A 72089-nucleotide genomic window follows, 5' to 3' on the forward strand; every position below is an offset into this window, starting at 1 on the left:
TGGGTTGATCTTTGTACCATTTTCTTTTCCTTCTATTGTTTTTTTGGTTGCCGAAAAGGTTGAAGTCAGATATTACGTCAAAAGAAAATTTATCAATTTTCAAGAAAGTACTAATATCCTAACTTGGTTCTTTGGACAGCTCTGAGAGGACTGGATTTGCAGACTGGCTTTTTTCACCTTGAGGCAAATTATCTAGTTTTATGGTTATGTTTTTGCCTACTTTGAGTTAGTTCTCAAACAACAATGTAAATATCGAAAACTCCCTTGTTTTTGTAATCCAAGAATTTTGCTAGAAATGAAAAGAACATCTTGCTATGAATTAAAAGTTTTAATATTTTCGATTCGGTTGTGGATTTGTTCATTTTATTGTAAATATTTGAAATATATTTATTGTAGAAATTATTTGTTCAGATTGCAGATTAATTAGTAATTATTTTTTTTAAATGCTGTCACTTTTACACACTGAAATCAGTGTGAGTTAGATTATATAAATTTCATACAAAAATCTGTGTCAATAATGTTATAGGTTTTGACACAGAAATCAGTGTGAAATAGAGTTTTTATATTTGACACAGAAATCTGTGTGAAATACAGTTTACACATTTTGCACAAAAATCGGTGTGAAATATAACCTCACACAGAAATCCGTGTAAAATACAGTTTACACATTTCGCACAGAAATCCGTGTGAAATAGAGTTGTTCACACGGATTGCGTTCCATTCCGGTAATTTAGATTTATGGAATTATAGTGGGGCCCACGTTAGTATTTCACACGGACAACATAATCCGTGTGAGATGAGCATTACCCCCCCTCCAAACCGCACGGTAACACCAATCTGTGCGTGTACTGTGTGTAAAGGCTATCACACACTAATATCCGTGTGTAAAAGTCTTATTACCCACAGATTAAAATCCGTGGGTAATTGTTGTTTTGCTATTAGTGTTTTTTGTTCCTATATGTATTCCACATATATCTACCATATATATATATATATATATATGTGGGAGAAAAAAGAAGTACTAATCATTTCTCATCTATGGTAGATATATGTGGAATATATATATATATATATATATATGTATATATATATATGTGGGAGAAAAAAGAAGTACTAATCATTTCTCATCTCTTATATTACTCGGGTATTGGTTTGATTGTCACTACTAGCAAAATAATAACACACAAGGATTTACTATAGTTAAAAGCCACAGAAATCCGTGTGAAATAGAAATATTAACAGAAATCTGTGTGAAATGAGCATTATTGGGTCCACAATAATTTATACAATAACAATATCAAAGGAAATCCGTGTGCATAAACAACAGTAACAGATATCTGTGTAAAAACTAAAACATTTTCACACGGATATCTGTGTGAAAATCAATTCACACTGATTTCTGTACGTATTATAAATTAGTTTATTTCGAAATTGTTAATTTTTTATGTTATGTGATTTATGGAGGGACGGATTTTCGTTACAATAAGTTTTTGGTACAGATTTCAGTGTGAAATGAATATCAGTAACAGATGTCTGTGTAAAAACTAAAACCTTTTCACACGGATATCCGTGTGAAAAAAACAATTATCTACAAAATTCCGTGTGAAAAAATATAGGTGTATATAAGGTTGATCACTTGTTTGATATCGAAATAACGGCGGATTGAGTTAATTTTTTTACACAATACCTATTAATACACTCTAAATAGATGGGTAATGTCAAATTTATTAATTTTCAATTTTGATTTTTCGGTTCGCACAAAATTCTTATTGTCTACTAATGTGGTATAACTAGTTTATTAGTTGTAAAGAAAAGTATACCTTCCATGAGCAACAATGTGGAGGAAATAGACTTGATCAAAATCGACCGTTGGATGTTGTCATGATTAGAATAAATAGTTATGGTCAAAATTTCAGCTATTTTTGTTATCGTTTAGGTCTCGATCTACTAGATCAACCCTGAACCCTAAATACCACATAAAACTAATATGCTCAAAACCACTCATTCGCAACTTATTTTTTCGATCTATCAGCTCTCATACTCTCATGAATATGAAGTATACCAAATAATGTAAATTTTTTGAAAAGTTTATCTCCTCGTGGTTTTACTCCCCTTAGGGAAGTATAAGTGTATATAAGGTTAACCACTTTATTTGACATTTTCACACAGTTATCTGTGAAAATATCAATTGACACTAATTTATGTACGTATCATAAATTAGTTTATTTAAAAATATTTAATTTTTTATGCTATGTGAATTATTGAGAGACGGATTTCCGTTACAATAGGTTTTTGGTACAGATTTCCGTGTGAAATGTTAACACGGATATCTGTGTGAAAAGAACAATTAGCTACATAATTCCGTGTGAAAAACTCTATTAGAGACAGAATTCTGTGTTAACCATCGAATGATAATTAATTAATTATTAGCAAAATAACAACAGACACGGATTTACTGTAGTTAAAAGCCACATAAATCCGTGTGAAATAGAAATACTAATTACAGAAATCTGTGTGAAATGAGCACAATTGGGCCCACAATAATTTATACAATAACAATATCAACGGAAATCCGTGTGCATAAACAATAGTAACAGATATCTGTGTAAAAACTAGAACATTTTCACACGGATATCCGTGTGAAAAGAACAATTAGCTATAGAATTCCGTGTGAAAAAGTGTAGGTGTATATAAGATTGATCACTTATTTGATATTGAAATAACGGCGGATTGAGTTAATTTTTTTACACCGTACCTATTAATACGCTATAAATAGATGGGTAATGTCAAATTTATCAATTTTCAATTTTTATTTTTTGGATTGCACAAAATTCTTATATGTCTACTAATGTGATATAACTAGTTTATTAGTTGTAATGAAAAGTGTACCTTCCATAAGCAACAATGTGTAGGAAATAGACTTTATTAAAATCGACCGTAGGATGTTATCATGATAAGAATAAATGGTTATGTTCAAAATTTCAGCTATTTTTGTCGTCGTTTGAGTTTCGATCTAGTAGGTCAACCTTAAACCTTAAATACTACATAAAACTAATATGCTCATAACTGCTCATTCGTAACTTATTTTTTTGATTTGTAAACTCTCATGCTCTCATGGGTAGAAGCTGTATCAACTAATGTAAAAATTTCTGAAATTTTATCTCCTCAAGGGTCGGCTCCCCTTAGGGAAGTAGAAGCGTTTAAAGGGTTGACCGGTTTTTGGCACAGACATCTGTATGAAATGAGTAACACACACAGATATCTGTGTGAAATGTTAACATGGAAATCCATGTGAAAAGAACCATTAGCTACAGAAATCCGTGTGAAAAACTCTATTAGAGACAGAATTCTGTGCAAACAATCGAATGACAATTAACATGATAGTTATTAGATACCAAGGTAAATACACACATATATCAGTTGCAATTGTATATGTATTTCACACGGATTTCCGTGAGAATTCTACTTATAATTTAGAATCCCGCTCACCCTTTTTAGCTAAATTCTAATTTCCCACCTTACTTAACATTCTTTTCGAAAAAATGAAACCAAACCGCAAACCCAGATCTCTCCCTTCATCTCTCATCTTGTTTCCTCTTCTTCTCTTCATCCCCACTCATTGATGAAAAGGCCGATGCCAATAATCCGGTCATCAGGTGAGCCCATCATCGGGTGAGTACTTCTCTCTCATCTCTCCTAAACTCAATTGGGGCTTGTTTCTGATATGACAGTTTTTTTTTTGAATTCCTTCAGAGCCAATAATCCGACAAGTCGTTGGTCACTCTGGTCTTTGTGGCTTCTAGCGAAGGAAGGCGAGAAGAGTTCCACACCGAAACGATGACGGATGAGGTGTCGGGGAATCTGGAGTACGATTTCTATTGGAACCCAACAAAGTGAAGGTAAGCTCTGTAAATGAAGTTTTTTTTGGGATTTTTGGGTACTATGTGCTGAAGTGGGTATCAATGGTGTTTGGTATCATCTGCATCTTATATGGGTATGAGAAATTTTGGTTATGTAATTGTAATTCTAGTCTCGTATTTGAGTTCTTTGTTTGCAACCAATTTTGAAATATAGGAAGAGTTGTCATTGACTTTTTAATGTGTTTAAGCTTGAATGATGAAATCAATGTCCAGTTCATGGTGTTAATTGAACCACGAGAGTTCTATATGTTTGAACTTCAAGAGGATCATATGTGGTTGTTTTTCCTTTAATACTCTTTTTCTGGGATTTGAGTAGAATCTGGTGACGTTTTCATTTATTTATTTATTTAGGTGTCTCTTTTTTATTGTGAGTAGATTGGTTAGAGTACAATATTAAACTCTGCTAGCAAAAGTACTCTGAAGAAATTAGCAGAAATGTTTTGGTCTTAATTTGTGTAGTGCTTAAAATACTTGTGTTGCAGGACCCCGTAATCAGGCCACTACATGAACTGGAGAAAAGTAACTTGGAAGATATTCTAACTGAAATTCCATTGTGGATAAAATGCCCTGATTACGATTGAGTTAGTATCGCCATCCTTTCATTTTACATTGAACTTCTGCTCTTTCCTTCTCTAACTGCTGCTAAGAATATCTCAGTACTCATTATATGCTTTCTTGTGCCCTCAGGCAGAGACCATTGTGAGGTATAGGCCAACTTTTACTGGGGTCTTATCAAGCCTTTGGTTTACATCTATGTGCATATTTAATATTATTAAAAATTTTCTGCTTAGACACTTTGCTGTAATACTTATAAATTATGAACATATGTCCTTGAAAATTTTAAATTTTTCAATTTGAGGTTTAATCTTATGACTTCAAGTTCTAATTGTTTCTTCATCCCAGTAATTTCTGTTGATAACTGACCACTTATCCTACTTGGTTACGGCATTCCTCTCTTATTGCGTAGGAGATGATCAATACTTGGTTTTTTCATTGAGCAAAAGCCCTTGCTTGGTTTGCTCTATGGTCCCTTTATGTGTTTTGGTTATACATAAAAGCAAGAGAAATTTTGTGATTCCATTGAACAGCATAGTATATATTCCTCCTATGTGCATTTTATTTGGATTCACATATTTATCTAACCATTCTGTTATGTTGACAGTTTATTTGAAGAGGGAGGTGATTGGGAAAGGAAGAATCACTTGAAGGTATATGAAGGCTTGTACTGCATGTCCACTCGAAATTTTAAGAAGGCAGCTGATTTGTTTCTGGATTCCATTTCTACCTTCACCACTTACACAATATTTCCCTATGACATCTTCATATTTTATATCGTCCTGACAAGCATTATATCTTTGGACAGAGTTTCTTTAAAATAGAAGGTATACTGTTTGTTACCAAGTGTTTGTGATTTTACATTCTTGGTGTATATGTTCCTATTAATTCATTAGGTAATAGGCATGCATATGTGAATTTTACACTTTGGTGTGAGTTTTTTTGTGATATGGCTTTAATTTCTGGTTTGAAGTATCGAAATATAGGGATATATGGATTCTTGAAATTACGGATTTCTTGATTGTTTGTGGCTGATCAGCTTGGCATTGAATGTGGTTTGGGGTTTTGCTCAAATCGATTTTAGTTGCTCTGCTCTTAACCATTGAAATTATTTCTTGACTCTTGTAATTTAGGGATTTCTTGACTCTTGAAATGCGTAAAATGTAGCTTGATTCTTTGGAGCGTATATATGCTTTCCATTTGCTGTAGCTTGTCAACAAAAGGAGGTTGAATCCATGGGACCAATTGCAGAGCGTTGGAGAATCAGAAGTAAAAGTGTGTTACATATATTGAGATATGGAGGCCCGTGGTTGAAGAGAAGAGCTGGGTTAGGCATGGGTATGGTTGCAGCCTATAATCCAAGTCTCCATTCTCTCATTGAATCTCATGGTTTTATTGAAGAGGATGCAAAATCTTGTACAATTTCTTTGCTTCTTTAATGTAAAGCACTTCATTGTAAATGTTTGAAGTATGTTTATTGTAGAGAAATAAAAGTATTATTATGTTCAGGTTGCAAATTAATTAGTAAAAATAATATTTTTTTAAATGCTGTCACTATTGCACACTGAAATCAGTGTGAGATAAGAGTATAGGGATTTCACACGGAAATCCGTGTCAATAAGGTTATAAGTTTTGATACAGAACAATATGAATTGTATTTCACACAGAAATCCGTGTGAAATAGAGTTTATACATTTGCTACAGAAATCCGTGTGAAATAGAGTTGTTCACACGGACTGTGTTTCATTACGGTAATTTATATTTATGGAAAGACAGTGGGGCCCACGTAAGTATTTCACACGGACAACATAATCCGTGTGAGATGAGCATTACTCCCCCTCCAAACCACACGGTAACTCAATCTGTGCGTGTACCGTGGGTAAAAGCTATCACACACTGAAATCTGTGTGAGAAAGTCTTATTACCCACATATTAAAATCTGTGGGTAATTGTTGTTTTGCTAGTAGTGTGTAGATGCTTCATGTTAGATTGAATATTACTAATTTACCTTTAGTTTAGATTCAATCAAGTCTCTTGTTGCATACCTCGACTATACAACTACTTATAAAGTAGATTACCTTCATTTAGACTCAAGTAGGAATTTTAATCACATACTTACATAGCTACTATAAATGTAAGATTTTGGGTGAGTTTTTCAGACAAGATGCATGCATGCTTGTATTTCTTAATTGGTAATTATCTACCTTCTCTATAGGTTAATTCTTTTGTACATTAATATGCCTAAGACAAAGGTAAGATATTTATAAGGTTTTCTGAAGGGAGTGCATCACGTGTATCTTAATTATAGGTACACAAAATGCAAATATCAATGAGTTAAGTTTACTTTTAGAGGTACAAATTAGAAACAAGATTAATGGTAAAGTTCAATATAGAGTGATTTTGGATTGCTAAAAATATTGTGGGTTATTTGCTTACTGGTAGGTTCATTGGTAGTGATATGATGTGATCAAGTTGTTTCCTTTCATGTAGGTAAGTTGTATTGTTATGATATGATTTCTATTGCGTGAAAAATTTTACATGTTGTTTTGATACTTTAAGTAAATTGAATTCTGTAGGGGCATTTTTGATCTGGGTTGTACGGCAGTGAAATCACCTTGGCCGAGCCCAAAATCTTGTCTCCTTTGTTTGAGTTAGCAAAGACTAGGCCGAGCAAACTTTGAAGGACCTAAGAATCATAGGAAGCTTGCTGTTGTGTTACCCCTGGCAGCTCCTTCCTCATTCATGGCAGTGAACTAGTTGTGCGTTATTTTCAATGAAGGGCTTAGCAAGATGCGTATGGCGTAGGAGCTAGAAAAGCATGAGTTTCAGAAGAAGAGATCCCAGCAGTGTTATATACTGGTTGAGGTATATGAGATAAGGGGTTTAGACAAAAGGTGAGTTTGGAAGGATGGAAAACTATGGATGGATTTGGGAGAAGAAGAGTGCTAGAGAGCTTGCTAGCACACTCCATTCTGATCCCCCTTTTGGTTAATAGTAGTACTATTTATATTCAATTCTAGAAACTAAAGAAATTTTGGTTGAAGGTTTGTATTGCTGGGTAGAAAGATGACTTGGGTTAAAAGCATGTAATGGATATTGTATTGCCTCTTGATCTGTCAGGTTTTGTCTAAGGGAGATTGTGAAACAGGTTCGGCAGATTTTCTGCCATGATTTAGGTAGGATTTGCTGCTGTCATTCAGTCCTCGTTGTTACACATGTACGAGTAAAATTACCGTTGTATAAAAAGGATGCTTCATTGTTTGGTTAGAGGTTATAAGAGAATTATTGGTAAAGATATTTACTATTTATGATTGATAAATGAGGCTTGAAAATATGGCTCATCTCTTCTTCACTTGCCCATATCAAGAGTCAGGTCGTTAGACTTGAATTTTGGTTTCAAGTCCAAAATTACCAACATGTCTGAAACTAATAACGGGTCTCATGAAATTCTGTTACGTTCCACACTACACCCATTCTTGTAAGCCCCAAGTGCGTGAATGTGGCTTGGATCCACGTGCATGGCATGATGACTCATGTGTATTTCGCCTTTCTTTTTTATTAGGTTGTAATATGAATTGGGCATGCTAGCTGAATTTTTGGCCATCAACAGATTCAAGTTCAAAAGTTCAAATTTGGAGTAACATATGCAATTTTAATTCATTTCCTTTATTTACCTGAAATGGTAAAATAGACAAATGAAAATAGTCAAAAGACCGCAATTAAAAACAAAAAAGTGGATGGATGGACTGCATGACTGCATCCAATTGTCAATTAACAAATTGGACTTGGAATCAAAAACCTCTTCTTCTTTTCTTGAGCTTATTGATGTATATAATGGCTGCAATAGATAAGAGTCATCAATACCATACTTCAAACCAGTCGGCCAACATTATGTTAGATGCGAAAAGTATGTTCCTACAAGAAGATAACAACACAAGTTGTTTGATGGTGAGGAGGACAAGAACTAACCAGGGAGTAAATGGGCATCTCCTTCACTGATTTGGTTCTAACCAGATCCAGTGATGAGTTTCTCGATGGGTTATGTAGATAGGGCCTGTTCTAAAGAGGACCTCTTTACTTTTAAATTTTGAGGATTTTTACTATTTTACACTAGTGTATGACCTAATTCAATGATATCAACCTTTGATCCTTTAAATTTCTATGCAAGAATTGTGTCTGCATGCCTTTTATACTATAAACAACCACCTATTAATTTGATTATAATCATTGCTTAATATTTTTGCTTAAAAGCTCTCGTTGAGACTAATATTCAACATAATAAAATGTATGTCTCAAAAGTGCAACAAGGTAGTGGATGAATATGAAGTTTACATTCTTAGATTGAAGCATCTTAAAAGCTATATATGTTTGCATTTTTATAGTTCAGGCTATGGTATGTTAATATTTCTCATACATCAGCTATTTTTACTACTTTTTTTTTTTTTTTTGTCAATGAAAGATATGTATTAGATGGTCTAAATGGTACATCCAAATACAAGCGGTACAAAAGACCCAGCAAAAAGGGGTAGACCCCAGCAACAAGAGGCACATAGGCCTAACAATAGAGACACTTAGGCCCAGCATAAACAAAATAAAACCCATAGTGAGTGGGGCCAAATTACAAGTCAGAAGCCCACAGATAAAAGAAAGAAACCCTAAAAGTTCTAGCAGCCACCACATCTTCATTAACTGCAAAGTCTTCCTGCCGCAATATTCCAGTTGTTGCTTGACGTGAATTCACCGCCGCAGCATCAGATCATACAACCTTCTCTATAGGTTGTGACACATGCCGGGCTCAAGAACGCTCAATATAAACTGAGTAACCGAAGAGGGAGTGATTACTGAGGTAATCTAGACACCCTCTGTTGATATAACAAAAATTCGCCAATGGGTGAAAGTTTGTTTAGAGGTGGTGGAGCATGGAGCATATCTGAAAGCTAAATTGGTCAAACCTGTCAAACAAGAACAATAGCAAAGGAAGAGGAAAATCTGTGCTATAAAATTGATGAAAAGTTGATGTGAGATAGGATTTGGGTTGTGGTGAGGAGTGAAGAGGTGGAGAGGTGATAGGGTTGGTGAGAGTGAGAGCTCGCCCAGTCATGGTAACGCTCATGATAGCAGCAGCAAGTGATGGGTAGATGGAGAACTTGAAAGGAATAGAGGGAAGAGAAAGAGGAGGAAAATGAAGGAAAAGGGCAGATCTGGTCAAGAAAAGGGCTGGGTGGATGGAGTGGAGATGGAGGTAAAGGTAGTGGTGGTGGTGGTGATGGTGGAAACGGAGGTAATAGTGAGACTCTCAAAATGATGGCTGATTTGAGGAAATTTCTAGAGAGAAGAAGGACCCTATCTCTCTAGAAACTTTCCTGTTCGATATGTGGCTGGGTGTTTGGGTATATGCTATTTTTACTACTTTAAGAACTGATTTTACCACTTTGAGGACTAATATTACTATTTTGAGGACTCATGTGGTAACTAAGAAAATTTACCACTTTAGGGACTCATGTTACCACTTTGAGGATTAATATTACCATTTTGAGGACTCATTTTACCACTTTAAAGCAATTGTATGCATGTCATACATTAACACATTGTAAAATTTCCCCATGAATATATAGATTCAAGAAATGTAATGCTGTTACAAAAGGATAGAAAGTGTAAAAAAAAACCCAACAAATGGAGAGCAATATGCTTTTTCCAAACCCTAGCCGTGGTGCCGGCCCTGTAAATTTGGAGACTCAAGGCAAAGGAAATTTCGAGGCCCAAGAAAAATAACTTAAAATTAAGATTTCATGGTATAGCACCAAATATTTGGAGCTTACTGAGGCTACTAGTATCAAATGATGGAGATAGAGGCTTATATATCTGAAAATTAAGGTGCCTTATCAATGCTTATCTTCCATTTGGTTTGTAATTTCTATGTCCTTTACATTTCATTTTGCTATAACTTATCTGCTTATACTTTCTTTAGATAAATTTGATGTCCTTGCAAACCATTGGTTAGGCGTATAAAGCTATATAGACGCAAAACGAGAATCTGTTGCAACCTTATCACTCTTTCTATCTTTTTCGTCCTTGACTGTAACATGTGCCACTTTATCTTTCTTTTTGGTCTTGGTCTCTTTCTTTCTTTCTTTCTTTCTGTTGGGTTAAAAAAATTACACAAAGTGTAAAATGTCACCCAACGTAATTTCACTTGTATTCATTAACATAATAGAGTTTTAATTATTTAGGGTTCGACCCATTCAAGACAGAATGTGTCTCTTAATTACAATCCCTTGTTACAAGGGAAACACCTTTTGATTCCATTTATAAAGAAACCAGTGTGTGGTTGTTTGTTTTTATGGCTACACCCGAATTTTGGAATGGGTTGCCTACGTACTCTGGAGGGGATCAAGCCAATCGCAGTTCGAGAGTTCCAATGAGTGAATGATCCATTGGAAGGCTTAGATTTTTGGGGATAGAAATAGTGTTTGGGATGCAGTTGCATCTAGGTTATTTGATTCCAGATTGCCTACATACCCTTGCGGGATCAAACCACATGTAGTTCCAGCATTTGGGATTTAAATGGGTAGATGGCCCATTTATTTTTGGATTTTTGTTTGAGATATTTGTGAGGGTTTAGAGTCTTTGAATTTGCTTTTGGGTAATTTGGGAATGATTTGATTTTTCTGGTGTCTAGGTGAATTTGACTTCTGGAATTTGGGATTTGCTAAATTTGATTGGTGGAGTCAGAGATTCGGATTGGCTGAATTTGACTGGTGGAGTCAGGGATTCGATTTGTATTTGTGGTTGCATCTAGTGGGTCGCTAGATTGCCTACATACTCTTTGGGGATCAAACCATTGTAGTTCATGATTTTGTTACTTGAGCTTTCTTGGTTTTGTACCAAAAGCAATTTCATTTTGGGATTCGAAGCATTTCTTTTAGGGAAAAATACACAGTCAGTGTCTAGAGACTCTGAGGACTGTCAAAATGATACATGAACTTTTAAATGTATCAATGTGATACTGGACTTCTATTTTGTTGTCAATGTTGTACCCACGTCAAGTTTCCGTCACTGCTCCGTCAATTTTGACCACATGTGACGCACATGAGGGCAAAAAAGACTTTTCTACTCCATCAAAATCCTAAATGAATAAATTCAAAATTGAAAATAAAAACAGAATAATTTATTATATTCAAAATAAAAAATGATTAATTTTTTTTGCTTTTTCTACTAACCAAGATCAATCCAATATATTCTCAAAAAAAAAAAAAAAAAAAAAAAACTCAATCCGATAAATAGGAACCTAACATTTCTTCATGTTCATCTTCTCAAACCTAGAAAAAAAAACAACAAAAAAACAAAAGAAATCCCAATTGTTCATGTTCTTGAACCCATTCATGTTCATTCATTCATTCTCTCGCAGAAACGTTTTTGCCTCTTCCGAAAAGGAGAGCTATTTCTCTCTCTAAAGTCCAAAGCCTTCAACTTTTCGCTTTTGGGTATTCAAGCCACGAAGAACACAAGCAGAATTGTTAGGTAGAATGAAGAATCATCATCCTTTACCTTTCTATAAGTTCCACTGATTGTTCACGTATATTGGGTTTTCTTTTATTTTTTGAATATGGGTTTATATCTTCACGATGATAATCAGTTATGGTGTTCACAGCTAGCTGGGCTTTCATATTCATCATGATCATGATTCTATTTTGTGTTCATAGCTAGCTGGGCTCTCCGTTCTCCTTCCTCTATCTCAAGTCCCGGTTTGAGTACCATCAAAGTTTTACAGAGAACCCAATCCAAATCTAAATCTCAATCCCAACCCCAATTTCAATTTCGTTCTCCAAAATGAAGATCTGAAATCGGCGATGGAGTGTGTCGCTGATCCTTTTGTCGAGGTCAACTGCGTCGGCGTAGTGTGCCTGAAATCAAGGAGCTACGACCGCTCTTCCCAGCCGCAAACCACCAGGCCTCGCTCCAAACATCTACAAGACCCAACCTTTACACAAGAACAGCAACTATGTAAACCCAAATGAGTCCAACGATCAAAATGTGAGTGACGCATCACGAAAAGATGTGGACTTTATGGGTTTGTGCAAGGAGGGTAAGGTCGAACAGGCCTTGGAGTATATGGGTCATGGCGTTTCTGCTGATTATGGTGTTTTCTGGATGTTACTGGAGTTCTGTGACGACTTGAAGGTTGGGAGAAAGATTGACCAGTACATGAAGCTGGCCCCTTTTGGGGGAGATATAAAGTTGAATGTGAAATTGATCGAAATGTATGGGAGGTGTGGGAGTATGAGAGATGCATGCAAGGTGTTTGATACAATGCCTGAGGGAAATTTGAGTTTGTGGCATTCGATGTTCAATGGGTATGCTTTGAATGGGAAAATCGGCGTGTGAAGTCAGTCTTTTTAGAGAGTGGTTGATCGAGGGGAGAGGAAGAAGATGAAAGGTGGAGGGGTGAAAAAAAATTAATTAAAAAAAATTAAAGGTAAATAGATCCTTTTTATTAAAAATATTTAAAATGTTTTTACCAAAAAAAATATATTTAAAATGTCAGTTATATGGGCAAATCAGTCTTTTTACCTTCATTGTGTACCTCACGTGCCTCACAAGTGGTAAATTTAACAGAGCCGTGACGGAAACTTGACGTGGATACAACATTGATAACAAAATAGAAGTCCAGGTATCACATTGATACGTTTAAAAGTCCAGGTATCATTTCGACAGTCCTCAGAGTCTCCAGACACTGAGTGTGCATTTTTTCCTTTCTTTCACCAAACCAAAGTTCGGCTATTTTTTAATTTAGACACCCGTAGCGTCAAGCTTCCCCGAATTCTTCAAATGGGCCCAAATTTGGACGTGGGCTTTGCTTGAGAGTTATGTTGCTTGGTCTACACCAATCAAGACTTTTGGACCCCAAATTTAATATGGGCACCCGTAATGTCTAGTCTGCTAAGGAGTTGTAACTCGTTGTTTTCTTTTCCATTTTTCACACACTCGCTCTCTCTCTCTCTCTCTCTCTATCTTCTCTTTGCTGAATCCAGATGAACTTCGAAGCATGGGCAGAATGCTCCAAGAACAAGGCGTACCCCTGGCAATCGATGAAGGACTTTTAATTTGGAGATCGGAATGCGCTTGGGTCTTTGACAAAACAGAATTTCTCAGCCTTTGAAGCTTGCAATTTGTCTTGATTGCTTTTCTTTGTGGAAAATTGGGCAAGTACCCTCTCTGTTTTGATTCTTGCTTCTAGCTCTTTAATTGAAGAATCCAAGTGCCGACAATATATTTTTTTTGGGCTTTACAGTCATTTTGAAGAAGTACCCACTTCTTAGGAGCTTGTTTCCTCGCCTTTGGCTATTCGATTTGGCTGTTGCATTTTATCGAACTGTCATATGCATTATCTTTCAACAATTGTAAGTGGTGTGCATCATACAATTTGTCTTGTAGCTTGGTGCTAATTAGCTGGCTTTAATTTGAAACTCGACTCGCAGATCAAAGGGTAAATTTCTTTGTCTTCATTGAGTTAACTGTTCATCCTTGTTAGCCATACCATCGCTTGATGACAAAGTTCCATTTACCATAATAAGAGTCCAAAAGATTTTGACAAGAAGCCATTATATTTGGCTTATGCATGATAGCTTATGCATGATTCCATTTCTTGTCTGCTAATTCCAGCACCACAAGTAACTAAAGGCTTTTATCTTTAATTATCTTTTGGCAAAATAAAAGCTCCTACTTTGTTAATAGCTTTTAATACCACCCATGGCAGCAACACTAGCAATACTGTACACAATAGGAAGACATGTTTAAATAAGCCTCCTTCTTCTCTCTAGCAAACCCAGCTTCCACCTTTCTCCCTCCTCCCCCCTTTTCTTGCCAGATCTAGATCTCTCCGATCTGGATCTTTGGCTTGAAAGTCGGAGGAGATATTTTCCCTCTTCGCGAGGATTATCCCTACCCTTCTCGTGGTAGCTCCCTGCTGCCCCGGCGGTGGCAAGTATGCTTTCCCTTTTGTCTTTGCTTTCCTTTCCTTCCCAGATCCCCTCTTCCAACCATTCCTAATCTCTAATTTTCAGCATACCCATCTCTACCATCCCACCATTCTTCTATGTTCCTCACCCTCCCCCACCATCCCTCTGCCTTCTCATGTCCTTTCCATCTTTTCTCTCTTTACGTTTTCTTCCATGCTTTTTGTCTCACATCTCTGATTCATCAGGGTTAAGATGCACATCATCCTCACCCATTAGTCTCTACTTCACCAATTGCTCCTTGGTCCATCGGGGCTCCGTCGTTGGCATTGTTTGGATTGTCTGTTTTAACGGGTTTTTCCCTTCCCCGCGTGTAAATCTGATGAATACGGTAGTGCAACAAGGGTCTGCAGGGTCTTCAACCGTCTGTCCCTTTGATCCCCTTATGGATCAGTCTCCTTCTCCTTTTCTCTTTTTCTTTTTTTCTTCTGCTTTGGTTACTGTTTATGAGGATGTTTTGTATGGTTTACAGATTTGGGTTATGGAGATATTTCGATGGGTTCTATGCTGCTGTACTTGCACAGTATTGTTTTGGTTGGACTCCAAGTTTTCGTCGGCCGATCTGGTAAAGTTTCTGTGTCACCTTTGGGCTTGGCTGGTGGCGGCGACGTCACTACGTCATCTCTCTTCAGATAGATCTTCACTATGGCTGAAGCTTGTAGGGCTATTTGGTTTTGTTTGTTGTTGTTTGTTGGGTTTTTTTATTGGGGGCTGTTTTGGGTCTTTTGTTTGTAATGCAGTTCTTGTTTGAATAAAAATCTTTCCATCGCCAAAAAAAAATAATAATAAGCCTCCCTCTTGTCTTGGACTATCATATATTCGCTAACTCGGCTTTCCCCAAGAGGTGATTTTTGTCGTCATCTTTCAATAAGCAGGTCAAACTGCATGGTTGTAGCTCTTTTGGTTGTCTGTTCTGAGAGGAAACCCGCTGAGCTTGCTTTCAGTTTAAGAGCAACAGAGCCAAAGTTTCAACTTTCAAGGATAACAGCAAGTCACTTAGTTTTTTTTCCTCGCTGTCATTGAGGATGAAAGAGACAGAACTAGTGGCTTTAGGCTTAGCTTTGCATCTGCTGGGCTTTGAAGCATGTACCTATCATATGGCTTCTGAGATAGAGCTCCGGCGAGGCTTGAGGAGATGGAGCTTGGGCATGTTCATCGGGATGCTACCCGGCATGGTTCATCGGAGGCGTTGCTCGGGCATGGTTCATCGGAGATGCTGCTCTGGCATGGTTTATTGGGACGCTGCCCGGCATAGTTCATCGAGAAGCTGTCCGACATGGTTCATCGGGAAGCTGCCCAGCATGGTTCATCGGGACGCTGCCCGGCCGTTGTTCTACATGTCGGATTGACACACGAAGGTGTCATTGAGGAAGGCCTGCGACAGAAAAGAAAGGTGGTGGAGATTGAGGGAAGGAGGTCTGAACCTTTTTTTTTTTTTCCTTCGCTGCCTTCTCCTTCTGCTTTTCCACGCTCTGCTTCTCACGCTGCTGTCCTCCTTTTTCTTTTCATGTAGCTCTTATATAGTGAGCACTAACAACATCCGAGCTCTGGAGTTCAACTTAAATTTTAGGGCTAGGCACGGTCCCAGATCGGCACTGCATTTACAAGGACCGGGACCGGGACTGGCAGAGGAATTTCAAGCCAGGCTTCGACTTGCTGGAAACAGGGATCGTCCTAAACCCAGACCGAGACTAAACGGTCCAGTTTGTCCGGGTTTTCAGTTCTATATCGTTGATTTCTTCATCCCCAAAGACGACACCGATTCGAAAATTTCTTTTCACAATACTAACCTAGAATCTTTGTTTTACAACAATTCAAAACTTAATACATATAGATCAACCCAAAAACTATAGAACATGATAGATCTATCAATCTTGAAAAAGTCAAAAACAGAAGTAGAAGAGGTATGGTTGACAAGACCCGCCTCGGATTCCACCCTGGAATCCGAAGTGGCCCTACGGGACCCACTTTTAAAGAAGGTTTACCAAAATTTCGGCATAACCTCCCTTAAAAATGGACAACCCAAAAACCTGTGGAAAACAAATTTCACTTCTAATAATCTAACCACAACTCCTGGAGCCACCCTGCTCCCATCATTCAACCAACTCAATCCCAAAAATAATAATAGTGTATCAAGTACTTCTAGTCTAAGAAACTCCAAGATTTAAGATACTACAATTCACAAAGTTAGGTCGTAGACCTCAAATATAATCCCATACAAGTCTGGGTCACAAATCCCATAGTAATCAGAGCAATATGGGAAAGTAAATTAACATAGAGTACAGTAGGCTAAACAAGTAACCTACAAAATATGATGACGGAAGCGGATGCGGTCACTATGGCTCACTCCTGAACGCCGAGCAACAACACTGTAAACTGGGCATTTGAAACCGAAGGGCCCAGGGGAAAGTACATGAAAACGTTAGCGTAAGTGGACAAAAATAAACAATTTTAAACCAAAAAGGATTTTATACTTTCCCACATTTATTTCTTTAAAAATTCCTGATGCATGCAATGATTAACAAAAATAAAACAAGAGGTGTTCCGCTTATGAAAACCGACTAGCCCCGCTAGTCACAAACGATTAAAAGAAAAGGTTGAAACTCTGATACTCAAGGAAATAAAACCAGCCCCGCTGGCTAAAATAAATCGGACTAGCCCCGCTAGTCGAAAATAGTATAATGAGTAGGGGAAGACGATAGCCATACGAGTGAGCCTCCCAGGCTCGGGTGATAGACTCCTAGGCTAAAGTACTCCCATTACTCCCGTAATATACCCTTACGCCACTATGTGTAGCGATAGGATACTGGGCTTCAGAATTACTGTCACAGAGACAGTAACCAGCGCCACAAAGGCGGAGAGCTTTGGTGATCCCATCACCTCTCCACAAAGGCGGAAGATCAAAACTAGCAATGATAAGTCACCCAAAGTATGGCAAAAGAAAATCCGAAAACCTCATAAATCCATAAAACTTCCCCAACTCTCGTAAATGAATTTCCAACGACATGTCCCACACGCCAAGACAATCTCAAGTTCAAAATAAATAGGAGATAAATAAATATAAAGATTAACTCCATCGAAATCTCATTTCGAAAATCTCATAAAATCTCAAATCGCCGAATATAAATATAATGTAAATAGTATAAATCCGGAAATCACATCGGAAATAAATAAATAAGAGAAGATAAGCATAATCCAATGACGTGACCCCGCACGCCATAAAATCTTCAAATAATCAAATATCCAAAACCATTTCTGAAAATAACCATATGCTCGGGAAAGTAATACGATAAACAAATTATAACCTCGGAACCAATTAAATAAATGCATGCATCATTCTTTGAAAAATAAAAGTCCACTCACAGCAAATAGTCAATCCTGAAGTCGCTCGGTATTTTCCTCGTACGAAGACTCCTCTCGTCCTGTACGAATAGTACTCGTAAAAATATATTTACAGGACGGAAATTAACTTTACGACAATTAGAAATTGAAATTCATAACGCCCCCTCTTCAAAAACCAACTCCTTAATTCACATCAAATCCATCCATAATACTCCAACAATATTCATTCATCGATATATAAATTCTAAAGTGAATTCGAAAGAATTTCGGCGATCGAATTCACGTAAATCGATAATTATCCATTTAAACTCAATTCGTAATTCCTCCAATTTCCACCAAACTTCATGTATAAAATCCTACAATCGTCAAGGGATTTATGGAGCCAAAACAGTAAATAAAATGCAGCTCCACGCGCCACCGACAAACCACCACCAATGGCCACCAAATTTTGGCAGCACCACCTACTCAACAGACCCAACGTATTTCACAACTACAACAAGTTCCAATTTTACCTTGAAGGGCTCCAATTTGACCGTTGAACACAAACCCAGAAAACCCAAGAACCCTAGAATCGGGTTCTCCTTGATTCTCCTTCTACACTGCAAATCGAGGCTCAAGACTAGGGGCAAAACAATTCTTGGCAAAAACCACGCCTTCGACTATGGTTTAGTGGCCGGAAAAGGCCGGAATCGCCGGAAATCGACGAAACCTCAGTTCGGCTACAATAAACTTCACTGTAATTTCCGAGCTCCTCCGGTCGAGCTACTGCAAGACACCACCCCAGGCATGACCAGGGAGAGAAGGCGAGCCTGTAGGTGTCTGGGTTCAGTTGTGGGTCGGCCGGAAACGGACGAATTTGAGGGTGAACAAAACCGGACCGAAGAGGAAGGAGTCGGGGGAGAAGAGAGGGAGAGTTACCGTGGGTTTCCGGAAATGGAAACCTACAGTGGTAACTTTCCATATATATATTTTTATTACCATGAACAGTAACTTCCACATTTTAAGCTATAACTTTCACATACGAACTCTGATTTAAGTGTACCACATGTCCACGGACTCGATTTAACGTCCCCTACAACTTACGTGAAGGAAATTTTCTCAAATTATTAACCCATAAAAAGTCAACTTCTAGCCACCCCCCTAAAAGATAAAATTATAACCGCGAATGGTAAAACATACAGTAACTCGTGTAACTCAGTAAAAGGGGTAAATCGGATGTGGGGTGTAACAATGGTGGTCGGGGACCACATCTCAGAACACAGATCGATCCCAACCTTGTTTGTCATCGAAGAAGATCAAAATCTGGATCACACTTACTACCTAGACATTAATGCGAAAGGCTATCAGATACATGCATGTCCCGATTTCTTCGAATCCTAGCTTCGGATGCCGAAAATTCTGGTGCTTGCCAATTTGATTGTGATCATAGCATCAATAGAAGACAGAACTTTGATGTGCCTCTTTCAATAGAGAAGTGAATGGACAATTCATATGTCCATCTCCTTTAGGAGAGAAGAAGAAAGAACAAAGAAAAAAGAAGACGCAGAGAGAAGAAAAAAGAAGAGAGAAGAAAGAACAAGAAATAAGAAAGAAAAAAGAAGACATAGAGAGAAGAGAGAAGAGAATGAAGAAAGAAAGACGCAGAGAGGAGAGAGAATAGAGAAGAGAGACTGATAGGAGAAGACAGGACTCAGAAGACAAGTACAAAAGATAAGTAAAAATAAAAAGAGGATTAAGAAGATAAGTACAAAAGATAAATAAAAATATGTTAAAATATTACTAATTAATAACATTCGGGCCCATCGGGATTTCTGTTCTTTTAAAATTCAAAATCAGACCCGAACCCGGCCTGGCTCAGTTTAGGACCGGACTGGACATTTTCCTCAAATTTCCACAAAACCCAGACCGAACCGACTGGTTCAGATTGGTCCAGGCCGGTTTTTCAGTTTGCATCGGTTTTTTTGTCCCCCTTATTAATTTTTAACTAGTTGGACTCTTATCTTCCAACAAGCTGTGAAGGCTACAACTCTTTACACTTTTGTAGTTGCTTTGTTATCTAGACTTTTAACAAAGCTAGAAGTCATATACTCGACAGCTTTCTTTCTGTTGCTTAGAATTTCACTAACTATCAAGCTCGTTCATGTTTTTCTTGATATAAAGGCTTTTAATTTTATTTAAATTAAAGCACTCATATTTCTTTCAATGAACATAATTCATTGCAATTGGGTATGTATTTTTTTAATTTCAACACTTTCTTTCTTGTCATAGCTATTTGTTCATTCCATTTTTATTTAAAAAAACAAAAGAACAAATAAGATATGAAGTATGACGAGGCTCGCTTTTGTTTATGTTTCTAGTTATCTAGTATTATGAACTACTTAGACTTAAATTTTTGTTCTATTTCGACATTTTATGAATAAAAATACTTGGGATATTGTTGTTTACTTTTAGCATCAATATTAATGAAAAATTGTTTAATTATTTACAATATATATTCTCATTCTGATGGTTATTACGCTTTTTTTTACGAAGAAACTGTTGGTATGCATATACCTCCCAGGCACAAGTACCGAAAGCACAAGGCTCATCTAGCCACCACAAAGTAAAGAAAGAGCCCCCAGCAGGGGATCTCGATACCCCTTTGGGGCGGTATCGGGAACCCAAATGTCCCAAACTGAAGGAAATGAAACCAAGCTCTCACGAAACCACTACATGAAGGTCATCTCCAACGACCAAAAGAGATAACTGTTTACTATCGCTTTCCATTATCATTATCTTATAACGATATTGACTTAGGCATTGGAGCGTTGAAGGCCGGCACACTCGGTTTTCTCTCTGACCTTTGTTTATTTTACAGATAAGCGAGACCGATAGCAATAGTGGCAGGTCGAGATACCCCGTGGTTTAGTTGGATTGAACCCCTCTCGAGACAGCTGAAACATTTGGTGCTAAAAGGAGTCCCCTCGCTCCTTGATAGCAGAATGATAGAATGACACACTCTACCAATGGCTACCAGCACCTCCGATACCCATGACGATGATCAGCCCCACAGAGGGACTATTCGTGAGGTCCAATGCACGCTCGAGTTTCTCAGCCCAAATGCTGAAGCGTGCTCAGTCATGATGACCAATGCCACCATAGCACTCGAGATCGTGATGCGTGACCTCATGGAGACACGTGCACAGGCCGAGGCTGAGCGTACGGCTGCCGTAGTAGCACGTCGAGAGGTTGAAAATATGGCAAACCAAAACCACATTCTCCGCGAGGCACTCCCGCGGAGAGTCATGAATAACGAGGCACTGGACAAGGCTGGCCAACAAGAGACCCCGATACTGACCATCAGTGGTGTCCCGACACCTGGGGTTTTCCTAACCATAGACCCGGGTACCGGCCTAGTTGGCACATTCGTCCCGCCCACAGTAGAAACTTCTGGAAGCCTCACGCACTACTAGAATTTTGCTCATATACATCGGCCAGAAACCGATGATAAAAAAATTTCTACCGATGTCTTAGTGGGTGATGTAAAAGATCACAAAAAAATAGACATCGGTTAATAACCGATGTCCCATACAACAATAAACATCAGATTAGCTTCCAGAATCGATGTTAAACCGCTATTATGATTACAAATTGGTGTTTTTAGATATTGTTAAACCTTCATATTTTTGCATTTAATGTTTAACAAAGTATAGGTCCAACAACACAAGTATACATTTTAACATCGTTACTCATTATAGAAACGATGTGTTGTATTTTCTTACACATTGGTGTAGTTGAAGTTTGCCTGCTGTTTACAAGCTTTACGTGTACTTGCCATATATCACACTATTTAAGATTGAATCTACATTCTATTGTATTACATGAATGATGTTCATTATTCTGTTAAACATCGTTTCCTTTTATGAAGTGATGTCCATTTCTTTATTAAACATCAGTTTTTGAGGTTGACACTGATGTTCATACTTATACTAGACATCATTTTTCATTTAATAAATCAATGTCCATTGGGTTGTTTTACATCATTTCTTACTTAATAAGTCGATGTGCACTAAATAAAGAGACATCGGTTTTTGTTTCCAATTTGATGTATCATCTCTTTAATGACATCGTTTTTGTAGTTTAATATTGATTTGAAAAACGCGTATATACATCACGTCCTTTATAAATTGAAAATTGGTAAGACACCAATATGAACTCATTTGAATTACAAACCAACAATCACAATTGTAACACCAACCATAGGTTTTGCAAAATTATAAGCATCAAAATACCTAAAACTACTAAGCTTCTTGTTGAAATTAAAGAGTTGTACACAAAGCTAGTGACCAAAACTTCTGAACCATATGTGTGGTAATAACTAACATCCTCCTTGCTTGTAACATTCCTCACCAAAAGACATGTTGAAAGACCTGCACATATAAAGACACATTCAAATTTATATTAGGATCCACGCCAGAACACTTCTAGCTAGAGCAGCCCCATTCTAATGCTCCTACATAATATGTATATCAATTAGATGGAATTTAATTTTTCTAGCTGGAGGTTTAGCCATTGTTTCATAGTACAATAAAATGATTACCGACTCACATAAATAATTGTTTGACACCAATTTTAACTTTCAAGTATGCAATGCCTGACAATGGTACTGCTTGAACTCTTAAATAAGTAAATTCTACATCTTAGAGGTTATGCAGCACAACTTCAATTTAGCAAGAAAATATATCAATATAAATTTGATCCAATTAGGTAGACAAGATCATAAAACTTATAACTATAGACTCACCTTGAATAAGAGACAGTTGGAAGTAATTCCTTTATAACTTGGTGAAACTTGTGTATTAATGACAACTAATTAGAAGGCCAGCTTAAAAGGCATATTCACAATAGTAGTAAGCACAAGCAAAGACTGGTAATATTGTTATTTATGTATCAAGTAACACAGCGACTAAATTGAGAACCCTTTTTGTAAAAAAATAATCTACACTGAACAAGAAAGAATGTTTGAAATTGTAAGGCACGTACTGAAGAGAGCATTGCTCTTCAATTAATCAAGTAATCTACAAACAAAACCAAACCAAAAACCTTACTATACATTTTCACAATTAAAGAACAATCCTTCCACTTACTTTTGGATCATCATTGCCCTGGAAGTTGCCGTGGAAAGTATTGAAGTTCTCTTTCAGACCCTCTTCCTATTACACCACCAAACCCAAAATTAGTTCCACATTTCCCAGAAAATGTATAACAAAAAATCAACATATCAGATCTGAATCTTCATAAACAGTAAAAAATCAAATACCTTTAGCTCCTGTAAAGCATTAGGGACTGCCCCAAACCCTTTCCAAGTATACTGGTTCCTAGCCTTTCGCAAAAGAACCTGTAAAATCAAATCACCCAAGTCAAAAACCCTCAATTTGGGGTAAAATTAAAGAAAATCAACTCCTTTACATCTCAAATCTGCATCCAGACCAACCTTGTTTAGCTATTGCATTCGTCTAGTTCATTAGACAAGAGAAAAAAGCACAGACGAGGGAGAGAGGGAGGAGTGATTATAATCGATGCTATAATTTGAGGACTAATTCCAAGCTAGAACAAGGACATTTTAAGCTCTGCTATAAAATCACTGAGCTCATCTGCAAATAAACAACATGGATGACCCTATAACAGACTTAACATCAAACCCAACTCACTTTTATGAAAGGGACAGAAGGAATAACTTAGCAATAAGAACTAGTAAACATGTATGAATATAAGATATCAAAAATCAAAGTCTGACTATACTATGAGCATCAATTACTCACCAACTGATCCCGCGACAAAGCTGAGATAATCCTGAGGTATCAACCTTCTATCAAACCCAGGCAGAGGAATGAAATAACCAACACGACTAATCACAATTGATCAGTACTTCCATCACAAACAACCTCATCCGAATCTCACTCTTGAAGAATGCAGTCTTCTTTAGGGAATGCAGGTATCCCCAAATCTCCACCCATCTATGTCGTAGTGACTCACCATTAACGCGATTAATTCAGATTAAAACCTGTTGTAGAGGATGCGTTGCCAGATTGAAATCTTCCGAGATCTTAGAGAGCTCGAGAGCTAGAGAGAGAGAGCTTGTGGGTACAGGTGATAGAGCTGGCGAGGTGGTGGAGGTGGTTAATGAGAGAGAGATAGTAGCGGGAGTGAGTGGAGAGGAAGGCGATGGTGGCCGTGGAGAGAGGGATGGAGAGGAAGGAGGGGAGGGCTAGGGTTTCGGGCAAGAGTGAGAGAGAGAACGATGAAAGTGAGTAAGGACTGTGAGGTAAAACTAAGGGGAATGAAAATTTTGCTCCCGCGTTCCCGAAAGTTTTTAACTTAGTCTTTCCTCGTTTTTGTAAATTTTTTAATCAAAATATAGACATCGGTCAACAGTAATAAATGATGTCAATTATATGCATATAAATCGAAATTTTGTTTTTGATCGGGTTAGTTGTTAGTAACTTACACACCCATGCAGTGGTATCCCAGTACCAGGACACCTGCACTGACATTGCTGCGAAAGCCAGACTAATCTACTGCACCGCAGACGCACAAACCCAAAGGGTCCCTCAAATTTGCTGGTCACGGGATGGAGTTGGGATTCAAACGCTAGACCTGGGGGTTCCAGACTAGGCCATTCGACCAACACACCACACCACGTGGTTATATAAATCGGAATTTGAGGAATCGATGTTAATGATATTTTTTTACTTCGCGTGAATTCCTCACTGATCTAATTGTCGTGATGTCTAAGAGCAAAATTCTAGTTGTGACGGGCCCCACACCAGGAAACACAAGCACAGGTCCATAAGTGATCTACTTTAACTCACCTCTCTTCCCCAACCAACTAGGCACAACCCCACCACCCCAACCCGTACTCGACATGGCGGGAACGTCAGGCACCAATGCAGTAGCGATCACCAACACAATCATTCCTCCACCCAACCCCAACACGCATCTGCTACTCTAAATGAGCGAGACCATCACTGCCCTATAGGCACAGATCGAGAATGCAGAGAGCAAATCCGGTTGAAAACATATCACAACGGGATTCCAAGGGAAGATGGGATCATTCACACCCCGAATACAAGCCGAGAAGCACCCACAGAAAGCAAAACCCTTCAAGATCGAAAAATATAATAGTACCCGAGACCCATACCACCACCTAGAAGTCTTCTAGTCCTTCTTCCATGGGACACGGTACACGGACGCAATGGCTGGCCATGCATTTGAAGAAACCCTGACAGAAGAGGCCTTACGCTGGTTCTTTAACTTCCCCACCAATTCCATTGACAGCTTCCAGGAGCTCGAGGACAAATTCCTCAGACGGTTCATCCTGTGTGATAGCAGATATAGCACAACGCCTGACCTATTTAGGCTTAAGTAGAGGCCAAATGAGCGACTGAGGGACTTTGTCCGAAGATGGCAAAAGCAAGCTACACAATGCCGCTCTCTCGACCCAACCCTAGTGGCATCAACATTCAAGCAAGCTCTCCAACCAGGGTACTTCCTATTACAAATCAACACCAGCCCCCCCGCAACATATGATGACCTACTTGACGCCGCCACTGCCTTTGCTTAAACCTAAGTGCGACACCTTTGGTCGCGACACCAGTACCAATACAAACTCAGTCAACGTACCCCAGATCAATAACCCTATCGGGACCACCGACAACAGTAACAAAGATAGCAATAGAAACAAGCTTGCCTAACACAATGACAGAACTCCAAAGGAGCGGCCTGGTTACAATGATAAACAGGACAAGCAGTACCGCAAAAGACTCGAAAAGCCAAAGTATAACTAATCGAGCAGCCGGTATCGCGATGTACCATACAGTGGTGCCCGATACAGGGAAACCACAAAATACAATGCACCTAGGTACGAGATCTACACCACACTCACCGCCTCATACGAGGACATTTGGAACAACCACAAAGACATCATCCCACGCCCGCCGAGACGTAAACCTGGTCAGGGAAAGCCATGAGACAATGGCAAATACTGCACATTCCACGAAGAAGCCGGCCACCCCACCAACATATGTTGGGCACTGAAAAATGCAATCGAACATCTCATCCAAAACAGCAAGCTCAGTATCACACTTCTGCAACGGGAGCCAACGCCATTGAAGTCTACGGACATACACTAACCATACACGGAGGTGCCCCAAGGGGATCCGAGACCCTTCACCTGCCAAAACGACAATGCCCTCGACGACAGGAAATATTGGGACTCAGTCATGGATGCCACACCCTGCAGGTGGAGTGGGACGCGATTGCTTTTAATCTCCAGGAGGACACGATAAAGAAACACCATAATGACCCTTTTGTGATCATTATGGTCATCGACCACTATCGATGCCATAAGGTCCTGGTCAATAATGGCTCGGCGGTTAGTGTCATGTTTAGCAGTTGCTATGAAAGTTTGAACCGAGACAAAAAGAAACTCACCCAGGATCACCAGCCCTTGTTCAGTTTTGCAGGAGAAATCACACAGCCCTTGGGATCCGATAACTTACGCATAACACCCAGTGGAGGCAACACTATCGCCACAATGACAACGCAATTTATCATTGTCAACTGCCCTCATCCTACAACGTCATCCTAGGGCGAGACGCCATCTGGGGACTTCAGTGCTTCGTCGCAAGACACATGCTAATGATGAAAATACCTACCCCGGGGAGCACCCTTACCATCCGAGGCGGTCAAGAGTTAGCGAGACAGTGTAATTCCTTGACTTTTATGAGAGGGAATGGTAGACGACAGGTACTCCTGACCACGAACCAGCCCTCCCCATCCGACAAGCCTGACGACCCAAGAGAAGACCCCGAGACCCAGGATGATTGCGATACAAGCAGTAAAAAGAAGGAAGATAAACAAAAGCTCAAACACCCAAGACCAAACGCCTTAGAAGACTTGATATCGGTTTCCATATCCGATACGAAACTAGAAAGAAAGGTCAAGATTGGCTCCAAGACGGACCAATGCTTTCAAACAGAATTAATTGATTTCCTCAAGTCCAAACAGGAGGCGTTTACATGGTCATACGTTGATATGCCAGGGATTTCACCTGAATTGCAGACCCACAAACTCACCATCTCACCAAACGTTTCCCCTATTAGGCAATAAAGAAGGGCCTTCACAGAAGAAAAATACAAGGCCATCCAGGCAGAAGTCAAGAAGCTCCAAGCTATCGGGTTCATCAAGGAATTATCTTACCCGACATGGCTATCAAATGTTGTGATGGTAAAGAAACCCAATAGCAAGTGGCAAATGTGTGTCGATTACACCAATCTAAACAAGGCTTGCCCAAAAGACAGTTTTCCCCTGCCGAGAATTGACCAGCTTGTCGATTCCACAGCATGCCACAAGCTCCTCAACTTTATGGATGCCTTCTCGGGATACAACCAGATCGCCATGGAACCCTCCGATCAAGAATACACATCCTTCACTACTAACAAAGGCCTATATTGCTACAAGGTAATGTCATTTGGCCTGAAAAAAGAAGAGGCAACATACCAGAGGTTAGTCAACATCATGTTTGTAGATCACATCGTGAAGATAATGGAAGTATATGTCGATGATATGCTCGTTAAGAGCACCACCATAAAAAAACACATCAAAAACCTGGGTATCGTCTTCGACATCTTATTCCAATACACTCCTAGACAAGTGCGTGTTCGGAGTCCTTGGCTAAAAATTCTTGGGCTTTGTGGTTAGCGAGAGAGGCATTGAAGCAAATCCGGAGAAGGTTCAAGCCATCCTCGATATGGCACCGTAAAGACGAGAAATGAGGTACAGTCCCTCACGGGTAAGGTAGTAGCTCTCGCCCGATTCATATCCTGCCTAATCGACAAATGTGTTCCCTTCTTCAAGCTCCTTAACACTCACCACACCGAGAAAATTGACTAAGGACCTGAGTACGTTAAGGCTTTCCAGGGAATCCGAGGCTACCTAGCGTCGGTACCCACTCTTTCCAAACCCATCATCAGGGAAATCCTATACATCTATCTAGCAGTATAAGTCACAGCGGTCAGCGCTGCCCTTATCAGACGCGAGAACAATGACGAGTTGCCAGTATATTATACCTGCAAAGAGTTCCATGATGTCGAGTCTAGATACTCCGATATCGAAAGTTTGCCCTCACACTACTCACCGCCGCTCGGTGGCTACGGCAATACTTCTAGGCACACACCATTCATGTCTTGACCAACCAACCTTTGAAGCAGGTCCTCCAGAAACCAGAATCCTAGGGATGGTTGGTAAAATGGTCCAATGAGGTAGGCGAGTTTGACATCCACTACATGCCACGCACAGCCATTAAAGGGCAGGCTGCCACATAATTCATACCTCTGGAGGACAATGAGCCCCCAAATGAGACAGTATCGGAAACCAGCACCACCCCAGCATGGACACTTCAAGTCGACGGGTCCTCCAATAGCAAACTCAGCGGGGCCGGAGTGGTCTTGCTTGACCCAGAGGGGCACACATATAACGCGCTACAGTTCAAGTTCAAAGCCTCGAACAACACAACCGAGTATGAAGCACTGATAGCTGGCGTCCAATTGGCAAAGGAACTGGGAGTAAAAAGCTTGAACATCTTTAGCGACTCACAACTTGTTGTAAACTAGGTCGGCGATGATTTCCAAGCCAAGGAACCACATTTATCCCACTATCAGTCCCTCATAAAAGCTCTACTCCAACAATGCCTTCCCAGCCACACCATCACCCTGATCCCACGAGCACATAACACTAAAGCAGATGTCGTCGCCAGCTTAGCGACATCGCCACCAGACACCGATATCGGAAACCTCAAAATGGAAGTCCTGGAAAAACCAAGTATCGACATACCATTCTTAGAGATATTCGCCATAGAGAGCCAACGGCCACCCTTATGGATGGATCCATTCATCGATTACCTCTCAAAGGGTATCGAGCCAACAGACAAGACTATCGCTACCAGACTCCGTAGAAGGGTGACACTATACACAGTCCTAGAGGGAAAGTTATACAGAAAAGGAAGGTCATTCCCTATCCTGAAATGCATCTCCCTTGAGGAAGGGTAGCGAGTTCTACTGTCATTACACAATGGAATCTGTGGCAACCATGCATAGGCCAGAAACTTGGCATTTAAGGCACTCCGTACTGGGTATTACTGGCCCACTTTTGAAGAAGATGTAAAACGTATTGCCGGCGCCTGCCTCAAGTGCCACTAATTTGCCAACTCCCCTCTCGCACCATCGGTGCCACTCTCCATCATTATCGACCCTTGGCTGTACTATTAATGGGGACTCGATTGCATCGGCAAATTTCCCATAGTGCCAAGACAGCTAAAGTTTGCCATCGTTGCCATAGATTACAACACAAAATGGGTAAAAGTCAAGGCCCTAGCCACCATCATGGTCGCCAAGGTCATCAACTTCTTATGAAAAAACATCTACTGCCGGTTCGGAATCCCTGAAATGATCATCACTGATAATGGAGTGCAATTCGATAGCAATACGCTGAGGGAATTTGTCAGCCAGTACGGCACAAAAATTCAATACACTTCGCCTGCCTACCCACAGAAAAAAGGCCAAGTCGAGGTAGTAAACAAGAACATCAAGCAAAATCTGAAGAAGCGGTTAGACGACGCCAAGGGCCTGTGGGCAGAAAAGCTACCTAAGGTCCTCTAGACGATCAGAACAATCCCAACAGAGGCCAATGGTGAGTCCCCCTTCTGCATTTCGTTCGGCACTGAGGCAATGATCCCTGTTGAACAAGAAGTCCAAAGCGATAGGGTGGCATGTTTTGATGCACTCATCAACTCAGAAGGACTGAACCTTACTCTAACCTCCTGGAAGAGTGTCGAGAGCGAGCACACCTTTGCAACATTAACAACAAACAACGTATCGCCCGATACTACAATGCAAGGGTAATGCCCCGCCTACTGTCTGTCGGAGACTGGGTAATGAAGAAAAAGATGTTAACTCCAACAGGGCTAAAGGCCATATGGGAAGGGCCATACGAGATCGAAGAGGCCGTTGGACCCGTTACCTTCTACCTGAGAGGAACATATGGTACAATCCTCCCATACCCGTGGAACGCCTAACACCTCTGATATTACCCCAAGTAAGGGCAGGCACTAGGGCCCCATGCGCGCCACCCTGTTATTGCCGAACCCCATGGCAATGCAAACCTCACCTTTTAAACTCCATTTTGTTGTTTTGTCCAATGTATCCTGCAACTGCCTTAGCGCAGCAATTAATGAAATGCTTTTATCACTATCACATTTCTTTTCAATCACATTTAACGAATGATAAACAACTATCACAATTTGATAGGAGCATTTTATGAAACGTTTATAATGTTAATCCCTATATTAATCTTTGTTAGTTTATTTTATTTTCTCTTTATTTATTTACTTTTATGTTTATTAAGTTTTTTGGAGCAAATATACAAAAAGAAGCTAATATTGAGGAAGGATGCGCAAATAAGGAAAAGCTTGAAGTCCTAGCCAAGTAGAAGACCTTGATGGATCGAGGAGCCCAATCCATGGAGATATCGCAGCAAATTATGGAGATATTCACAGAAATATTGATGATGACATGGCAAATTCTCATTGGACAAAGTAGGGAGAATCCTAAATCAAATAGAGAATCAAGAATTTGCCTTTCAATCTCTACAATTCAAGGAGTCTCAAACCAAAAAGGAATGAAAGAGGACTCAAGAAGAAATATAAAAGGGCTGTGCAAATTTGAAAAAGCTCTCTTCTCTGCTCTCCTCTCTTCTCTCTTCCTCTCTTTCCTCTCTTCTGTAACTTCTTATTTTTCTCTTTAGCTTGTTTCTATTTTTCTTTCTATGAAAAATTAACTCTTTAGTTAGGGGTTGTTGAAGCCCCAAAGCATGATTGTAAACTTGTTATGACTTTCAATTAGTTTTGTTTTTCTATTGGATGAGAACCTAATTTCTATCTTCACATTGATGATTCCTTTGCATGTTTTCTTTGGTGCGCAACTTAGATTGCATGTTTAGGATTCTATTGCTAAGAATGATCATTGCATGTGCCTTGCTTCGAGGGTTCCGTTGAGAGTTCTAGAGTAGTAAATTGTCTATAAGGCAAGTGATTAGGTTCCTAGGTTAATTGAGAAGCGTCGTACTCAAGATGCCTTGTGATGTCACGTTTTTCTATTGCGTAGTGATTTCTTTGTGTTAAATCTAGAGTTGCGTCAATGTAGGTTGCATTTTAGAAAATAGGTTAGGTGTAGAGCCTCTCTCACCTAGTATACTAGTAAAGAAAAACAATAGGTTAATTCAAGCGTTGGGTTAACTTGAGCATCTTCATCCATAGATTAATGAAAATAGGTTGAACATGATTAGTTTACTTGATTGATTGGTGGTGGAAGCAATTCCTCTAACTTGTTTTATCTTTGATTTTCAGAACCCTGAATCAAGTCTTTTTATTTTCGGAGTCATTTAGTGTTTGTTTTTTATTTAATTAGTTCGTCAACCAAAACACCTTCAAAAATTATCAAACTTTGTCAATAGTTAGTTTATCATGTCTAGAGTCTGTCGGTAAATATTTGTGATATTTAGAGTAGTTTAGAATCATTTGCCAGTCAGATCTTTCAAATTAAATAGTTTAGGATTTATTTTGTTTTGAGTCTTTAGATTAGTGATTAGACCACAATCTCTTGCTGGAATGATCCCTTACTATTTTTGACATTCTTGTAGGGTTAAGTTATAGGCATTTTTGTGCATCTAATTAGGTGGATAGAAATAGCCTATCAATTTTTGGCGCCAGTCGCCGGGGATTGTTGTTTTTAATTGCTAGTCTATTTTTTGTTTATTTTTGTTCTTGATCTGTATCTATTCTAACTTTCTTTTCTTTTTATTTTTGTTTTGCAATGTGGCATCCTTCGTACGAGATGTGTTCCATATGCTCCTTGGTTGGTCATTCAACGGAGACATGTCCAAACATGCAATATCGAGCTTACTTCGATCAAAATAACATGTGTTTCTGGTGGCTTTCTCCGGGTACCTCACACAGAATGCTATACCGCTCAGGGTACCGATCCAACTCCTATACCCTGTACTAGTAACACAAGGTTAGAGGAATAAACCGTACCAGACGGTTTATGCCTATCTGACGCAAGAGTAAGATACTAATATATAAATCAATAGAGTAATAGTATAAGTAAAGGAGTTATTACCCTAAAAAAGGTGGTTGTGTTGATCCTTAATACTCGAGCATGGGAAAGGCGTATCCCATCTTCTCGATGTGGTACACACGTTTTCCCTTTGTAGTTATTAGTTTTCTGGTGTGTACTTGGATGTACTGTGCTGGCCAGGTCCGAGCCCCTTTGTGTCCGGGGTGTCATCTATGACGAGCACCATCATGGCGGGTTGTGAACCTAGCCCATGGCATGGTACTTGGGTATTCCTACAGGCCCTAGCTGATAATGCCAAAACCTAGTTACATACCAACTAGTATTTACAACATGTTTGGAGGATATCAAGCAAACCAAGGGCATTAGAATGATCAATATGTGCCTGCGTACAATCCGGCATGGGATAATCATCCCTACTTTGCGTGGAATGGCTTTCTATACTCCCAACAAGGATCCTTCAATGCGTTTGAAGCTTCTTCGTCTTCATACCATGATCAACAGTCGCCAACACCTAAAGGTAACTCTCTTGAAGATTTGGTTGCTTCTGTGACTAATACTGCTTCTTCTTGCCTACAGAGCATGAAATCTTATACACAAAATATTGAAGAATCTGTTGAGAAGATTGGGCAATATGTGGAGATAATTTTGGCCTGCTTGAATCAAGAGTCAAGAGAGCCAGAACCAATTCAAGAGCTTTCCACGATTGAGGAGGATGATTGGCTGGCAATTAATGAGATTTGGAGAGCACATTACCTCAAGAGAACTCTCCTACACATGGACAACTCTATGGGAGCCCCCAACGACAACCACTTTGTTGCTTCAATCTCATGATATATACATCACGTGACTCATTCTTAGATGAGGATGAAGACTGCACTGTCCACTACATGACAGAGCTTGAAGCGTTGGAGGAGGAAGATTCCTTTGATGATAAGGATTTTTATAATGAAGAAAGTAAGGAGGACCTTTATGACAATGAGTTCAATGTGCCGGAAGCAATCACAGTACCTCATAAAGATCAAGAGTGTTTAAATGATGATATGGGTGATTTCTTCGAAGAGAATACCATTAAATCACATATCGTCGGGCCTCTATCTCTAGCACACGGTACACCACCTGATTCTCCCTTGCCATATTCAAGCTCTACACATGTTTCTTCCATCCAAGAAATCATTGATTTTGTCGATCATGTGGAGATGGTAATTTGCGAGCATCTGACATCTGATAAGGAGATCCTTCTATCCATGCTTGGTGGATCTCATAGGAGATGGAGACAATGGATGAAGAGAAAGAAAAAGAGGATCATCCAATCCCTAGGTTGCATTTCTATTGCGTAATGATTTATTTGTGTTAAATCTAGAGTTGCGTCAACCTAGGTTGCATTTTAGAAAATAAGTTAGGTGTAGAGGGTCTCTCACCTAGCATACTAGTAAGGAAAAACAATAGGTTAATTCAGGCGTTAGGTTAACTTGAGCATCTTCATCCCCAGATCAATGAAATTAGGTTGAACATGATTAGTTTAGTTGATTGATTGGTGGTTGATGCAATTCCTCTAACTTGTTTTATCTTTGATTTTCAAAACCTTGAAACAAGTCTTTTTATTTTCGGAGTCATTTAGTGTTTGGTTTTTATTTAATTAGTTCGTCAACCAAAATACCTTCATAAATTATCAAACTTTGTCAGTAGTTAGTTTATCATATCTAGAGTCAGTCTGTAAATTTTCGTGACATTCAGAATAGTTTAGAATCATCTGCCAGTCAGATCTTTCTAATTGAACAGTTTAGGATTTATTTTGTTTTGAGTCTTTAGATTAGTGATTAGACCACAATCTCTTGCGGGAACGATCCCTACTTACCTATACATTTTTGACATTCTTATAAGGTTAAGTTATAGGCATTTTTGTGCATCTATTTAGGTGGATAGAAATAGCCTATCACAATCAGGTCCCAAAGTGGTCAATATTGCATCCCCAATATCGCCTATCGCAATCAGGCCCCAAGTCGGCCACTAAACGTTTCAACATGCAAAAGGCACAGACACGCTATATAGTAATCCCAACTTACTACTGTTTGAGCCCAAAATAAATATTTTTCCCGATAAGGGGGACTCGAAGAAATCCGGGCCAATATTAGTGGCCCAAGCTATTTATTTGCGATAAATTCGGAATATATTGTTTAGAGGCTAAATAAAGCCTACTTGGAGATCAAGCAATCGTGAGGCAAATCGTGATATTCATGAATTTACTAGTAATTATCAAGAGATTTGATGATTAATGGTGGTTTGCTTGGTTGTCAAGACTGTGCAAAACGGGAGCATAAAATATACAGGCTGTGTGTATGGCCGAGATTACGCGAGCGCGAGCAAGATGGGTTGATATATGATTGCCCATGCAATTAAGGTGGACATGGAATAAGGGAAGCCATGCAATTAATCATGCTTGATAGCAATCATCAAGGAATATAGTTATATATATATATATAACTATATATATATTGCATGGATGGCTGGACGTACAACATAGAAGGACATAATTATATATCCTTGTTAGTTGTAACCACATATATATATATATATATATATATATATATATAGAAGTGCGCGGAGGATCATATAGTATATATGATGGGTATATACAATTAAACATGGTAGACAAGTTGTCCTCTTCTACTTCGAGGTAGTCCACGGCTCCACGCAATTAAGTCCGATAGTGGACCAATTAAGCAGAAAATCAAGGGCCTCCCACATACGTGGCAATCAGGGAATGAAGTTGGATGTACGTCAAATGGAAGGGACACCATCACCTCTTAATTGCAATAATATATATATATTCTTTCTGATTTGCATGCCGCCGCTAGCTACAAGAGTCCTCGCGAAGATATATATCAATATAGGATACGTACATATCCTACCACTGCGTCCAAGAGGAGGATTACATCCAGGACTCCCAAAGGTAATTAACCTTACCTAGGAGATTGCTACGACAGTTAATCTATTATTGCTTACGATAATATCAAAACTATTAAGAGTTTTGATTTGATTCAAGGCCAATAACTATGGCCTAAAATATAGTATTTCATTCCTATTTGGAAAATGAATCTGCAGTAGCCTATATATAGAGGCTAAAGACGATACAAAAAGGGACCTCTCCTCGAAAATCAATCAATCCCAGCGATTACAAAGCCTCCCCGGAGCAAACCCTCAACCTTGTTGAAACCCGGTGACCGCCCGCCAGTCCTAGTCTCCTCGCGAGCCGACTGTCAGCCTCACCAGATCAACCCGGCGACCGTACTTCCAGTCCCAGTCTCCCCAAGAGCCGACTGCGAGCACAACCGCCACTGTTACTTCCAGCGAAGCAAGGGTAACGCCCTCGCAACCCAGCGAAGCTAAAGTCACGCTTTAGCAAACCCGTGCTTCTCTCAACTTCCCAGTGATTGCTCTGCTTAGTTTACAACACTAAGTATCGATTCGGTGAACGCAAAGAGACCACAACTAAAGCCCTTACCCGCGTAAGGCAAGAAGTCCTTTTCCGAAAGGCAAGAAAAGAACCCTGTGACGAGGTTGGTGCTCTCCTCGTCCACAGCGCTTGAAGAAGAAGTCAGGTCACGGGACTACCCCAACGACTGCACCCCTCGGTGCTGGCACGCCTGCGCAACCACTCGCTCAAAAGAGACTGTTTGCACACCAGCTGGTTTTTGGAGCCAAACATTTTGGCACGCCCAGTGGGACCAAGCTAGAGTCTTTTGTATTCACCATCATTGGGATGCCAGAGGAAAATCTTTACCAAAGGAGATTCCTAAAGTGAAAAGATGGCCAGTGTTGCCACCAATTATGACGACATTACAACAGAAGAGGCTTTTGTTTCGAAGCCTATTCCGGAAGGAGCGACCTTCGAGGAGACACTCGCGATCCTTATGGAGAATGTCGAGAACCATCGCAAGAAGATGGACGCGGATCTTGCCAGAGAAACTGCAAAATCAGAAAGGCTCCGCCGCGAGTTTGAGCAGCGTATGACTCTATACGCGGAGAGTACCAGGCAGCAGGTTACACGAACAGAGGGTGCCTTGAAGGCGTAAGCTATAACCATCGCTGCCGAACAGGATGAGCGTCATAAGACAATTTTGAACGCTATAGAGGATCAAAACAAGCATACCTCATCGGAGTTCGTGACCTCGCGCAAGGAAGGTCCCAGCTTGACTACTCAAGTCGGTTCACAGCAAGGCGAATTGGAAAGCCAAAAATCTTCACGCGAAGAGGTTGTTTCTGAGGTTGAATTGCCTACAGATGGCAATAAACTTAAATGCCTCATTGATGAGTCACGGCCTTACATAGAGGCTTTGCATGGAGAAGATGGTCAACAAGATTGTTCCTCTAACAATATAATTGTCTCAGAACAAATATATGATTTCTCCACTGATCAAGCCAAATACGTGGCTGTTAATCAGATGCATGGGGGGCATGATATTGTCCAGGTTCACCCCCTTAGTAACCAGAAGCAGCTGTATGATCAATTTAATTATGGTTATGCTGCTGGACGTCATCATGACCAAGGTAAGCAAAGCCACAATCAACTTAATTATGAATTAAGTTGTTATATGGCTGCTGGACGTCCTCATCATGCAGAAGGTCAAGAGTGTGGTCCCCTTAATTATCAATTAAGGCATGGGCCACTTGATTATCAATTATGTTTTGGTCTTGAGAAGCCAATCTGTGGCTTTATTAATCAATTCAATTTGAAGATCTTCATATATGTTTCAAGGCCAGTCAGTGGCTTTGAAATTTGTAAAGAAGGATTCGGTGACCCCAAGTCCAGTCTTGACACAGAGCCAATCTATGATGAATATGATGATAATTATAATTTAATTATTGGTTTCAAAAATCATATGCAGGAGTACAAGTCCTTTGAAGCTCTTGATAGGGAGAATTTAGACCAACAAGTGGTCAATTACAAAAGCCAAGTTGCAGTGGCTTATTCTGAAGACACCATGTTCTATGACATGGTGGTTGGCAACAAAGCCGATCTTGGAACAACGTCATCTCCAAAACTGCAGTTGAAGATCATGTTTCGTCAACCAACAAAGATACTTGGGGGGCAATATTACTCTTTCTACGAGCCAAATTTCTTTCAAGTGTTCGACGCGAAGTATCTTTGTTATTTTCTTCCAAGCTCCCGCGAGAGGGATTTTCATGCCATAAATTTTGATGCATCGGAGCTTGGAGTGAAGCATAGATGGCCTCCTCCGTGGCCTTCTAGAGGTTAGCCAAACGCACTGATGATAGCCTCTTTATTTGCTTCTAATTTTTAATTTGCATCTTTCTTTTAGTCAGAAAAAAATAAATTTAAAAAAAAAAAAAAATACAAAAAGAGAGTTATGCGGCGCAAAAGCAAGCGACCGCGAAGAGCGCGTGGCCGCGAAAGAAATGGCAGCGAGCGAAACTATGAGCAAGCGACCGATAAGCAAGTGACCGCTCGCTTTCGCTCGCGGCCGCGAAGCCAAGACCCCGCAAGCAAAAGCAGTGATGACCACGAGCGAGTGGCCGCGAAGCGAGTTCTAGCGAGGAACACTTCGCGAACGCTTTTCTAGCGAGCACTGATCAAGTGAGGCGAACGCTAGCAAGGAACAAGAGGCAGAGCTCGCTGAATACAGGTGGCCTGAGCCTCGCCAGCGAGGTTTGATCCGGCGAAGCGCTTTGCAGAACTTCCTCCAACAAGATGTGCGCGCGCAGGGGCGAAGTCGATCTTAGGCCAGCGAGTGAGCTTTAATGGACAACATGCCAGCCACTGTGGCAGATGTCAAGGCGGAACAAAGTGGAGGACTTTCGACGCTAAAGCACCTTCAGAGAGAGTTTCCTCTGGCAGCGAGCAGAACCGCGGGGAGCTACATGTCCAATCCGAAGTAATCTCCCACTGTTTCTACGAAGAATCAAGTTCAATCCCCATGACCCAGTGATTGTTTGTGCTCTTTGTTGATAGATTATTCCTCTGTGGGCTGTTTCTGTTGGATTTTCATCATAAATTTGGGAATTTGAGATATGCACACAAGGTGTTTGATGGAATGCCTGAAAGAAATTCAGTTTCATGGGCTTTATGATTGCGGGCTATGCTTGGCTGGAGACGTAGTGGAGAGGTCTGATTGATGAAAATCTTGGATGCAGCACTTGTTTTCAATGCAGTTACACAGGGCAGCAGGTAATTGTTTCTTCTCACATAGGCAGAGTTCTGAATTGCAGCGGTGATTGGCATGGAGCAATAGTTAGTTGCCGTAGGCCAACCCATGTGGCTTTCGAAATTTATTTGCTCATTGAGGGATTCTTGTTCAGCGTTCTACTGTTATCGGATGCATAGGAAAGTGATCTCTCCATTTTCTTCGGGAAGAGGCCGGAGTTATATGGCTCAGTATATCTAAATCCAAGATAAAGCCTGTTTTGGAAAGATATACATACCAGTAGCCTAACAGAAGGTTATTTTACAACAAGAAAAGTTTAGCGGCAGGAAGCGACAACGGTCAATTCAGACGCATAGTTCGTCAAAAATAAATTACAGGGGGTTGAAACTCTACTTCAGTAAAGCACTGTTGGTGAATCTAAGAACAAGTATGGCCAGACCGGATATTAGCTTGATTTAGTCTCTGCAGATGCTGGTTTTGACTATTCATGGTTGATGGCCTTAGCATTGCGTGATTAAAATATATGTAGCTGGTTGCCTCCATCTGTATGAGATTGTGATTTATCCACATGACATGAAAGTGGTCTCCAATATTCAAGGCCAGTACATGTGGCCCTCTGTTTTTAATGATGCAAATGGTTCATGCCCATGACGGTTGCCTGAGCAAGCATTTATTATTTTCTTCAGAGCCTTGAGAATAAACTAAGGGAAGCTCCTACACGTAACTCGTCTCATGCGACTATTTGGCCTACACCAATGCTCGATCATGTCCTTCTAAGACTAATATTGTGGTCAGAACATAAGCATAGAAGATATGTAGCTATCCAACAAGGCCAATATCTGTGGCCTCTATTTTTTCGACATAACATATTTCGCCAAAGGAAATTCATCAGAGGTAGTTCATAGCATCTGTGGTCAAGCTATCATGGATGAGGCCAAGTTAACATTTTTGCCAATACTTGTGGTGAAAAAGTTGCAGAGAAGTGGTGTGGCCTTGTGAATGAATGGTTTACGAAGGAAGATTGGTGATTAATACATGCACATTTACATATGTTACCAAGAAGAGAGGAGGCGATGCAATATGCATATCAGCAGTAGTGGTGTGCATGTATTGTGATTCCTAAATATGTGGCCACGATTCATTTCGTCAGAAAGTACAATTGATGTATATCAATCTCCTGGTGATAAGAAGATGTTAGAGGGCCTGACTAACTTGGCCACGTATCAAGAAGTTGATAGTCATGATTCAGGCATGATCATCAGGCCCTATATGTGGTATATATATTCGCTTTTTTGCTTCATAATCACCACCATGCTCTTCAGCGAGCAGCTTGCGGTCAAAAACAGCTAGCCTTATTCACTTTGGGGGCACGTTGATGTCCTGAGGTCCCATACTTTTCAGAGTTCGCCAACCCTTAGCTCACCTCGCTTCATTAAAGTCGGGGGGCACATGGCGCATGTTGGTGGCATGAGTTTAATACCAAACTGTACAATTAAGACTTGCTTAAGTGTCTTAATCCCAACAAGGCCAATAACTGTGGCCTTTTATTGATGAAAGCATCTCTGTTATCTTAACATAAGATGACATTCGTACTGCATGGCCTATTTAAGAGGTCTATACTTAATCAGTCAAGTGATTTCAGTTTTGTACTTATCAATTAAGCCAATTCAAGTGGCTTTAGAACAACTTCATTGCAAGATTAGTGTTGACTCAAGACCTCTTCAGTCAAGACGGGGAACTTTGACTTCGAGGTCTGGGGGGCAATGTTTGAGCCCAAAATAAATATTTTTTCCGATAAGGGAGACTCGAAGAAATCCGGGCCAATATTAGTGGCCCAAGCTATTTATTTGCGATAAATTCGGAATATATTGTTTAGAGGCTAAATAAAGCCTACTTGGAGATCAAGCAATCGTGAGGCAAATCGTGATATTCATGAATTTACTAGTAATTATCAAGAGATTTGATGATTAATGGTGGTTTGCTTGGTTGTCAAGACTGTGCAAAACGGGAGCATAAAATATACAGGCTGTGTGTATGGCCGAGATTACGCGAGCGCGAGCAAGATGGGTTGATATATGATTGCCCATGCAATTAAGGTGGACATGAAATAAGGGAAGCCATGCAATTAATCATGCTTGATAGCAATCATCAAGGAATATAGTTATATATATATATATATATAACTATATATATATTGCATGGATGGCTGGACGTACAACATAGAAGGACATAATTATATATCCTTGTTAGTTGTAACCATATATATATATATATATATATATATATATATATAGAAGTGCGCGGAGGATCATATAGTATATATGATGGGTATATACAATTAAACATGGTAGACAAGTTGTCCTCTTCTACTTCGAGGTAGTCCACGGCTCCACGCAATTAAGTCCGATAGTGGACCAATTAAGCAGAAAATCAAGGGCCTCCCACATACGTGGCAATCAGGGAATGAAGTTGGATGTACGTCAAATGGAAGGGACACCATCACCTCTTAATTGCAATAATATATATATATTCTTTCTGATTTGCATGCCGCCGCGAGCTACAAGAGTCCTCGCGAAGATATATATCAATATAGGATACGTACATATCCTACCACTGCGTCCAAGAGGAGGATTACATCCAGGACTCCCAAAGGTAATTAACCTTACCTAGGAGATTGCTACGACAGTTAATCTATTATTGCTTACGATAATATCAAAACTATTAAGAGTTTTGATTTGATTCAAGGCCAATAACTATGGCCTAAAATATAGTATTTCATTCCTATTTGGAAAATGAATCTGCAGTAGCCTATATATAGAGGCTAAAGACGATACAAAAAGGGACCTCTCCTCGAAAATCAATCAATCCCAGCGATTACAAAGCCTCCCCGGAGCAAACCCTCAACCTTGTTGAAACCCGGTGACCGCCCGCCAGTCCTAGTCTCCTCGCGAGCCGACTGTCAGCCTCACCAGATCAACCCGGCGACCGTACTTCCAGTCCCAGTCTCCCCAGGAGCCGACTGCGAGCACAACCGCCACTGTTACTTCCAGCGAAGCAAGGGTAACGCCCTCGCAACCCAGCGAAGCTAAAGTCACGCTTTAGCAAACCCGTGCTTCTCTCAACTTCCCAGTGATTGCTCTGCTTAGTTTACAACACTAAGTATCGATTCGGTGAACGCAAAGAGACCACAACTAAAGCCCTTACCCGCGTAAGGCAAGAAGTCCTTTTCCGAAAGGCAAGAAAAGAACCCTGTGACAAGGTTGGTGCTCTCCTCGTCCACAGCGCTTGAAGAAGAAGTCAGGTCACGGGACTACCCCAACGACTGCACCCCGCGGTGCTGGCACGCCTGCGCAACCACTCGCTCAAAAGAGACTGTTTGCACACCAGCTGGTTTTTGGAGCCAAACAACTACCTCCGCGTTACCACTAATGTAAATGAAATATCGCTTACGGCCGGTTCTGCTGACATAGCAAAATGCTGTCACTCGCAAACCCTTGCGTTGCCGATTGCGATCACTAACGATAATAAAGTAAAGGTCAACAACATGCGATACACCACAGAAAATGACTAAAATAAAATCGCGATACAAACAACAATAAAGTAATGATTAACGTTCAAAAGTAAAAGCCGAATGATAGAACACCAAAGGTCAGTGATACGCTCTCGCCCATAATTCAAATGTAAAGTCAACCGATATGATGCTGAATGTTAACGATACATTATTGCAATAGAGTCGAATAGCCAATGATAAAGGTCAAAAGGTCAACAATCAAAACTAACGCCCAACGATAGTAAGCGACATGTTCAAAGATGATACATCCATCGACAACAAATGAATGATACACAAAAGGAAATTTATTACAAAAGGCTTTGTGGCCGACAGTGATACAACAAATTTTACTTAGCATACAAATGCGATACATATATCTACCCTTAGCGCATGAATGTGATACATATATATATCCTCATCATCCCTCCCACCAAGCCTGATTCTTTGGAATATGAGGAGCTCTAGAAGAAGATCACTGCCACCGGCGCTAACGGGCTGGTCAAATTCTGGTGGGAAAGATTGGGGGCGGAGTCACTCTCTGCCCCATCACCAACCGATCTCCACCATTGTAGCCCCGCCGCACCGCCAGCAATTAGTGCCCTTGGGTTTCTCACTTGAACGGAGACTCAGTTCCGCAAGAGTACCGATTGCTCAACCCCCCAAGTGGTGAAGGGGCCGAGCTCACCTGAGATTAGTTTATAAAGCCTATAACCCAAGCATGAGATTAAGCTATAAAGCCCAAAAATCTAGAAATGAAAACCGACAAAGGGAACAAAGGATTTCATGAGCAGAAGCAAAATGAAAAACAAAGAAAATGCCATGTTGTGAATATGCTCCACTCCACATTCAACCTACCTATTTCTAGGGAAAAGCCATCGCAAAAACATCCCCCAAACGACCAACGGTCGCACCGCCTTAATAACCTACAATAATGGTAGCGTCGAAAACTGAAAAGACAGTAAATACATTCAACGCATGGGGGACTATCACCCAATGAAACGCCTCTTCCCAATAAATTTCTTATATTCCCAAAACAAAAAGAGAAAATTCCAAAAATAAGCCAACTGACCAATGTTCCAACAAAATCCAAGGCATATACACATTAGAAGGCCTATTGCCAGCAAAACAAAAGCAAAGTAACACAGCACTGCGCGCCTGCTCCCCAGTCATGTCTCGCCCCCCCCCCCCCCAACGTTTTCGCCCTCTGGCTCTACCTCAGCATCCACCACACGAGCATCTCCCTGCTCACTCGTACGACCACTCCCAACCTCCAGGTCCCTGACTTGACTCGCGCTGCGCTCCACGGCGGCTGACGGCTCTCTGATAACAATCCCTTCCCCGCGACCACCACTTACGGCGCTGGCCTGTGATCTTGCTGCCTTGATCACAGACCATCTTGTCCTGATCAATCCACCTAGCAGCGATACCATAGCGAATCTAATGCAGGGCACCATTCGAGAAGGCTTTGTTTATCTTCTCCTTAAAGTTGGACGACAAAAGCCAATGATCCACAGCCCTTGTCGCACCGTCTTGCTTGGCTTTATGAAGTTTGTCAAGATGCGTCTCGGCAGCGACCCTCAAATGAATACAATCATCTGCGAAGGTACTCGCCCGAGAACGCTCCTCGTTCACCTCCTTCCTTAATCGCTCCAACTCTGCATGCTTCTTGTCAGGCTGGCGCTCAACAACCCTCAGACGGTCAACCTCTCTTTGCAGAGCACCAAGTTGCCCCTCTAATTCAACCACGCGATCAGGATAAGGAGCTAAACTCTCTAAGGCCTCCCCACGAAGCTCTAACTTGGTATTGCTATACTAAACTTGCCTATCCAATTCTCTCAACTACTCTTCAGCAGTGTGGACCTCCACCCTTACCTCCTCCAAGGCCTTTAAACCCACCTCGACCCGCTGCAGCTTGCCGGTCAGATCTAAATTTGATTCCCTCAAGAGGGCAACGGCCTCTTCGGCCTCCTGCCGTCGAGTCTCCTCTACTACTAGCGACCACTCCAACTCCATCCTTCTAGCAATCTGGTCGTCAATCGCCCGCCTCATCTCTTCATGATCAACTTGGTCGCGATCCAACAAACCCTGGAGCTCATGTGCTCGTTCCCTCTTGGCATTCAACTCACCCTAAAGCCAAGCGATCTCCCAATCAAAATGAGCAAGCAACTCAGCAGACGCCTGATAGTTCATGTTCACTGCTTGCATCCCACACAAGACATCAAAAAAAAAAAAAAAAAGATAAGCAAAACAACGAAATGGAATGTATACAATGAAAGAATGATACTCACCCTCATCAACCTCTTCTGTGCATCCCGATACCCTTGGCGAGGATCATCCACATTAACGCGACCGCGGTCACGATGACAATTGCTCAGATCTGCCACCATATGCACGATTGCGCTATCAGCAACGCCAATCTCGCCCAAAGTCCGCAAGAAACCTCTGACAATCTCGTCCTGAGAATGGCGGGAACCCTCACTCGCCAAGCGAGAACACACCAGCTCCTCAACTCGGGACCTCTTTCCCCCACGAGTATTGATACTCACACCCATAAGGGGACTCCCTAGGTGAAGTTGTGAAGTCGTTCTCTTCTTCAATCCAGAACCATCGGTACACTCGCAGGTACCTTGGGCTTCCTCTCCTCCGCCCTGCTGCACAGAGGCCCCCACCTCGGGCACTTAGGCGCCCTCATCACTTCCACCCTCTCTAAGGCCTTGCAGAGAGCCACTAACCTCGGCCGCCGCCATGGAGAGATCAACGACCTGGCTCGTCACTTCTGCCTCTCTGCTATCAACAACAATGACTTCTGGTGACCCCGGACCATCGATATTGGCACCAAATACGCCCTCCATTTGTTCTAACACAACGTCTTCCACCAAGCGAACCCTAGCACTTATATCACTTTGGTGACGCTCCACTTCTTCGAACAACTCCTCTACGGAGATCTCCACTTCCAGCTCCTGCTGCCCCACAGCATCTCTGACACTCTGCTCGATATCGCGGTCGCCTCCCTCCACATGAGTACCGAGGGACTGCCCTTTGACTTGGACATCAGCAGGCACACTTTCCACTATCGGGACTTCCACCGCAGGCATTGCTTCCCTTGGAAATCAAGGGGACTGCCCTTCTATCCCCACCGGAGCTCGAGAACGCAGCCTCGATTCACCAGCAGCTCCCGAGGGCACCACCTAGTCTCTGCTGCCGTATCCCGGGAGCGAGACCTCGCCTCCCCTGGCTGGTTCTACTGTCCTCGTACAACACCTTCACCCGCACCCACCAGCGCCTCAGCATTCACTGCCCGGTTATTCAAGTACTCCAGCACAGTATCAGGGAACCTCTGGTACACGTCATCAGGCAACTGCATGCTTACCCGGTGCTTGGTCTCGTATACCTTCTTGTTCGCCAAATCTACATTGCAACGCCTTACCACCTCCGAGTCTTGCAACAACTCTTTGATGATGGCATCAGTATTCACCTCTGCATAGGGGACATCACTCTTGGTGGCAGACTCGCTGGGCATGTTGACTGAAAAAAAAAAAAAAAAAAAAAAAAAAAAAAAAAGAACAACAGGAAAAGACAATGAGCCAAGTCAGCAAAATGAAAGAAAATAGAATAGAAATGAAAACGACATAAACAAAAATGGAAACAACCCCTCACTAGGGCGCCTCCCCAACTTAAATCTCTCGTATATCACTAATCTACACAGGCAGTAAAACCCCCTCCTCGCCTTCAAGAACTTGCCCAAAACCCTCATAACGCTCTTCTCCTCTATTTGTGTTAGCTTGGTATCTTGTTCCACTATGATACAAAGAAATGTTGTTAACGCTCTTCACACTAGAAACACAAAAATTCTAAAGACGTGATCGCAATACTCACAAATGGGTTGAAACCGAGTCAGAGCACGGTGCACCATATCAGGGTTCTGCCACAGACCACCTACGAGACACGGCTTCCCCTTCATCAAGCATAAATATTGGATGACAAATCTTCAATGACCTGGCTCCCACGCAACCTGAAGTTCATGCACCCGCTATCGCCAGTGTTCGTCGAATAATGCATTTTGAACATCGAGCTAAACTCGTTGATACTTGGGCACTGCTGCCTATTAAGCTTCCACAGCACCAAAACCCCCATCATCTGCCTCAAAGCGTTGGGCGATAGCTGTCCCACATAGATGTTAAGACAAGATAGCAGATACTGCATTTCCTCCGGTATCAGAAACGATAGCTCACACCTCAGTTGATACTTGTAGAAGCACGCCCAACCCATCTCGGGATGACTGAACATTTCATTACCCCTCAAGGGCAGCAATAACACATTATTAGGGATGGCCCAGGCCACCCTCATATCGGCAATCTACTCTTCTGTCATGCTCTGCCCCGGCTAATCGATGGACATGCTAGGAGCAACGCGTAATCGACCGTGCGGCGATTGGGGAATCTCCAACTACTCAAATTCCTCCCCTAGAACCTCGGAACCCACAACCTCCGTGGGAGGCTCAGCGCTACTCAAGCAGCCTCGAGAAGAACCCTCGCCACTTCCATGAGAAGAACCCCCGTCGCCGCCACTTCGAGCAGAACCCTCTCGCCTGCCACGACCATGATGCTCACGTGCCATGCTGTGAACGATACCCAAAATAAGTCAATCGACTCCTGCCTATCGCCTTCCCCGACCTGCTCCACAGAAAATTTTAAAATCCAACAGACCTCAGTTAGGAGCCACAACACAGGCTCCGACCAAACCCTAAAATCCACACCCCAAAAACCTAACCCAGACACATAAAGACCCAAAATTTCCCGGCCACCCTTAATTCGGAACAACAAGCCCTCAGCAAACCCACATTCCACCAATAAAAATTTACCTTAACAAAACCCAGAAAAAGAAAAGGCCAACGTACCTATTTACTCCTCCAGATGAAAACCGCAAACAACAAGGTGAAAACCCTCCCCGAACCAGGAATTCTGAACACCAAACGAAAGATTGAAACTCTCCGGACGCTAAAGGCTCCAACTTTACCCACTTTTCTCCTTCAGACTTCAGTCAAAACGCAGGAACAGTAGCCGCCCCCATCTCCCTCCTCTATCTATATATAGAGACCTCGAGAGTACAAGGACCGTTGGACGTGCAAGGACGACGACACCAGATCCCACCACATGTCTGACATCTCTGAGCATTATGGGAGTCATGCGTCGTCGCCCCGACTCCTTACCACTACGCCATTATTACCTGTTACGGAATCCAGTACACTAGCCTTCCTGCACACAAAAAACAAATGGCAACAGCACACGTGTCACCAGGGCATATCACATACGCCAAAAGACGCATGAGACCCTACCAAGGATACAAGATAGGGATACAATGATAATGGCGGGGAATGATCCTTTCACCCCAGCCAATACCCCTCTTAGGTGGGGATTTGGGGGACTGGGGGAGGTAATGGTCGTACAGAAGCCACGTGGCCAATGACTAACCTTGCACTTCCGATACTTCTACCAAGGACAAACTCCCCACCCAAGAGAACTCTTGACCGGGGACTTGGGGGACTTGTTGGTATGCATATACCTCCTAGGCATAAGTACCGGAAGCACAAGGCTCATCTAGCCACCACAAAGTAAAGAAAGATCCCCTAGCCGGGGATCCCGATACCTCTTCGGGGTGATATCGGGAACCCAAATGTCCCACACTGGAGGATATGAAACCAAGCTCTCACGAAACCACTACGTGAAGGTCATCTCCAACGACCAAAAGAGGTAATTGTTTACTATCGCTTTCAAGTATCATTATCTTATAATGATACTGACTTAGGCATTAAAGCGTTGAAGGCCGACACACCCTGTCTTCCATCTTACCTTTGTTTGTCTTACAGATAAGCGAGACCGATAGCGATAGTGGCAGGTTGAGATACCCAGTGGTTTAGCTGGATTGAACCCTTCTCGAGACAGCTAAAACAGAAACATCACCTTTAAACTTGAAATTGAAGCAAAAGAAAGGAAAACCAAATAGCTTAAAATAATGAACCAATGTCCCAAAAGGATGAATACATTGATGATATTTAAATAATAAATGTCAAATATTAGAAAGTAAATTGATTTCTTGTGATAACATGATGTCATAAGAGGAAAATAAATTGGTTCCTTATATATTAATCGCTGTTAAGATTCAACTCTTACATCAAGTACTAATCAGAAAGCGATGTGCAGTGCGATTTTTGACATCAGCAAAAAATTGACAACTGAAAATCTTGATCTTTCTCTACACCACTATGACATTAGTCGAAGTTTTGTTTTACATTGGCTAAAAACCGATGTCTGATGATTATTCTAGTAGTGACTAATGCTCAAAAATTTACAAAAGAATAGGAAAACAATATCTCAATTTTAAAGTATCATTGAAACATGACTCATCTTGCATTTTTAGATGCAAAGGTGTTAATCAAACTTACATAATCAAGTTTTCCAACAAATATCTTTTTCAATAGATATCATAGCCAAACCACTTAATCTCTCTTGTAACATAGTAGACCGAAGGTAAGATTTGATCAATTTCAAAGTTAAAGGATTTCTTTCTGCATAAACAATTGTGACTTGTATAGTAAGCAGAATCCTATAAGTAATCCAAGCATTTGGGTAATAGCTATCCACTTCTTTTATATGATTCAATAAATCAATAGGTCTTCTGTTTCTTTTGGTAAATCTTGACTCAACATTCGTAATTCCTGAAATAGATCATCCTCATTAAGATTAGAAATCTCGCCTAATATGCTTCAATAAATTTGAAAGGTTGACACAAAACTCTTAAAACTGTCTCTATCTGCAAACTTTAACGTCTCCAAATCAAATAGAAGTCCAAAATTTTCTTCACAGGTCTTAAATTGTTCAAACCTGATTTAGAAAAAAAGAAGTTCAATAAACTATATAAAGGTCATCCTCATTAAATGATTATGAAATTGTTAGAACTTGGTTTTGAATGAAGAAATAGCTTGATCAACTATATAGAGGAAATAGATGATTTTAAAAGATTCTGCAACTGATTGCATCACCGCTTCACTATAATTTTCATCAAATTGTCTCTTTTTTCAGAAAAATGGGTTCAATCCCCATCTCACTTGCAATCTCTTTACTTCAATTAAGGACTCCAAAAATTCAGTTTCTCTGAACTTTTGAAGAAAGGAAAGAATACGTTCCAAATCTTTGATGGCAGTATCAATATGCATATCTTTAGTTTGGAGAACTTTGCTGAAATTGTTAACAGCATATAACCATACCCAACAAGCACTCCAAATTCTAAAGATTATATGTTGTTAAAGTCTCAGCAGCACTTTTTGTCTTAGCATCTTTTTTATTGTTCACCAAGTGAATCAATGTGTCTCTTATTTCTGGAGCTTGATACCTTATTGCTCTAACACTCTCCACACGACTTTCCCAATGAGTTTCTGATAATGGCTTAATGGTGAGACCTGGCACATGCTTTGTAATGACTTGCCATCTCTTTGTAGAAGCTGAAAATAAGGAATATATTCGTTGTATTACACCAAAAAAAGACTCATCTTTGGGGCAACAATGAGCCATATCAGAAGGCACAAGATTTAGATAATGACAACCACAAGGTGTGTAAAATGCACTTGGATTTATTTCAAGTAGTCTATTTTGTACGCCTTTGTTTTTTCCTTTAATGTTGGATCCATTGTCATACCCCTGGCCTCTTATATCACCAACATCTAAGTCCAAGAGTCTTCGATGCATTGTGAAGCTCATTAAGCAGTCCAAGCTCTGATGTGTCAGCCACCTTTAAGAATTCTAGAAAATATTCTTCAACCACAATTGGACTTGCCGAAACATTGACACATTTTAATATAAGAGACATTTGTTCCTCATTACTTGCACCTGGAGTACAGTAAAGTATAACTGGAAAATATGTGGCATCTTTGATTCTACTAATTAATAATTGAACTTTTCATCACACATGACAACAATGGAATCATTTTGTGACTCAAATAATAATATTGAGTCTCATGTTCAAAAATATCAAAAATGTTGTTGCATAGTCGAATCAAATTCAGCAAGCAGATCTATCATTTGTAAGAAAAGCTCATTGTTCTCCTCATATAGCTTTTCATTATCTCCACGAAATGACATTATTTTTCCCAAGTCTTTTCACAACTGCAATGTTTCTTTCTAATACTTGTTTCTAGTGTTCTTTTTCTTGGTTGATTTGTTCTTGCAGACTTGCATTAATCGTTAACTTCAATTTCAGCCTTTTTTCCAACTTTATCCAACTAGTCCTTGACCCAGTGTGATATTTGCTTCTTTCATGACTTTTAAGTAGGTCAATAATATTGTGTCAGTCATTTACACCTTCATCAGCTAATTGCCCCACAAGATGCTTCTTTGCAAACAATTCACAACAAAAGCAAAAAACTTTATCCAAAGAACCACTTTCTATCTTGCTTCTCTCCATTTGATAATTCTCTGAAGGAATGCTTTGAAGAAAAATATGTGTCAAATTTATCTTTTGGAAATATGACATTATTGTCTCTTTTCGGGCCTCTTTCAACCAAAAAATATCTAATATTTTGGTCTGTCATATTCCAATTCCCTGGATCATCCATGTTTAAAGCTAATTTCTTCACTTCAATTTTTAGTGAAAATCTTCATTGAAAAATGTCATTATTTTCCTCATTCTCTAACTGATTTAGCTCTTCTGCCTCTTCGATATGATGATAATTCACCAACTACTCTGGTTCCTCACTTTCATTCTCATCCACAGGTTGACATTGCTTCTTCTTTGTTGCTAGAAAAGTACTTAGTAAGAGCACCAACTTGATTTTTATGTAAAGCTTATCTCCTCTCTTTCTTTTTTCTTTTCTGAGCCCTAGACTTGAACTTTCTAATAGGAACCATGATAACAACTTCGAACCCAACTAACAATCCAACAATTGAATCCCTAAAGAATACAATATAGAAAGCCTCAGACATATTACTAAATAGGGCCAAATATTGTTTACTCTCTGAACTTTCATTGAAAAAATAGTTCAGTCTCTAGTTTTTTAATTTCACATGTTTACTCCTTCATCTCTCAATTTTGGACCAATAGGTCCATTCTGTTACTCTCCATCCAAAATTTCCGTTAAGTAGCTGACGTGGTAATTTCTTTTCTGCTAAAATGTCTATTATACCCTCAGTTTTTTTTTCTCTTAATTTAATTTTTTTTTAGTTTTTAATTTTTCTCTCTTTTTTATTTTCATACACAGAAAATCAAAACCTAGCCTAACCCTCTGTGTGAGTATGTTCTCCTTAACCTTTTCTTTTTAGATTTTGATTCCAATCAGAGCCAACGATTGTTGAGGGTTAGGAGGTGTGGATTTGTTTCAACTTCTTCCCACCTGTGTCCAAATGCCGCCAATCTTTCAATCTTCTAGGTTCTAATCATGAAAAAACCTAGAAATTTTTCATATTCTTCAACCAGATCCACATAAAAAAGAAAATAAAAAACTGAAATAGAAAAATTCATGTTCTTGAACCAAATCCAGGAATTTTCTACTCACCCTCCTCTACTGCCACCTCCAAATCCAAGCCCCAATTCTCACCACCATCACCAATGTCACTGCTCCGCCGCCGAAAACCCTGCTTCCCAAAAACAATATCAAATCTTGTCCCTCCGTTGCCCACTAGAAGGGAGATCAACTTTGGCACCGTCGTCGAACAAATCAAATCAAATCAAATCTTTCCTCTTATCATCAAACTCAAATCAAATCCACTAAAACAGAATCTCTAGGGTTTTCTTCTTCCAATCTTTCTCAGAAACACAGAGTACGAGAGAGAGAGCGAGAGAGAGAGAGAGAGAGAGAGAGATGGAAGGGATGATGTACTATAAGGTGTCGGAGCCGAAACTGTGCACTGTGCTTAACGTCAACATGGCATTGCAGGGTCCTTTCTTCTCCGAATTAAATTTGATGGCACTCGCCTCCAATCTCGATTGCAAGGAGCACCAGATGATGCAGCTCAACCTCCAAGCTAGACCCAACGCCGCTGCGGGCAATTTCCTCTCCGAGGAGTCCTACAACATCTCCCTCAAGAGGAGTATGCCTTCGCCGCAATAGGGAGATAGAGATTGAAATCTGAGTAAGGAAGAGAAATAAAGGAGAGGGGTTTAAGAAGAGAGTAAGGAAGTGAGAGCAAGGCATTGAGGAGTCTCGGAGGAGGAAGTGAGGAAGAAGAAGAGATAAACAGAAAAAGGAAAAACAAAAACGCATCAAAAGAAAAAAGAAAAAAAATAAATTAAGGAAAAAATAAAAAAGAGGAACTGAGGGTATAATAGACATTTTAGGGGGGAAGAGATTGTCACGTCAGCTGCTTAACGAAGATTTTGGATCGAGAGTAACAGAATGGACCTATTCGTCCAAAATTGAGAGATGAATGAGTAAACGTGTGAAATTAAAAAGTGAGGGACTGAACTGTAGTAAACAGTATTTAATTCTACTAAATAATACTTAATAACATTTACTAAGTAGCACTAACCATTCTACTTTTCTTTATTGATTTGAACTTTCAGTAAGATCAAATATTAAAGTACATCAGTGGCATCCCAATTACATAATTAACATTCATGACCCATATTCCTATATACTTGTATTTTAATATTAGATGCATATCAGCATATGCTTCAACAATCAATATCACATATTCACATTCAATCATGTTTGATGTTTCCTTTTGATAATTTTGACTTCCTATCAAGCATTAAATATATCAATCCAAATTCCAAAATAGATATGATCAAGTGATCAAACAGACAAACAGACAAACATCAAAGCTATGAAAAGTGAAGTTATATCAAACAAGAATCAGCTAAAATTTCTTCAAAACATAAAGAAAAGAGCTTTAAAGATATTATAGTTTTGCCTATTTGGATGATAAAATATAAATTCAACTATGCAAGCCACCGACTTCCTCTCATGAGTATCGTCTGATCGTCTCATTTTGACCTTTTTAGTCTTCCTATGGAGTTAATGTGGGAGAAAGGTGGTTGATTCATGAAGGAGCATTGATAAAATGAGTCTAGAGACTTCTATCAAATAGTAAAATGGTATAAATGAATGAAGCTTATGTGGAGGCAAGCAAGGAGAGAACAAGAGCAACTCTAAGGGTCTTCGTGTATAGAAGCAAAGTGAGTTGTGTTCAAGAGTGTGAATAGCTCTTGGGGTAGAGTGATCTTCTAGGTTGAGAGATGGTGTACAAGGGGTATCCTATTGGATAAAAGGGCTTGGGTTGGGCATAAACTTAAGCGGTGTAATCTTGTAATTGTGTAATTATTTCATTAGTGAAGGTGAAACTCTCCGAGGACGTAGGCAAAGATATTGACCAAACCTCGTTAAATCTTGTTGTCTTCTTGGCTTGGTTATTTCTTCTTTCTATCTCTATTTCTAGTACTTGCGTGGCGAATGGATTAATTTTCTAACAAGTGGTATCAAAGCTTTGGCTTATCAGTCGTGGGTTGTTCGTCATGGCAAGTTCTATCGTCTAACATTTCAAGGTGAAGCAGTTTAATGGAAAGGGAAATTTCACTCTATGGCAAAGGAGGGTGAAGGACTCCTAGTTCAACAAGGTCTTGCAAAACCTTTGAAGGGAAAAGATGCGAAGCAGGAGAAGATGTCAGATGAAGATTGGGATGAGTTGGAGTCTAGGTGTGTTAGCACTATTAGACTTTATATTGCTGACAATATTATTAATAATGTTAATGATGTTGATTCGGTACCTGAGCTTTGGGAGAAATTTGAGAAGTTTCATATTGGGAAAGGCTTGCAGAAGAAGTTGAACTAAAGTGGGATCTCTACAAGCTCAAGATGGGAGAAGGTGCGAGTCTCATAAAGTACATGAACGTGTTCAGAGGATTGATAGATCAACTAGCAAGAGTTGATGTGAAGACTGAGGAAGAAGATCAAGCCCTTCTACTTCTTACCTCGCTTCCCTATTTTTATGAGAATATCATCACTACAATCTTGTATGGTAAGGATACATTAAAGATGGAGGAGGTGGAATCGACTCAGGAAAGCCAATGATTCCCAAGGTTCCGTCTTTGTTGCTCATGATCATAATCAAAGGGGAAGGTCAACTGCCAGGGGATCTGGTGGACATAGTAGGTCTAAATCTAGGGGTAGGGGAAAGGGCAAGCAATGCTACAAGTGCAAGGAGTGGGGACACATAAGGCCGGATGGTCCTTTGTTGAAAGAGAAGGATGATAAGGGCTCAAATTGCTCTATGGCTGGTGTAGGCACAGGTTTCAAATAATTTTGGAGAATTTCTCACAGTCTCCAAAGGTAATCACACTTGTTCTCAACGTGATTGGATATTGGATACTGGTTCTTCTCATCATCTTTGCTCCAGAAGAGAATATTTTGATATATTTCAAGAAGTCCAAGGATTTGTGACTTAGGGTGATGGCACAAGGCGTTGTGTCATGGGTTTTGGAACGGTGAAGATCAAGATGTTTAATGGAGCAATTCGCACTTTGGGTGATGTTGTATACATCCCAAGGTTTCGGAGAAATTTAATATCCTTGATCCAGTTAGACTCCAAGGGCTGCAGGGTTTCGTCAGCAGGGCGAGTTATGAAAATATCATGTGGTTTCATGGTCCTAATAAAGGGAGAAAAGTGTGGAAGTATGTTCCGTCTAATAAGAAAAACTCAAACCTTGAAGGTTGAAGGGAAATGGTGTGCACAAGGATACAGGTACCTGAAGCGGGTCTCATTTGCGAGCATAGAAGAGACGCTAGTTTCAAGTTTCAGACAATGGTGAGAAGGTAAATCCTGCTACATAAGGGGTCAAGTCGAGGTCCCTCTTCAAACTCAACAAGTGATCGTTGTCTCAGGGGAGTTACACATGGTATTGGCCGATTGAATCAGGGGAGTTAGGACCACATGTAATTAACTCTGATTATGTGTAACTACGCAACTAGAAGGCTGATGAAATGCTAGTGGGTATAACAAGTTATGTCTCGAATTAAGATGACTTCAGAGATTGAAGTAGTGGTGCAGAGCTCTCCACCAAAGTCGGGAGGGGGAGATTGTTAGGGTTGGTGCTATCCCTCCTTGGTGGAGATATTTTGCATGGCATGAATGCATGGTATTAATTATTTGTGCATTCAAGGTGAAAACTTATGCATGGAAAGGTGTATAGTCAAGTGCATGCATTAGGTATAAATGCACGGTCAAGTTGATTTATTGGGAAGAAATGCATAGTTAAATTCATGTTTTGACATTTTTTATCTCCCTATGGAGTTAATGTGGGAGAAAAGTGGTTGATTCATGAAGGAGCATTGATGAAGTGAGTCTAGAGACTTCTATCAAATGGTAAAATGGTATTAATGAATGAAGCTTATGTGGAGGCAAGCAAGGAAAGATCAAGAGCAACTCTAAGGGTCTTCGTGTATAGAAGCAAAGTGAGTTGTGTTCAAGAGTGTGAATAGCTCTTGGGGTAGAGTGATCTTCTAGGTTGAGAAATGGTGTACAAGGGGTATCCTATTGGATAAAAGGGCTTGGGTTGGGCATAAACTTGAGCAGTGTAATCTTGTACTTGTGTAATTATCTCATTAGTGAAGGTGAAACTCTCCGAGGACGTAGGCAAAGATATTGGCCAAACCTCGTTAAATCTTGTTGTCTTCTTGGCTTGGTTATTTCTTCTTTCTATCTCTATTTCTAATACTTTCATGGCGGAGGAAATAATTTCCTAACATTCTCGACTGCTCTCTTTTTGGGTTTCAGTCTTCAGCCATCATTGGGAAATATAATTTTGTTCTGGTATGATCTTCTACAATTAAATCATAATTGGATTTCTGTTTTAGATTAAGAAAGAGATACTCGTTGGCCTCCAGAAATTGAATTGAGAAATTCAGTCATTTGAAATGTTGCGTCTAATATGATCATCATATCGTTACTTTTCTCTTTTTCTGTTACGTCCCGAACCAAGATTTATCGGTTTACTAACCATTTAGACGGTAAATGTCGTTTACTTTTAATTTTTACTTCATACCGATACTTTAGTGGCCCTAAAAGGTTGACTTTTATTCGGGTCAGTTTTTGAAAAAAAATTTCTTCATGAAAGTTGTAGAGGACTTTAAACCGAGCGCGTGTATATGTGTTACGTAAAAATTGGAGTTCGTATGTGAAAGTTATGAGGGGAATACGAAAGTTACTGTTCATGGTAAAAATGAGGTATTACTGTGGTAGGTTTCCAAAACTGGAAACCCACCTCTCCCTCTCTCCTGTCCCCCAAACTCTCTCCTTTCCCTTTCGGGTTCTTCTTCCTCCCTTCAATTCCACTCCATCCGGCCACCAACCAGTGTGCAACCGGCCACCACAGAAGCGCATTCCTCCCCCCTACACCCTAGTAGCCTTAGGTTGTGGTGATTTGGCCGAGAAACCTCAAATCGAAGCAAGAATCATCACAGCTGCAGTTTGGCTTCTTTCTGCACTTCCTCCATTTCCGGCCATCTTCGACCACCAAACCTAATCTATTAAGGGCGCCTCGAGCCGGTGATCGTTTGCCCTCAAGCTTCTAGCTCCAATTTACAGTGTGGAGGACGAATTGAAGGAAATTTCAAACCTAGGGTTTGAAATTTCTGGGTTTTTCTTCGCCGGCTGGTTTTGACTGTTTCAAGGTAAAATTAGGATGTGTTGTAGTTGAGAAAAATGATCAGTGTGTCGAGTTGTTGTTGTACCTGAAATTTGGCAACTGGTGGTGGAGGTTGTTACCTGTGCGTGGGCACCACTAGCCGACACTCTGGGTGGCGCGTGGAATGGTGTAGGGCAGGTTTTTAATGTCTGTTGTTTAGCTAGATAATCCCTTGTGCATTGTAGTTCTCATAATTGCGTCTTTGGGTAGAATTGGAGATGTGTGATTATGGATTTCGATATTTTTCCTAAGGGTGGAATTTGTTAATTGACTTACAAGGAATCTATCCATAGGATTTCCTTGAATCTGCCCTAAGCCCTTAAATTAAGGGAATGAAGTTAGTGGAGAAGATTGAGAGGTTTAGGCGTATAAAGACAATGTTAGTGTTTGGTTTTTATTTATCGTAAATTAAATTTTCCGTCTCGTAATTATTGGTTTACGAACTTTATTTTGTACAGGACGTGAGGAGGATTCCCACGAGGAGGGTTCGGATTGACGACAGGCTTAGCTGTACACTGTGAGTGGACGTTTGATTTTAAATAATGCATGCAATTAAATTTTCTAAATTAAGAATTTATTTAAATTATCCTTTTAATTATTGAGCATAATATCCGAATTTTAAATATGGAATTATTTGTCGATTGGACTTCGGATTAGCAATTGTTATGTTCCATTTTAAACTCATCATTTAGAATGATTTTCGATGAATTGTTTTCTGAGGTGATTTCCGGACTTGAAAGCAAAATTTATTAGTCGATTTTGAGTTTCCCATGAAATCTTCGAAAATGCATGGGATTTTCGTTGAGATTTATGGATGTACTTTAACCTCACATATTGGTTTGTGAATTGAGAATATTTTGGGTGTGCGGGGTGACACCATTAGCTTATATTTTCTCCTTGTGAAGTATTGAGGAAGCCCTTCTGTTTTTGATTTTTTCGTGGTTTTAACCCACCATACCTGGGTCGCTATATTATATTGCTAGCTAGCCTATTAGTACTCCTCCCCACTTACTATGTGTTTGTGGGTGAGTAGAGCAGAGCATGGGATGCTCAAGAGTGTGGGACACTCGGACCCGAGCCTGGGAGACTCTCTTTTATTCGTATGATGAACACACTTTCCCCTTACTCTTTATTTATCTTTGACTAGCTGGGCTAGTCCAGTTTTCACTTATACCAGCGGGGCTGGCTTGGTTTTACGAGATGCTTGTTTTTTTTAAAGATATTTGTCTTTACTCTCATTGCATGCATCGGTTTTAAATGAAATAAATGTGGGAAAGTATAACTCATTTTATTTTGCAATTTCTTATTTTTGTCCACTCACGCTAACGTTTTATTTACTTACTTTCCCCTGGGCCCTTTGGTTTCAAATGCCCAGTTCGCAGTGTTGCTGTCCGGCGTAGGAGTTGAGGCTTAGCACCATCATTGCCACCTATCCTCTGTAGGTTATTTATTAACCTACCTTATGTATTAAATTTTTATTTCCATAGATTGCTCTGATGACCTTGGGAGACTTATATAAATATTTGTATATTATGGGTTGTGTCGGAGTTTATGTAATTACGAAGGAGTGGAAAGATTGGAGCTGTTGGGTTGTAATATATAAGTCCTTATGATTATGCACTTAGACTTTTATGCTTGGTAAATTGTGGGTTATTTGTTGGGAAGCAAGGTGGCTTCAGGATTTGGAATTGAGTTAATTCTAGAAGTGTTTTATCTTTGTGTCCTTACAACAGGTTTCGGTTGTCCACTTTTAGGGGAAGTTCTGTCGAATTTTTCCTAAAAGTGGGCCCGCAGGTCCATCTTGGAGTTTAAGGGGAGATTCCGGGATAGTTCTTGACATTTTTTTTTATTTTTTTGGCCCCAGAGACCTACATAAAAGATTTTTTTTTTAGGCCCCTTTTAAAATCTTAAATGTTAAATCTGAAGCCTTAGGCGCAAGGCCGACCTTACCTACACGTCAAGGCTGGGAATATCAACCATGCCGCACGACCATGGTTTGCAGGCTCCCTCGCCAACTCATATCCTATTTTTATGGTCTCTCACCATCGAGTTTGTTTGACAAACGCCAGGCCAGGTTTCTATGACCCTTTGGCGGATCATGTGGTGGACGCCGATTTCATGATCAAGCTGATCATTGAATCATCAAGCCAACCATTTGCTCGAGTGGATCTAACGCTCTGATGGGTGTTTAATTTCCATGGTGGTGGCCACTATGGCTGATTTGGATAATTGGAAAGCCAAGCCACGACAAGCTCGGCTGAAAAATTGTATAGAGGAGATGAAGGCTGCAGCGTATGAGATTGTTTCCAACTTGGGGGTTCGCTAGATGATGGAGGCAGTATTCTACTGAAGAAAGACTTGGGCGCTGCCTTTCAAGAATTCAAGGACGACACTACTTCGTCCCTTGAATGTTGATACACTTGGTCTGAGGGAAACCTTCTTCATCGATTTGGTTTCGACCATAGTTGGTGGTGCGTTGCTCGACGGACTGCATAGTATGGCGGCGAAGACTGTTGCTGTTTTTCCAGGGATCTGATGGGGGCCTTGGCAGCGCTCTTGGCAAAGTTGGATGGATGGTGTTGGCTTCAAGCATAATTGGGCCTATTGGGCTGGTTGTCCTCATTTGGGTTTGGGGTGTGACCCGTGGGCCTTGCTCTGACCTCCAACTAGAGTGGATCACTCAGTCGAATTGGGCATTAATTATTACTTAGGACGTTTATTAATCCAAAGCTTACAGTCTATAAGGTATTTTTCCGCTTAGTTAAAAGAGAATCTCGAGTACTACAATTGAATGCATTGGCGAATGAATTCTCATTTTAGTTTTAATTTTGTGTAGGAAGAATAGTCAGTCATGTAATCTTATTGAATAAGTTTGCGTCAATATTTTAGTAGATGGTACTAGTTTTTTGAAAAATACTTGGCCACTGATGTAGGCGGAAGTATAAAAATTATTGTATATGCTGTTTTGGCCTTCGAATTAATTAAATCTATTCTTTTGACTCAAAAAATAAAAAATAAATAAAAAAAGTAAATAAATAAACATGACTACATGAGTATACAAATTCATTGATGGCAAAGGGTGTTGGTTGGTTAATTATAAATGAAATTCCAGTTTACAATAGTCAACGAAATCAGGCCAATAATTATAATGTTCCAATTTGAAGACCTAGCATCAAATTAATCAATCATGTGTACCTAGTCAAACAGGCTTAGCACAATCGAAACATTCCCAACACGCACCTGGCTAGAGCACATCTTATTATTTATACTTCATTATTCAATCTAAAAACTTGTACGTCACAGCATAATATTTCGGAGAGTTATATGTGTTTAGATTAACCGAAAATGCTAGGCCAAGTCTCAAGTACGTCCAATGCAAAAACTTATTACAGTATCAAAGCATCAGAGCATGTCTACTTGTCAACCAAGTCTATCAACTTAGACTCTTTCAAAGACATGGGTTTAATTATTGTTCTTGTTGACAATGGGACCTATCAGAAAGAAATGAAATCCCAGTTCAGAATAGTCAACAAACCAAAATGTGTCATTCTCTACCGCGTTTATAAATTCAGTGGTTAAGCTTCTTCTTCCACAATAACCCTCGAAAACCATGGATTCCCACTTCCATACTCTACTGCCTCCTCAGTTTTCCATGTTAGCTCTTCTTCTATGCATATCATTTCTGAGCGCAGAGTCTGCTATAATTCCAAGCATTACCACCGACAAGGAGGCCTTGATCTCATTCAAGGAGGCCTTGCTCGATGTCCCTCCATCTTTAACCTGGGACCAGAATTCATCCCCTTGCAGGAATTGGACCGGAGTTGTTTGCAGAAAACATGGTCAGAGTTGGAGAGTTGTTGGTCTTGATCTTTCTGGCTTGGGACTTACAGGTATGGAGTCTGATATTATCGAATATCTTAATTTCAATATTGTCCACATATTTTGCATTTTTGTACGAGTTCGGATATTGGATATTTTTCTACATTTTCTTTGAGCTAGCTAGTTACATTTGCAATAGCTATAGAATGCATACGTCGCTTTTTGTTTTTTTTGTTTTTGATTATGTTGAAGTGAGCTTTAGAACCTAGTTAAGTTGGGAGAGGCAACTTCAAATAAAAAAAAATATTAGTTGAAATAAAATATTAAATACACAAAAAAAAAAAAAAAAAAAAAGGTAATGCCTAGAGTTGTAAATTCAGCTTAGGATTGATTTTTTTTTTTTTGAAATAGAAGTTGAATTCATTAAATCAACAACTAATAGGTGAATAGGCTAGAGTCTGCCATAACTTACATACTCAAAACTCAAAAGAAAATCCGAACTAAACTACCTAAGCTAAAGCAGATCATTAAAATCTCTGGGATGCTCACATTTAAGCAAGTCTATACAAGAATGAAAAAACATCACCTCCTACGGAAAAGAAATCATTTAACTAGTCCCCACTTGCCAATCACGCAATTGTGGTACAAGCAAGACACTAGAAACGTTATAAAATACTCATAGAATTTAATCCGACCTCACACAGGCTCAATACCCTAATAAAACATTAGGGTCCAAATTGCCTTGACCTGAGTCCAAGCCCGTAGGCCCGAGCCCAGATCAATTATTACTTAGCAGGCCAGTTCCCTTGCCTCATTAGCCCAAGATTGAGCCCAGGCCCAACCCCAAGCAAGGAGGGCAACAGTCCTAACCCGCGCTGGCCCAATTACTTCTGCCTCCATCCACCGATTCCGCCCCTCTGGTGGCCGACCAGTCCACCGTCGGCCACTGTAACATCAAATCCAGCAAAGAATCCGAGCAAAGATCGTCGAACCTGATCGAAAGTCAGTCCACCTAAAACCAGCAAAACAAGCCTCGGCCAAGTCAACAGAACCTCTTCACCAGAGTTGCCTCGACCTACCTCGATCTTGTTACCCCAGTCGACCTTTAGCACACTCCGGCAAGCCAAGGTGTGCCAGATCCCAATTCGGAAACCACAAACCCAACACCGCGACCCGTCTGCACTCTGTGCCTACCTCTCCAAGCAACTAAACAAAAGCCTTGCCGTACTCAGGACCTAGCCGGCGCCGACCACTGACGCACACCCACAGGCTAGCGACTAGGCGACACCACTGCTAGAGCCAACGGAAGTCGCCGCCACTCTCTGTTCTCAACACTAGGGTTTGCGTTGTTTATCTTTGCAATCTTTTTAGAAATTAATTACTTAATAATATCGATCAGCTTAGGACTGATGAGCATGCTCGAGCCTTACCTGGGCCAACTTTGCCTAAGCTTAATTATAGGCAGGTTTAGCTCGATCCATTTTACAAAATGTAAGGCTCACAATCGCTTTTGAAATCCTAGGTCGGCCTAAACCTAGCCCATACTAGTAGAATATAGGATGAGTCTAGCACAGTCTTTCTATGCTAGGGACCTCATAAGGATTTTCTTGAATAGACTCATTTTTTGATCGCATATCCACATCTTAACTGTTCAGTTTTTAGCTATATATGAGTAAATCATTTCTACAAATTTTCAGCTAAATTGATAATTTTTAAGGTATTCAAAACTGCGATTTACAATTATGAACATGAACGGTTCAGGTTGGACAGATTCGGTTCGTCATTGATTTAATCTAATTCGATACCCTAACATTCATCAATTTGGCTCAAAATTTGCACAAGTAATTTATACATTAGGACCTAAAAACAAAACGGTTGATATGTGGATATGAAATCGAAAAGTGAGCCTATTCAAGGAAATCCTCAGATTTTAAAATCTAAGGAGGTCCTTAGCATAGAAAGATTGGATTTCAGCCTTACCTAACAAATATACAAAGGAAATATCCTTTTTTATATAAGTTTATTATTTAAGGGATATCAGCCGATAAATATTATTATTATTATTAATTCGAAAACTAAAATTTAAGAAACTAATATTATTTGACAAGTTACTGACCAAATACAGTTAGACCTGTAAATGGACCAGATTTGGAGCGGATCAGCCTAAATCTACATCCGTTTAGTAACAACAAAATTCAACCCAACCTGATCTGATAACCCAGCAGATTGTTAATACTTAATAGCTCTATCCAAATCTGTATCCAGCAGATTAACAGATACTTGGTCAACTAGTCTGATCTGTTTATTATAATGAACATTCTTTAACTCTAAATAATAAATTTTTTTATCATGATACTTCATAAAACTTTAATAAAATATTAAAATAAAATGAAGAGTATCAATATTGAATTAAATAACTAAAATACTCCTTAGAACAACACAATAAGGTACAAAATATTGTATTTATAAAAAAATATTAAATAATTATATAAACGGATGGGATTATTAATGGATTGGATCAACATAAATTTGTACTTGATCAGTTAATAAACAGGTTAACGAATCCGGACCATTACCGAATAAACGGATCAAATTTTAAATCTAAACTCGTCCAATAACCATAGATCATGATCAAAATCGAGTCTATGAACATGTCTAAATACAGGTTTTTCGACTAACGGTTAGCGCCTGAGTTTCACATATTTGTGAAAGGGCCGGCCCAACCGTGCACGTCTAACACTTTTTCAAAAAAATTCCAAGACTTGGGATGTCATACCTAAGGGCTTGGGCAGCCCAACTATGCCAATTTCCCATGAAATTAGAGGTCACAGAAAATGTCATAAGCAAAGAAGGTCCTTCGCGGTTGCTTTGATCAATCATATTAAATAGTAACCTTGTAAAACAGTAGGATATTTCATGATTTTTGAGATTAAAGATATTTTAGGTACTTTGGGTTGTGTATTTAGTAGAATATTAGAATGAGAAATTAAATGGGTAGTGTATTAAGATGGAGTGTGTATTAAGTAATTAGGGGTGTGTACTTCAAACTTCTCTTTTCTTTTCTTTTCTTTTCTTTTTTTTTGAAAGGGGGGGCTGATGCAGCTGCCCTCAAACCTTGATTAATGAAATTGAAGAATACAAGGGGGGGGGGGGGGGACGTAGAGCCTGAACCCCAAATTACAATAAGCATAAAGAGAATATCCTGAAATAATAACAGGATTATCCACAAAACCTATGTATTCTAACAAGTATCAATTAACAAAGAGTGCACGAATGACTACTCCATTTGTTTTGACATAGCGGTGACATACCGGAAAGATAACTCTATCACGAAGAAGCATCATTACAAATAGTACAGTTTTCCCACTATGTTGCCGCACGGAAATAAATCCGGCAACACTCAATTTCATCCTGCCACTACGAGGTTGCGTCCATTTAATCAAGCAAATAGCTCGCCGCCTCGCTAGGCCAGACAAGGCACACAAAGTGTGCATACCGGGACACAGCCCACATCACCCTACCAAAAGATGATAGGGATTTATTGCTGGCATAGAGCCACATTGAATGAAAAGTAAAAAACAATAAAGCAAAAAATAAATGGTAAATGGGTCGAAGGCCGAATCCCAGTCCCCATACCCAATAGGCCCAAGCCAAACCATCAGGTTGCCAGAATCACGATGTCTCCATCCTTCCAACGCCTCCCCTGCCATCCCACCACTGGCAACCGCGCCTCTCCAACCAACCTCACGCCATCTAGCCGCGCCACCTCTCCTCGGATTGGAGCCAAACCGCCCAACCTAGAACAGGTCGAACCGATCCGATCTGAACCCAGGTCTCAACGACATCAGGTCGTCACCATCAGTCAATCTCTGAACCGGCGACCCAACCTCGAAGCAACCACCAGGTCGATCTTGCTCCTCCCTATGGCAAGGTGACATCGACCCCGCCTTCCATCCATCGCCCCGCCGCTGCCCTTCTCCATCATATCCTTCAAGCGCCCTGGAAAAAACCGCCATCACCATGCAAACTACAATTCGACTGGGCAAATCACCACCGGACACAGGGTCCCTTCTAGCCCGTCCGACAACGCCGCCGCGAAGGCGTGCCGTCGGACCGGGCATATGCTTTTGCTAGAAGACCAGTCGCAGCTCCAAAAAATGAAATGATGATATATTGTAGTGTCGGTATTTCAAACTTCTCTTAGATCAATGCAGTTGGATTTTTTTTGTACAATGTGAAAAACACGAATGAAGTATTGGAGTGTGCCAAGTTTAATTACCGACTTTCTTCATGCACATTAAACTTGAAATTTTTATGTAATTTCACTTCTATATCGTTTATGTCTGGTTGATATTTGAAATATGTTGCTTGCAGGGTCCATAAGCCCTCACATTGGTAACTTATCCTTCCTCCAATCCCTTCAACTTCAAAACAACAAGTTAACAGGAGCAATTCCTACTCAAGTTGTTAACCTTTTCCGCATGAGATCTCTGAACCTGAGCTCCAACGCCATACAAGGTCCACTACCTTCAAACATGAGCCACTTGACTGCACTAGAAATGCTTGACTTGGCAGGGAATAACATAACAGGGAGGCTACCTGAAGAGATATTCAGCCAAAGAAAACTTCGAGTCTTGAATCTGGGACGAAACAGTTTCTTTGGTTCAATTCCTTCATCCATAAGCAACCTCTCATCCACGCTCACATATTTGAATTTGGGTACAAATAGCCTCAGTGGGATCATACCTAGTGAGTTGGGTCTACTTATCAATCTCAAGGAACTTGATCTTTCTGGTAACAAGTTCACTGGGACTGTTGCTCCCTCCATATACAACATTACTTCATTGGTTCTGTTTACTGTTGCTTCAAATCAACTTTGGGGTGAGATTCCCAAAAATATTGATGAAACACTTCCAAATCTTTTACACTACCGGAACTGCTTTAATCTTATGACGGGGAAAATTCCAGCGTCTTTGCACAATATCACCAAGATTCGATCAATTCGAATGTCAAACAATTTTCTGGAAGGAACAGTTCCACCAGGGCTGGGAAACATGCCATTCCTAGAAATGTACAACATTGGCTTCAATAGGATCATTAGTAAAGGCAGTGATGGTCTCAGTTTTATCACTTCCTTGACAAACAGCACCAACCTGCAATATCTTGCTATTGACGACAATCAGTTAGAGGGAGTCATTCCAGAATCACTTGGCAATCTCTCGAAGGTTCTCTCAAAGTTGTACATGGGAGGTAATCGGATTTATGGTAACATTCCTGCCTCAGTTGGTCATCTTAGTCGTTTAGCTTTGTTAAATGTGAGCTACAATTCAATATCCGGTGAAATTCCCACTGAAATAGGCCAATTGGAAAATCTACAAATGCTTGGTTTAGCAGGAAATCAACTGTCTGGTCATATTCCAAACTCTTTAGGAAATCTCAAAAAATTAAACGATCTTGATTTATCTGGGAATCACTTTGTTGGCCAAATACCCTCTTCTTTTTCAAACTTCCAGAATCTGCTTTCCATGGACTTATCAAACAATCAGCTCAACGGAACCATTTCCGGTGAAACTCTCAAACTTCCTAGTTTGAGCACTATTCTCAATCTGTCCAAAAACTTTCTAAGTGGACCTTTGCCTTCAGAAATTGGGTCCCTTGAAAGTGTTGTCACTATAGACCTATCTGACAATGCATTATCTGGAGATATCCCTGGATCAATAGAAAAGTGTAAAAGCTTGGAGAGATTGTTGTTGTCAAGAAATAGAATTTCAGGTCCTATTCCCAATGGTCTAGGAGAATTGAGAGGCCTTGAGTTTCTAGACCTCTCCTCAAACCAGCTGTCCAGCTCCATTCCAGAGAATTTTCAAGACCTACATGCCCTTCGATACTTGAACCTATCATTTAATAACTTAGAAGGAGTGATTCCTAACGGTGGACTATTTGTTACAAATTTCACTAATGTTCATCTTGAAGGCAACCCAAAAATTTGCCTCAAATTTCCATGTGTGAAGAATATTGATGGTCGAAGAAGAAAAATACTAGTCCCAGTTATGATCATTACAACAGTCTTCGCAACCATATGCGTTATAGTGGGCTGTTTGGTCTATGCTAAGAAAAGGAAAGGCTGCAGAGCAAAAATTACAGAAACTTGTGATGACTTAGAAGTCAAGGGGCAGCATCAAATGGTATCGTATGAAGAACTCCGTCGCTCAACAGGGAATTTCAACCCGGATAATTTGGTTGGAAGGGGGAGCTTTGGTTCTGTTTATAAAGGGTTTCTTAGAGACCAAGGAATTGAAGTTGCAGTGAAGGTGCTCGATATAAGAACCACAGGGTCTTGGAAGAGTTTCTTGGCAGAGTGTAATGCATTGAGGAGTGTGAGGCACCGAAATCTTGTCAAACTGATCACCTCCTGCTCAAGCTTAGACTCTAAGAACATGGAGTTTCTGGCTTTGGTTTATGAGTATCTGAGTAATGGGAGCTTGGAAGATTGGATTAAGGGCAAGAGAACAAATTCAGATGGAGACGGTTTGAGCATTGTGGAGAGATTGAATGCGGCAATTGATGTAGCTTGTGGATTGGATTACCTCCATAATGATTGTGAAGTTCCAGTGGCTCACTGTGATTTGAAGCCAAGCAACATTCTTTTGGACAAAGACATGACTGCAAGGGTTGGAGATTTTGGGCTGGCAAGGTTACTGATACAAGAAACATCCACTCAACATTCTATTGGCTCCACCAATGTCCTCAAGGGTTCCATAGGGTATATACCCCCAGGTTAGTAATATATCAATAAGCTAGCAGTTTTCTTATACAAGTACTTTATGAGTTCCTTTGGTTGTTTTCTATGGTTGTTGTCCTATAATAATATGCATGGTTATTTGCTAAGTCGTTGACCTTGAGAATGAAATATATATACAATGCAGAATATGGTTTTGGACATAAACCCTCCACAGCTGGAGATGCATACAGTTTTGGAGTAATGTTGTTGGAGCTGTTTACTGGAAAAAGTCCAACCGATGAAAGCTTCACAGGAGAAGTTAACCTCGTTCAATGGGTGCAGTCATCTTTTCCCCATAACATTGCACAAGTACTAGACTCTGAGTTGTTACACTATGAGCACGACGAAGACTCAAATCCCATCTCAGAAGAAGATCTGAATTGTCTGATCTCAGTTATCGAGGTTGGGCTCTCTTGCACCTTCGCCTCTCCTGATGGACGGATTAGCTTGAGGGATGCCCTTCACAAACTTGAAACTGCTAGAGAGACCTTTTTGAAGCTTGCTCACCTTGACAGTGCTGAGTGTAAATTTCGACAACAAATGCAGGTTGAGGTATAATTGGTTAAAGAAGTGATTGAAAATTTGTAATCTAATGACTGAAGTAATGAGTACCTGTCCATACAAAGTACCAAGAACTCATTTGTAATTAAACGATATGAACTAAATTAATTATCAGACATGCTGCATTTAATGATCTGATGAAATTATGTGCTGCTTCTTGAGCTGAAACTGGCAAACAATTTACCACATGTATTATGTACGTATTGAGCAAGCACGGCATTCATAGCCTAAAATACTCGAGAACTACTCCCACGAATAAAATGAAAAGATGAATTCTTATTTAAAAATAAAAAAAGTGTAATATAATCTGGATAATTCTTTCTTATTATAAAATTCTGTCCACAGATCAGTCTTCTCACCATCTTCACCATTAAAATACTTTCTTACTATATAATTCTGTCCGAGTTTTTACGGCCTTTAAAGCATAGGTTATTGATGGAAAGCTTCAAAGTGCTGTGACTGATGAATTCATGAATGTCTGTTTAAAACAAAAAAAATATATATACAAGCCATGATATTTTCACTTTTTCAGTGGGAGTAGCTTCCAGATAACCATCAAATTCAAATGGTAACAAACAAAAGTCAAAGTAAATGCATTGTCAAAAGTTTAAACACGGTAGACATTATCCGTGTAAAGCCCAGGAGGTGATATGGTAACATCTAAACATTCGAATTCAAATTCAAGTCATGCTATCCAAATTGATATAGATTATGCGGGCTTGACTCAAATTGATTGTAACAAACTCATTGCCATGCACAACCGGCTATCTCGAGATAAGTTTATTCAAACTCAAAATCAAGACTCAATCTTATCTCCAAGACTCTCTATAAAAGCAAGCACAATGCCAGAGTTAAAGGCAGAGAAAACACATCAAGAGAAAGGCGAAGCCCTGCTGCAAAGGAGAGAAGAAGAATTCAACAACTTTGTTCGAAGGAGGAGCCGGCAAGCAGACTCTAAAAAGTTGAGGCCTCTCTGCTACTTCTTGGTTTTTTTTTTTTTTTGCAGTGTCTCTTTTACTTGTGTCGCCGTGGAGCCATGGAGATCCCCGAGCGGTCGCAACATGAATGATATTTTCTGTAGCTTTGAACTAAAGACAAAAGCTTTCAAAACATCCAATTAATCAAATGTGCAGCAAGCCACTTTTGAATGCAAAGGGTCAGAGACTAAGAAGCTACGTGTTTCTTTGTCAATCAAAAGAAGAAAAGAAAACAATATTCAAATGCTACAAGTTTCCTCTAGTGCCCGTTGTGTGGCATGAAATGAACTCTGCGTTTTGTAGCACCTAATAATCAAATCTTGGCAGAAAGACAAGCGGTGGTGTTAAGAGTGGTTGAACCTTGAGCTTTGAATTTTGGTATAAAATAAGGGGACCAAGCGCTGGTGTTGCAGGCAAACATAAATCAACTTTCATAATTGAATGTCATTGGGGCAGGTCGGATTGTCAGCTATAAGACAGTAAAATTGCAGTACCCATTCTAATACTCACCAGGTGTTCGGAAGAGAAGCCCAGACTGCAATCCCAGCTCACAAGGTGTTCAGGAGAGAAGCACGAAGTACGCAGACCGCAGAATTGCCCGGAAATGTTGATGAAGAGTGCTGGCAAATGAAAGCAAATCAAGATCAATCGTCAGAAAACTTCTTCTCTGAATCAAAGAATGGGTACGCACCTCTGAATGAGTGAAGTGTAGAATCAAGAGGAGAACCCCCTTTATCTATACAGGGGCATCTCTGAATCATGCTGACTGAAGTAATCTCCGAATCAAGCTGATGTCCACGCCAGAGTTCAAGCTTATCGAGTCATCCAAGTCAAGGAAGACGTATACCAGATGGCTTTTTGGGAGTTCATTTTGTCGAACAGAAGAACTGGGTGCAGAGATGAAATTAAGTCATGGGCGTCCAGATCTGCATCCATGGGTTGGGCTCATAATCTCCTACCAAACAAAATTCGGAGTAGTGCAAAGCCCACTTTCGAAAGCCCGTAGCACAGCTTGGCAGAAGGTCGAGCCCGATTAATTCTTCCTCGATAAGTGAAATAAAAAGAAAGGAGGGGAAGGCAACACTTCAAATTCCAGGGCCCATTATGAAGCTTGGCACATTCGGGTGCCCAATTTAAATCAGTGGACACTCTACTAAAATCGGGTGTTCACCAAAAAAATGTTCTTTCGACGGGTCCAAAAATGCATATCCGTTGAATAAAAATTGGTATAAAACTGAAAATCCCAAGAGTTGAACTACAGTTGTTTGATCCCTTCACGGGGTATGTAGGCAGTCTAGATTTAAATCTGGATGCAACCGCTACCTTAACCGAATTCCTGGTTTTCTCTAGACCAAATTTACCAAATCCTTGTGACCACAAAAGTCATCCAAATTTCTTTATTCAAATGACCTTAAAGTCACCCAAACACTTAACCAAAATTCTTTGGTGGGTCATTTACCCATCGAAGCATCCAAACCTTCCCAAAAACCTGAACTACGAGTGGCTTGATCCCTTCTAGGGTATGTAGGCAGCCTGATAAACACTCTGGGTGCAGCCGCAAAATCAAACAAACACACTTCCCTCCATGGAATTTTTTGTCTTCATATTTGGAATCAAAGGGTTTTCCCTTGAAGCAAGGGATTGTAATTAAGGGATGTTCTTTATCTCGAATGGATCCGAACTTAACATAATAAAAACTCTATTTCCGTTAATGAAATAGAATGAGATTGTGTTGAGTATGTTTATTTACTATTTTTGCTCAACAATGTCTTTGCCATCCGACACTTCTTCATCATCCAAAGTACTTCACCTCTCTCTTTACATATACATACACACACACAAACATTATTAATCTTAATTACTCAAACATGCTTTAATGTCAATAATAGTCCAACCAACATCTTCATCATCGGAGGAGGTGAAGGCTCCACTGCTAGAGAACTTCTGAGACACAAGACTATGGAGAAGGTTGTCCTGTGTGACATTGATGAGGTAATTAAAACCTAGCTCCCCCCATTATCTTTTTTCCTATTAGAGCTGATTTTCCTGAAGCTAAAGAACATACTTTTACCTATCTTTCAGCTTACTTGTACCAAAGTTACTTTTTCATTTGTCTCTTGGTTTTAGAAAAGACAAAATCAGAATTAGTGGAAGCACCAAAAGTAAACCTCTATAGGGTTTTAGGTTTCTGGTTTATAACGTAATGTATTCAACAAAGTAACATATTTAATTATGACTTTTATTTTCACATAATGTATGAGGTGGTGGAGTTCTACAAATCATTTTCTGAAGTTGTGAAGTTGTTAATGTTTGTAACCGAGGGGTCTAATTAACGATAAATAAAGAGAGAGGGATAGAGAGAGACACACACACACGAGAAGTATAGTAGTTCGTCTCCGCCTTAGCGAAGACTACGTCCACTTGAATATTGTACTATGTGTGTTTGGGCCTTGCGGCCCAAGGGGATTACAAAGTGTGTAATGGGATCGCTTCTAAGTGTGAGGAGGGGTTTCTTTATAGGTAAGGGAACCTCTCTCAATTACATTTTCTTAGATGTGGGATGGAATCAACACTATTCTAGTGCACAAAGGCCTACTATGGAGGCAACTTAGCAAGGTCGGAAAGGTGGCTTTCCGGTGAGGTATCGGCCGCTTCAGACCACTGAGGCGTAGCTTGGACATCGGGCTACAAGGTACATGTCTCGGTTGGGCCCCACCATGGCATGTGGGCCTACTAAGAGAGAGTTACTTATGCTTGGTGAAGTAGCAAAACTAGCTTGCTAGTAGAGGTATCTACAAGTCCCCGAAGTACCCAAGTAAGAGGAGCTTGGTTGGGGAGTTATAATCATGAAGTCATCAAGCATAAGTAACCGGGGGCACAGATCCCCTACAAGTCCCCGAACTCTGTAAGCAAGAAGGGACTCGTTAACCTGCGCAACAAAGATAAACACACGCATATGTAGAATGCTCGTTGCATTGGGCAACAAATGTGAGTTGCATTGATATGCGTTGGCATATACGAATGTATGAGGTACGTGATACATGTTGATGTATACATGTGGATGGCGCCGAGTATGATCGGTTATGACGTATAGCCTCGAGAGCACATATGTTTGTGTGAGCATATGGATCGCATATGATAAATGTGTGACGGGCGTAAGGAAATGAACGAGGTCGAGTTTGACGGGGTTACGCTCGTGAGATGTAAGTTGCATGAGAGCCACGAAGGTATGCATTTGTAAGTCATGAATATTGAACGCGTGTACCGTTGTGTTTGTTTGGTTTTCGCTCCTATTAATGAAACGCGAAAAGAATTCAATTTGTGGCAAACGACAAATGGTAGAAGAATTCAATGTTACATTAATGTGTATTATGTCGAGGGTATGTGAGTGTAAAGCTTAGGGATGCAGGAAGGCAATAGTGTGAAAGCTTGGGGGTGCTAAGAAGGCGTAAGCGGGAAGCTCTGGGGTTGCCAAGAAGGCATGAGCGGGAAGCTCCGGGGTTGCCGGGAAGGCATGAGCGGGAAGCTCGAGTGCTGCTGGGAAGGCATGAGCGGGAAGCTCG

General features: G+C 40.3%; 4 protein-coding genes and 1 long non-coding RNA gene across 8 annotated transcripts in view; 4 read left to right on the forward strand and 1 right to left on the reverse strand.

Moving 5' to 3' along the window:
* The window catches only part of LOC112168007, a 2016-nt gene extending 1675 nt beyond the window's left edge, over positions 1-341 (forward strand). Inside the window, exon 3 of the long non-coding RNA XR_005800629.1 lies at positions 140-341. This is a non-coding gene — a long non-coding RNA (uncharacterized LOC112168007). The remainder of the gene's footprint in view (positions 1-139) is intronic.
* Positions 342-15475: 15134 nt separating this feature from the next.
* Positions 15476-16344, forward strand: LOC121049267. The gene is made up of 2 exons (XM_040505962.1): positions 15476-15907; positions 16005-16344. Exons 1-2 carry the CDS (start codon positions 15768-15770, stop codon positions 16342-16344), a joined length of 480 nt encoding a protein of 159 aa, XP_040361896.1. The 5' UTR covers positions 15476-15767.
* Positions 16345-20399: 4055 nt separating this feature from the next.
* Positions 20400-21344, forward strand: LOC121049071. The gene is made up of 2 exons (XM_040505541.1): positions 20400-20551; positions 20691-21344. Exon 2 carries the CDS (start codon positions 20839-20841, stop codon positions 21283-21285), a length of 447 nt encoding a protein of 148 aa, XP_040361475.1. The 5' UTR covers positions 20400-20551; positions 20691-20838; the 3' UTR covers positions 21286-21344.
* Positions 21345-59782: 38438 nt separating this feature from the next.
* LOC112165006 (probable LRR receptor-like serine/threonine-protein kinase At3g47570) lies at positions 59783-67674 on the forward strand. 2 transcript variants are annotated; one of them, XM_024301382.2, is made up of 3 exons: positions 59783-60278; positions 64582-66984; positions 67134-67674. In XM_024301382.2, exons 1-3 carry the CDS (start codon positions 59999-60001, stop codon positions 67544-67546), a joined length of 3096 nt encoding a protein of 1031 aa, XP_024157150.1. In that variant the 5' UTR covers positions 59783-59998; the 3' UTR covers positions 67547-67674. The 2 variants fall into 2 exon arrangements, with proteins under 2 accessions (XP_024157150.1, XP_040362339.1); XM_040506405.1 differs by lacking the exon at positions 59783-60278 and adding an exon at positions 63842-64391.
* On the reverse strand, positions 67111-69401 carry LOC112165008. Of its 3 annotated transcripts, none has more exons than XR_005799858.1 (3): positions 69218-69401; positions 69037-69146; positions 67111-67505 (listed from the first exon to the last, which is right to left on the reverse strand). XR_005799858.1 is itself a non-coding variant. In XM_040506406.1 (3 exons), the coding sequence occupies exons 1-3, from the start codon at positions 69285-69287 to the stop codon at positions 68401-68403; spliced, it is 417 nt and encodes a 138-aa protein (XP_040362340.1). In that variant the 5' UTR covers positions 69288-69401; the 3' UTR covers positions 68123-68400. The 3 variants fall into 3 exon arrangements, 1 of the variants encoding a protein (XP_040362340.1); XM_040506406.1 differs by lacking the exon at positions 67111-67505 and adding an exon at positions 68123-68637; XR_002922585.2 differs by lacking the exon at positions 67111-67505 and adding an exon at positions 68533-68650.
* Between the last annotated feature and the right edge of the window lie 2688 nt (positions 69402-72089).

This window comes from Rosa chinensis, chromosome 5, assembly GCF_002994745.2.
Source record: "Rosa chinensis cultivar Old Blush chromosome 5, RchiOBHm-V2, whole genome shotgun sequence".
Lineage (NCBI taxonomy): Eukaryota > Viridiplantae > Streptophyta > Magnoliopsida > Rosales > Rosaceae > Rosa > Rosa chinensis.

What these genes read in the sequence shown, in the direction of transcription:
- LOC121049071 (XM_040505541.1), top strand. Translation starts at nt 20,839, where the DNA reads ATGGCTACCAGCACCTCCGATACCCATGACGATGATCAGCCCCACAGA.
- LOC112165008 (XM_040506406.1), bottom strand. Translation starts at nt 69,287, where the DNA reads ATGATTCAGAGATGCCCCTGTATAGATAAAGGGGGTTCTCCTCTTGAT. An exon ending in TACACTTCACTCATTCAGAG is followed by an intron (nt 69,147 to 69,217) that starts GTGCGTACCCAT and finishes TTCATTTGCCAG; the next exon opens with CACTCTTCATCAACATTTCC. An exon ending in GCTTCTCTTCCGAACACCTG is followed by an intron (nt 68,638 to 69,036) that starts GTGAGTATTAGA and finishes TTTTGTCTTTAG; the next exon opens with TTCAAAGCTACAGAAAATAT.
- LOC121049267 (XM_040505962.1), top strand. Translation starts at nt 15,768, where the DNA reads ATGGTTCATCGGGAAGCTGCCCAGCATGGTTCATCGGGACGCTGCCCG. An exon ending in GTGGAGATTGAGGGAAGGAG is followed by an intron (nt 15,908 to 16,004) that starts GTCTGAACCTTT and finishes CTTTTCATGTAG; the next exon opens with CTCTTATATAGTGAGCACTA.
- LOC112165006 (XM_024301382.2), top strand. Translation starts at nt 59,999, where the DNA reads ATGGATTCCCACTTCCATACTCTACTGCCTCCTCAGTTTTCCATGTTA. An exon ending in TTCTGGCTTGGGACTTACAG is followed by an intron (nt 60,279 to 64,581) that starts GTATGGAGTCTG and finishes TGTTGCTTGCAG; the next exon opens with GGTCCATAAGCCCTCACATT. An exon ending in CATAGGGTATATACCCCCAG is followed by an intron (nt 66,985 to 67,133) that starts GTTAGTAATATA and finishes TATACAATGCAG; the next exon opens with AATATGGTTTTGGACATAAA.